General features: G+C 36.3%; 5 protein-coding genes, 1 long non-coding RNA gene and 2 pseudogenes across 6 annotated transcripts; 5 read left to right on the top strand and 3 right to left on the bottom strand.

The window, feature by feature from the left end:
* The first annotated feature begins 20,839 nt into the window (after positions 1-20,839).
* On the top strand, positions 20,840-27,289 carry LOC17888778 (potassium channel AKT1). Its single transcript, XM_006293369.2, has 11 exons — positions 20,840-21,167; positions 23,920-24,276; positions 24,349-24,406; positions 24,502-24,819; positions 24,904-25,149; positions 25,249-25,347; positions 25,434-25,466; positions 25,585-25,770; positions 25,878-26,072; positions 26,170-26,245; positions 26,328-27,289. Exons 1-11 carry the CDS (start codon positions 20,989-20,991, stop codon positions 27,167-27,169), a joined length of 2,589 nt encoding a protein of 862 aa, XP_006293431.1. The 5' UTR covers positions 20,840-20,988; the 3' UTR covers positions 27,170-27,289.
* Positions 27,264-29,466, bottom strand: LOC17887978 (3-ketoacyl-CoA synthase 11). The gene is made up of 2 exons (XM_006293465.2): positions 29,357-29,466; positions 27,264-29,066 (listed from the first exon to the last, which is right to left on the bottom strand). Exon 2 carries the CDS (start codon positions 29,054-29,056, stop codon positions 27,527-27,529), a length of 1,530 nt encoding a protein of 509 aa, XP_006293527.1. The 5' UTR covers positions 29,057-29,066; positions 29,357-29,466; the 3' UTR covers positions 27,264-27,526.
* Positions 29,467-32,985: 3,519 nt separating this feature from the next.
* On the bottom strand, positions 32,986-36,131 carry LOC17889846 (annotated as a pseudogene).
* Positions 36,132-37,271: 1,140 nt separating this feature from the next.
* Positions 37,272-38,216, top strand: LOC17890423. The gene is made up of 2 exons (XM_023784559.1): positions 37,272-37,520; positions 37,581-38,216. Exons 1-2 carry the CDS (start codon positions 37,272-37,274, stop codon positions 38,214-38,216), a joined length of 885 nt encoding a protein of 294 aa, XP_023640327.1.
* Positions 38,217-38,370: 154 nt separating this feature from the next.
* Positions 38,371-42,822, top strand: LOC111831049 (annotated as a pseudogene).
* A 4,556-nt stretch (positions 42,823-47,378) lies between these two features.
* Positions 47,379-48,552, top strand: LOC111831048. The gene is made up of 5 exons (XM_023784558.1): positions 47,379-47,432; positions 47,511-47,608; positions 47,707-47,781; positions 47,867-47,956; positions 48,067-48,552. Exons 2-5 carry the CDS (start codon positions 47,519-47,521, stop codon positions 48,550-48,552), a joined length of 741 nt encoding a protein of 246 aa, XP_023640326.1. The 5' UTR covers positions 47,379-47,432; positions 47,511-47,518.
* A 1,946-nt stretch (positions 48,553-50,498) lies between these two features.
* LOC17889521 lies at positions 50,499-51,590 on the top strand. Its single transcript, XR_002834439.1, has 3 exons — positions 50,499-50,549; positions 50,645-50,726; positions 50,808-51,590. It is a non-coding gene; the product is annotated as an uncharacterized LOC17889521 (long non-coding RNA).
* Positions 51,591-63,352: 11,762 nt separating this feature from the next.
* LOC111831047 lies at positions 63,353-65,468 on the bottom strand. The gene is made up of 4 exons (XM_023784557.1): positions 65,085-65,468; positions 64,686-64,806; positions 63,482-64,557; positions 63,353-63,388 (listed from the first exon to the last, which is right to left on the bottom strand). Exons 1-4 carry the CDS (start codon positions 65,466-65,468, stop codon positions 63,353-63,355), a joined length of 1,617 nt encoding a protein of 538 aa, XP_023640325.1.
* Between the last annotated feature and the right edge of the window lie 4,667 nt (positions 65,469-70,135).

The raw sequence follows: 70,135 nt of genomic DNA, 5'->3' as shown, positions 1-70,135 counted from the left end.
ATGATCATCCTAACATGTTTCTAAATTCCAATCTAACACCCAAATAAATCCAACAATAACCTAAAACACCAATGAGTGCCTAGATCATCCTCCTCTCCTCGCCATGATTCCACGGATCACACTTTGCTTTTACCTGCATCAAAGAAAGAGATGCATAAGTATTTCATAAATACTTAGTGAGGCAATCATCCCACCACTGGCTATACACACAAGCACAAATGAACACATTCAAGTATAACTCAAACAACCACCAATACAACGCAGAACAACACAACATGACCCGTTCTGACGAGCAGTGTCGATCGACACCATCCGCTGGTGTCGCTCGACACTCGCGACCATCCTCACGAGAAAGAAAGTTGGTGTCGATCGACACCCTCCCTTGGTGTCGAGCGACACCGAAACCCTAACATCGCTCCAGCCGCTTCTCATCGACGAATCCACCAACTCCAGGACTCCAGGCCTGATCTATCTCCTTTCCAGACTCGTACCAAGACACCATATCACATAGACAAGCATACAAACACAGAAATCAAATATCAGTCAGAAGAAACACTCAAAATATGTATCAAAACTGCTTAGATCAGCCTAGTCATGCACTCACCTTTCAAAAAGACAGAAACAAGGACGAACAGATCACAACAACAGCAACCAAGGACTCTCCTAACACCACAGCTACGAGATCTATCTTCCCAAGGACAGAAACACCAAGAACAAGCCTCAAAACACTTCTCAAACCTCACAAAACCTCTCTAGAGAACTTAGAAACCTTTTAAAAGAATAAAAGCGGCCACCTCCCAACAAAACACGACCTTTAATCTTTTAAACGTGACCTAGGGTTAAACCCTAATCAAAACCTCAATTGAACTGGCGATTTAAAACTTAAACCGTCAAACCAAAATTACTAGTGTCGATCGACACCCGACCACAGTGTCGATCGACACCACCCGGATTTCCAGACACGGGCGTTACATTATGTAATGGAACTTGGAGCAAGGAAAAGATCACCTCGTTTATATGCATTTATGAGAAAAGTGAAATAAGAATTCTTTTACGATCTCTTAATTTTCTTTTTTTCTGAGATGTATTTGGGATCAAAAATAGTCATGGGATGATTAAAATTGGTTTATATGTTTTGTGTATTTTTATTCTTTTCCCTTGAAAGTTTTATGAGAGTTCGTTTCTTTGGTGCTTGTCTATCATTTGTAAGTGTTTAAGGTGATGATTTTATTAATGAGAATATACAACCTATTTATACAAACTAGCAATAGCTAACTTTGGTAAAACCTAATCATCATCAATTCTAAAGATATGTTATACGTAATTAATGAGAATCAAAAATCATAATAACGACTAAATATATACTATTCATATTTGGCTAATACTCCCCCTCAAGATGAAGGTTTCTAGAAAACTCCAATCGTGGAACATGCTTGATGAAAACGAGACCATAAAAGAGGCTTCTTTAACGTGTCTGCGAGTTGATCTTGATTTGATATATATGAAACGCGTAACATTCTGCCTTGATTTTGATTTTGGACAAAGTGATAATCTAACGCATGACATATGTGGAACCCGGGCATCATTATTCCCAGTGACAATGATGTCATCAACATAGACCAAAATATAACTGGTGATGCCATAAATATCATTGACAAATAGAGACGTATCGGCGAGAGAGGAGACAAAATCGCAGCATAAGAAAGCATTATTAACACCTAGTTGCTTAATACGTCATGACTTCCTTGTAGCTTCTTCGAGAAAACCATCTATAGTTATCTGCTTAATTACCGGACTGAATGATTCCTTATAATGAATACCATACTGTTGTGTATAGCCTTTGGCAACGAGTCGTGCTTTGTGTCTCTTGAAAACACCATTGGAGAGATATTTGGTTGTAAAAACCCAACGACATCCAACTAAATTTTGAGACTGATGTGGTGGTACCAAATCCCAAGTGTGATTAACAATTTGAGCATCATACTCCTTAGAACATGCCCGTCGCCAATTTTCATCTTGGAGAACTTTAGTTATTATCGATGGCTCTCGAACAGGCAACGATGGACCTGCAAACAAAAAAGAACGTTTATGTACCGGTTTTCCGTTACTACATTGTATACAAGATCATGTCCAAGGTCTTATGTAATCGATTAAAGAGACTCCTCCATGTTGTTGTATCCGATACACAAGGTGCTTTCGTCTCTGGTCGGCTAATCTCAGACAACATCTTGTTAGCTCACAAAATGATTCATGCTTGCGAACAAACCCTCGTTGCGATAAAGAGTTCTTGGCCATAAAACCTTATATGTCCAAAGCTTATGACCTTGTCGAGTGGAGCTTCTAGAAATTTTTTTGTTTAGATTGGGGTTTGATATTAAGTGGGTACAATGGAGCATGAGTTGTGTGAGGTCAGTTTCCTATTCTTTTCTCATGAATGGCTCATGATTACTCGAGTATTTAACCTGATAACTTAATTGAAGTAAAGTATATGCGGGATAGATCACAAGGAGCAATGGTACACTAAAGACTTGCGAGACTCGTTATCATCTAAAGCGGAAAAGACTTGTTGTTTGGTTTTTCAGTTTATAAATAAAATTGCAAATAAAACGATTAAACTTATGAATTAAAGACATTGGACAGCAGGGTATTTTCAGAGAATCAATGAATAACAAATGAACACAAGTTTATACCAATTCTCTCTCAAGACATTAATCACTAAATTCAACTATTCAATTACTAAACTCTCATTTGTAATTTCCTAGCCAAATTCGCATTATCAAACATGTTCATTTGGTTCACAAGGCATTCTAGCATCAACTCTCGCAGGTTAGAAATACAATGCTCCATTTACATTCATTCAGGCATTTTATCGAACATCTCTGAAACAAATAAAAAGCCTAAGTTCTAAAACAGGGTGATCAATCCTATTCTAGCATTGAGAATATGTAAATTGAAGAACCCAAAGATTAAGAATTCGCTAAGACATCTAATCCATCAAATCGTTGAATCTCTTACTTAGAACCCTAAACCCCAATTAAAGAACTACTCACACATAGCAATTAAAACAAAGGAAATAGATATGAAAGAAAACATGATGAAATTGCAAATATAATAAGAAAGGGTTTAGAAATCTTCTCCAAGTGTAAAGAGGATGGATTCTTCTCCCAAAATTGTTTAGAAAGCAAAGAAAAATGTTTAGAACTCAAAAATATGAAGGATGGCTGCTAAAAAGTCGAACCTAGAGTAAAATAAACAGTAGGAGACGATTTGGGTGAGTTCTGAAGTGTTTCGGATCTAATATGGGCCAAAAAATGTGTCAGAGATAAGGGACCGATCGATTCAAATGTTAGACCGATCGGTCTAATGCTCCCAGGTTTTACTTCTGCATCAGCTTCAATAACCCGGCAGAATGACCTGTCTTCACGATAACGGGGTGTAACTCTTGAATGCACCGTTAGATTTCCTTGAAACTACTTGAAAATGAAAGCTAACATCTGTCGTCATATTGTGTCAAAATAGGAGAAAGATCTAACGGTGGAAAATTGTTCATCTGATCCCAAACATCTGACACTTCTATATGAATCTGCATCTCCAAATCTGTGTTTGCATCCAAAAACAGCTCGTTTTATTCCAAAGTAACCTAAAACCTGTGAAGACTCAATAGTTGACTAAAAGACTCTAAAAAAAAAATTTTACTCAGTAAAATTTATAAAATGAAAGAGAAAAGAAAGACTTAAAACCGATAAAAACACAGTATATCAACTCCTCCTATAATTTTATTAAACCAGAGCGAGGCCTCCGCCAAGGCGATCCACTGTCACCGTCTATATTTATTTTTTGTGCTGAGGCGTTGGTGCACATAATGAATACAGCAGAGAGTGATGGTCCTCTAACAGGGATGAGACTCTCTCTCTTGTCATGCCCGTCAATACAACATTTGCTTTTTGCGGACGACAGTTTATTTCTTTGTCAGGCTACTTTCCGTGAATTTTCAGAACTTCTTTGGTGCCTTCAGATATACGGCAAAGCTTCTGGTCAGGAGATTAATCTTCAGAAAGCCTCTATCATATTTGGCAAGAAGATGGACCCTTACATGAGACAGTTAATCGGCTTATTCACCGGCATTGAATAAGTTGGTGGTGCTGGTAAATACTTGGGTTTACCATAATGCTTTAGTGGTTCTAAAACAGATCTTCTCAACTACATAAGTGATCGCTTGAAGTCTCGCTTAAGTGGTTTGTATGAGAGAACTCTATCTTTGGGCGGTAAAGAGATTTTATTAAAATCTGTCGCAATGGCTTTACCTGTCTTTGCTATGTCCTTTTATGGCTACGCAAGCACCAATGTAAAAATCTTACAAGTGCAATGTAAAGTTTCTAGTGGAATGCAAGTAAAAATAAAAACAAAATGCATTGGGTCTCTTGGGAGAAGTTTTGTAAAGCTAAGGACAATGGTGGTCTGGGTTTTAGGGATATATGCCGCTATAACCAAACTTTTCTTACTAAATAAGCATGGCGTCTTTTGGACTCTCCACAGTCTTTGCTAGCCCGCGTCTTTAAAGGTAAAAGTTTCCTAGGATATCACTTTCTTGATGCTAACTTAGGGATACAGCCATCTTATGCCTGGAGAAAGCATCAACTTTGGCCGTGAACTGCTGGTCAAAGGCTTGATGAAGTCTATAGGATATGGCTGCAATACCTCTGTTTGGTTAGATAAAGAGAAAATAATAATGGGACACCATTTTTGTCTTTGTTATAGCAGTTTAACACCGTTTGCGACACTCACACCTTTTCCCTATGTCTTTTATCTGTTTTACCCTATAACTAACCAAACCAGACTTCCAACCCAAACGAAACGACTAAACTTCTTTTATGAATCGGTAAATATATTCTTTTTCATTTAATTACCAAACGTTAATAAAGAAGAACCCCAAATATCAATCCTCCACTGTAAAAAACCCTAATCATCGTTCCGTCACATTACACCGCCGTTCCGTCAAGTTCTTTCAATCCCCCGCCGTTCAGACGCCTTAGCACTCTTCATCCTTCGTTAAAGGACCCGATGTCATGCAACTACTGGATTACTCGAATTTTCAAACCTACTCCCGCTCTCGATTGGAGTGAATCTCACACATTTTCGCCGTTTCTCGTAGAGAGAGAAGAGAGAGATTCATCGGCCAAAAAGAAAGCAAAAAGAAAGAAAAAGGAAAAAAACTATTTTTTATATATTTACTCATCAACCAACCAAAATAAGCCACGTTGCATGTGATTCTTCTGTGGCCAACATAAGCAACCTTTCTTCTTCATTTAGGCCCTTTTAACTCAATTTGCATTAATTTGTGGCCCACTTATCACATAAGCAACTTACAAAAACTGCCCACTGGAGTTTTCCTAAGTGCCTCAATATTTTTTTCAAAGCAAATTACTTTCAAACTCTTAAGCCATATTTTTTCATTATTTTATTGAATCTAGTAAAGATTTAGCCTTCGTTTTGAAAGATGAATTGGCATAATTAAGAGATGATGCTCCTCAACATTTAGATAACTCATTAAGATCACGTACAATCCATCATCCAATGACTATGTTTATGGTTCGTACCAAACATCAAAATTGCATCTTAGAAAATAAGAAGATTAATTGGTCTATTGTATAACCGAAGGTATAGTTGTTGCAGGCTTAGAAGTCCTCCCTAGGTCAGAAACAATTGTAGCTGTCCAGTCTCTGGCTTCGACTTAATCTTTGATAATTCTTTTCGTAAGACTAATTCGTATTTGGTCAAAGAACAAGTTGTTTCTACAAAGACGCCGTCACACACTAAAGGGAGAAAATTTCTTTTAAAGAAATCGGTTGAGTATTCTGGTAATCAAGAATGTCTGATATATTTTATTCACAATCATGAGATGGTGACTCTAAAGATGTTAACGATACATTAGATAATCTCCAATACATGGTTACAAAAGCGCAAGTGAATATAACATGATTAATATTTACATCAAAGGAACCACAACGCGGGAATTTAGGATCCAATTTCATTACTTGGGTATTTAGTTAAGAGTTTGTAACTAAAAATCGTGATAGAATCCTCTAAAGAAAGTATTTAAGTTTTGCCATTATTGAAAGCTTCAAAATTGATTTTATTTTTTAACTTTGTTTTTGTCAACATAATTTTAATTTAAAGGCTCAAACGACCCAAGAACCTGGAATATTATTTACATAAAGACGTAGTAGCAGTTCATAAGGCACTTTGCTTGTCAACGAATCCGCTTTAATATTAGAACAACGAGAGATTTTAACTAACTTGAAAGAAGAAAAAACTCCCTTATCTTCTTGAATTTCTTCCAAGTACGTGGCAAATGTTGGCCATTCTTCTTGGGAAGACACCATCTCCACCAAATTTGAATTGTCCGTGATGAAAGTCACCTCTCTACTGATGCTTTGAGCATGTATTTCATCGCTCCGTATGCCATGACGAGAGACTTCTCCTTAAACTGGTGCACCCATTGTTGCTGGTCCATTTGGCGTAGTACAATAACATCTAAAATATTTGTCGCCTTCCTTCCATGAGCCATCAATATAGCATGTGGATCCAGAGAATGATTTCACATAAGCCCCTGATAGTTGAATGATATCTCGTAGCACATTATTTTCATTTTTGATAAGACCCTATGATTGCCGGACCGTCCATGGTTGTTCACATTTCCAGCCAACCACAACACCTCTTTTTGGTCCTTATCAACATTGTCAAGAACTTTGTCATTCCTAGCTTTCCATATAAACCATAATATTTATGGATACATTAAAATGTTTGAACCTAGAGGTATTCGCTAGACTAGATAATCCATATTTTCATAAATCGTGTCTGATAGAAACACCCTAACGCTGTAGGAACTTGAGATAAGGCCCAAGCTTGAATCGACGGTGAACAATGAAATAAACCATGATTAATGGATTTCAAGTTGCCACATCTATTATAGTATGAATCAAAATTTAAACCACTAATGAAATAACTTTTGTAACCAACTTGCACCCAGTGAGCACCTGCCACATAAAATGTCGTAACTTAGGAGGGCATTTGACCATCCAAACAAAAAATTGCAAAGGTTGTATATTAGGCCCAGATGACCGAGCATGCATATTGTTGTGATTCACCCCACGTGATGCATGGTATCCTGATTTAACCATGTACTTGTCCAATTTTTTAAAATGCCAAAACATAGAATCATGTCCTTTAAGAACCCTCAGCAAAATAAAACTTGTCAATAAGACATCCTCTTGAACAATGAGTTCTTAAAGGAGTTTCATGTTCCATGAGTTTGTCAAAAAATCCATCAACTAATTGACTGTTAAATTTAAAATTGATTCATCAAGGTAACCAAGTCTTTAATTTAATATGTCTTTTGGTAACCAGAGGTCTAGTAGAGACAATACTACACCATCCATAAGAGGAGGAGTACGATTTAATAATTTCCATCCGATTTGATTTTCTATAATAGATTCCATTAAAAACACATTGGCAAACAAGGAGTTTGGGACTGCAATCAAACGCCAAAGTTGTTTAACCAATAATGCCAGGTTATATTCCTTAACATTCTTAAATCCCATACTCCCCTAGGATTTGCTAATGCAAACCTTCTCCTTAGCCAACCTATGCTTCCCTCATGTCTCACCAATTGAAGTCCACCAATACTTTGCAACCGCACTTGTCAGTTTAGAAGTTACTATCTTTGGTAGCTGAAAGCAAGACATCATATGGTGGACAATGCTGACGCAACCAATTTTATCATTACCTCTTTCCCACCTTTGGGCAATAATTTTGCTGACCGAGCATTTCTCCAAGTATGGAGTCTATCTCGAACAAATGAGAATACCCTAGTTTTTGACCCCCCCCCCCTCCTACCAAATTCTCCGGTAAACCTAGATATGATGCCATACCTTCCAGATTTGTAATGCCTAGGACTGCCATCATTTTGGTTCGTAGGGAATTCTCAACCTTATGACCAAATTGTATTAAAGACTTCATAATTTTTTTTTTGGGGCCATAGACCTTTTCATACTGTTTCATAATTCGTAAAATAACATCACATTATTCCTTTTTAGCTTGACAAAGGAAAACTATCATCAGCATATAATAGATGCTTTATCGAACGGCACACCCTTGCCACCTTGATTCCCATAAGAAGCTTTGATGCATCTGCCCTCCCTATATTGGCAGTAAAGAGATAAAGCATACAAATTATATAATCAATGAGCTAAAAACTAGAGAGTATTGTATAATGATCCTTAAATGTTCAAATTAAGGATTGAAAAAAGCATTAATCATGAAGGTATAATTCAATATACGTTTAAAGTTTAAGGGATTTATTGTACTTAAATGTTCAATACATTTGTGTCATTGTTTTTTGTTATCTAATTGGAAAAAATCCTGAAACTCAATAATGAATTACACTCTAGGACGGGTGACGATCCAAATGCCATATATTTGGGAAAACAATATGTCATGCCAGTTATACATCTCTATGTCAGCAAAAACGTGCAAAGACTAAAATAAACTTAATGAACGGTTTTAAAAATCATTCAATAAAGAAATAAAGGGATCGAAAATGTAAAACATAAAAAAGAGCTCGAAATTGGGATCGAATTTTGTTGTCTTTTCGATCCAGCTCCTCCTCCGGACATAATCAAAATCTTTGAGCAAACAAAAGGGAAATGAAAGGTTTCAACATCGAAGGAATACAGTATGAAATTTACCTTAATTTCTTTAAAAAACGTAGTCATAGGAAATTTCGTAGTATTTTGAAAATAATATGATAAGAAACTTTGTAGTAAGAATTTGGTATAAAATTACCATCCTATGTCCTACGACACTAGAATCTGTGTTATAAGTGACAAACACTTTTATTATTATTTATCTTTAATATTTTTTTTCTTTTTCTTTAGCACTATTTTTATTTTTTATCAAGCCAAAAAAATTATGAAATAAAACCTAGAATTAAATTTTATGGTTCTTTATGAATATTTTGTGTTTTTTTCATTTTCTGTATATTTATTATTAATTCTTAACACACTTTAATGATATAATAATTATTTATAATTTTTATCATAATAAGTGATTCAGCTTCAAGGTAGTCGCTTGTCCTCTTCTTGGGCTCTGTTGGGCTTTGAACTCGTATCCATTATATTAGGTAAAATCCAAGAGATATATAAATGAAAAGATAGCCGCTTTTGCTCTTCAGCTTCAAGGTAGCCGCTTGTCCTCTTCTTGTTCACCGTGGTTCGCCACTTCCTCCCCTTCCTCTTCACGGTGGTTTGTCGTCGCTAGTCACTACCACTTGAAGATACTTCATTATGGAGTTAGGTATATGTCTCTTTGCATCTCTCTCTTTGTTAGTTTCCCTATATGAAAATCTTTCATTTGAGTCCATTGAGTATCATGTTCTGATCTATTATTTTCCTGATTTTCTAGAAAGAATTAGAAGATTTCAAAGAAGATGAGGATTTTAAAGGAGCGTAGAAGAATATTTTCTCTCACATGGAATCTTGATATTTGGGTAGGATGGGATTTTTCTCAGCGATAAATCATCTTTCTGGGTATGAAAGCTTTGATCTTCACCAAACCGATGTGGTGAAAGCTATTCCAGAAACATATGTGGTCTACTCCGGTTCACCAAACTAAAATCAAATATTTACAAAATCAACCTAAACCGGAATACACCACCTATTTTGCTGAAAACGCTTTCTACACATCGCTTTGGACAAAGTGATATGTTGAAAGATTTTCCAGCAAAAGATGTGGTGTATTCCTGTTTAGGTTGATTTTAAGATATTAGATTGTAGTTTGTAATCTAAACCAGTCCAATTGGATTTTCTTTAATTATTTAAAAGGAAAATTGTATTATATATATATATATATATATATATATATATAATTAATAAGAATTAGTAAGGGTAAAATCATATTTTTTTGTTTGTTATGAGAATGCGGATATGTAAATAACAATATTTATTTTTTCTAGGTAATAAGTTTCACACTTATATTTATTTGGGAATTATTCTTCCAATAAAAAAACTTTAGGTATTGAACTCTTAAACAATTCCAGTCAAACAGTGTTTAAATGCCTGCGCCTTCCTGAGGCCAAGGGCCACGTCTTTTAAAAGAAATATTTATTATCTTGCGCCTTCCCGAGACCAATAAATAAATATATATATATATATATATATATATATATATATATATATATATATATATCAACTTATGATCCGTGTTGCTTTCTTTAGTGACTCGTCTCGGTTTCAGAAATAAGAATGGATTAACTGTTGGTAATATATTACATGGGAAATCTGTTGTGTATGTTAAAATATATAAATAATCGTAAATTTTATGTTAATCGTAAAACACATAAATTGGAACTTATGTCCCGTGTTGGTTTCTAATGATTGTTATTTTTTATTTGCAGGGTGCAAGAGATTGATCTGGATTTTTCAATCAGATTGGTAAACTGATCTGGAGTTGGTAGTTGGCATATTTAGTGAGAGTTTTAGTACATTGATAAAGTTACTTATTGAAGTTGATTATCTTATCTAAACAAGAAAAGGTTGATGAAACTGGAAAATCGAATGTGACTTATGTAATGGATCTTGGAGCCAGGAAAAGATCAGCTCGTTTATATGCACTTATGAGAAAGACAGTCTCAGATGTGTTTGGGATCAAAGATAGTCATGGGATTATTAAAATTGGATTATATGTTTTGTGTATTTTTATTTTTTTCCCTTGAATGTTTCTGAGAGTTCGTCTCTTTGGTGCTTATCTATCATTTGTAAATGTTTAAGGTGATGATTTTATTAAGGAGAATATACAACATATTTATACAAAGAAGCAATAGCTAACTTTGGTAAAACCTAAACATCATCAATCCTAAAGACATGTTATACGTAATTACAGAGAATCAAAAAGCATAATAATGACTAAATATATACTATTCATATTTGGCTAATACTCCCCCTCAAGACAAAGGTTTCTGGAAAACTCCAATCTTGGAACATGCTTGATAACTCCATATTTTATCCAATTTAGGCATACTTTTACTGCATGTTTTTCATAGTTTGAGTCTTGTTTCATACGAATTATAGTTTATTTTCTTTCATTTTGCACTTTTAGGTTGTTTTTGCATTAACATTGCATAGTTTGTGAATTTCGAGCATTATTAGGTGTTTTGGAGCTCTAAAAGAGAAGGAAGGTGCTGTGTTCATTTCTGGGACTAAACAAGAGATTTGGAAGCATCAAGAATAAAAATAAGGCACTCGACCAACCAACTCGACCGCGTCAAACAATCATCCAATCGGATGCACTATAAGTCCCTCAAAGATCGGATCGAAATGAAGATCTTGAGATGGGTTTTAGCTTCCGAAGTCTTCACAAAAGTTTTTGGAAATTGCGTTATCTTTCCATTTCCGGTGATTTGAAGCCAATCCGAGATGCGGTTCAAGAGTTATTACTGTTTTAGTAATGGTATGTACATCCAGATCAAAGACTGGACGCATAGAACATCTCACCCGACCAAGGCACTATCTGACCCGATCGGATGGAGTGAAGGACCATATTTGCAACTAAGGCATTGGACTCGACCGAGCTTAAGGAGGACCCGAACGAGCCCAACATGCACCCGATCGAGCTCACCTCAAACCGACTTTGTAATTTGTCTTTTTGTGTTGTAGGGCTTCCAGAACTTAGTATAAATAGAGACCTTGGGTCATTGGGTCATTAAGAGAAAAAAGAGAGTTTCATTAGGGTTTTTCTTTGTAGCCACCAAACATTTCCAGAAACTTGTAATCTTAATATCTTTTGATCTATTGAGTTTTTGCTGTTGCTTCTTTATATTATCTTGCTCCTTGGATCATTATCTATCTAGTTATGAATGATTTAGAGATTTCTAGGTTTGTGTTCTTGATGATGAAATCTAGATCTGAGTAGTTTTCTAGGGTTTTGAGGATGGGATAGGTTAGTGAAGAATCTTAGTCTATAGTGGTGTTTAAGCTTAGATTTCAATCGATTCCTTCTAGATTAGAGATTTTATAGCTAGTTTTTGCATTAACCATGTGGAATTAGATCTTAGACATTCCATCACCAAAAAAGTGTTTAATGGAATGTCAGATTCACTAATGCCAGAGATCTACTTGCTTACCTAAGAGATTAGTTGTTTAAGGAGTATATTCACATCAATGAGCTTGATCTTTATGCATGTCTATTGCATGTTTCATCAATGAGAATTGAGATTGGGAACTGCTATAGATTTAGTAATCTTTGCCAAGAGATTGAACTGATTAGGTTAAGTGGTTCGTAATCGAGGATTGGATCTATTTGAGCATGTTAAGCTAGCACCCCAATGAGATTAAGAGACCTTTATTAATCTTATTGTTTACTTGCTTTTCTTTGCTGCTTTAATATTGTTTATGTAGTTCTTTCATGCTTAGCTTGTCTTTAATATTTTTTTTAGATCCTTAGTTTCATTCTCTCATTTACTTTTATGCATTTGAGTTGATGATTCAGGTGATTAATTGATTGGCTTGACTTGATTAGTTTTGTTATATTTTGCTTGCTTGCACACACTCATTTGGATCGATTAAGCCCTTTGTACTACAATGCACTGGGATAATTGAACTCCTAAGGACACAAGAAATCCTTGTTTCAATTTGGCGTCGCTGCCATTTGGGTGTTTGTTTGTTCCAATTAGGATTGCAGCACTTTCAAGATTAAGTTCTTTTACATTCGATTACTGATTTCTACCTTTGCTGCTTGTCTGTTTTGAATGTCAGATACACGAATACTAGATCCAGACCAACCAACCCGATCAAGTTACACCAAACCCGATCGAGTCTGCTCTTAGCTCGACCGTGTCTCGCGTTTGGTTCAGTTTATGCACACTCGCTCTAAGGGAATTCAGAATCTGCTCCGCTGGACCAGTTCATGATGAATATCCACTACAAGCACCACCCAATGAAACTCATTACACCTTCTTATCAGCTTCAAGGTGGCTATCATCAACCTTTGGCTCCACAATATGGTTTTGCACATCCACAACCTCAGATTGCTCCTGCTCAATATGGTTCTGCACATCTGATAACAGGTTTTCTACGCTCTCGGTATCAAGCACCCAGTATAATTGTAGTATAAAGGGCTTTATCGATCCATAAGGACGCATGCAAATTGTTCAGATGCAATCAATATTTAACAAGTTAAGCCAAGCAGGAAATATTTTAAACTATTAACTACTTAATCAAGCGGAAACTAAGCAAGACACCACATTGAACTAAACAAAAATGAAACTACATAGATAAGAACATGCAGTGAACTACAAATGAAAGAACAATAATAAAGCAAGGTAAATCAATCAATTAAAGGGAGGTTCTGGGGATGCGATGCTGACTTCAGTGGAGACCTTTAAGTTCACTAGGTTGCAAAATCAATCAAACACAAACAGTGATGTTTCCTAGACAACAAGCTAATAAGCTAACCAGTTCAATCTCTTGACAAAGGCTATCAAATTCAAATCACTTCCTAATCTCAACTTCTGGTTGATGAAACATTAAATGAATAGGCATTAAGAGTCAGCTCATTAATGTCAAATAACACTCTAGACAACCAATCTCTTGGGCTAGACATGAAATTCTCTGGTATTAGATTATCCGTCATTCCATCGAACACCTCTCGATCGGGAGTGGAAGCCTGAGAACTAATCACCACTTGATCAGAATGGGATTAGTGTTATATACACTAATCCAGAAGGAAATCTAAACATTTCTACCTATAGGCAACCTAGCTACCTAAAGTTCTCCACCTACACATCTAACTCATCCCCAAAACATTAAGAATCTACTCAGATCTGACAAACATACTTAATAACTCAAACCTAGAAATCATGCATAACTAGATAGATAATGATCTAAGGAGCAAGATAATACAAAGAAGCAACATAAAATACTAAATAGATCAAAAGATGTGGAGTTTATAAGATTCTGGAAATTCTAAAGCAAAATGAAGAAAAACCCTAATACAACTCGAGATCCAAAGTCATTAGGCAAAGAGCCTTTTTCTAGCAAGTTTAGGTAGCCCTAAAACACTAGTAGACAAAATAGAAATTCGGTTTAATGGTGCTCGATCGGACTCCTCGGCCGTGCACTCAATCGGTCTGGTCGGATGACTTGATCGGATGGTTGGTCAAGCTGTTTCTCTGGTCTAGTTGAACACTCAATCGATAGCTCGGATCCTCCTGCTCGATCGGATGCAAAATCTACACTTGGTCGATTTGTCCTGATTTGCTTCTTTTCCCTTGGGTAAACACCTGTTTATGCACAAAAACTACAATGCATGCAATGCAATGCCTAGATTCTACAAGTGAAGCAAAACAAGGCAAATATGCATAAATGATCAAGTAATGAGACCTAGAATGACAAAACAATGCATAAAACTAGAGTTAAAATGAGTAAATCCAGACACATCAACTTCCCCAAACTTATTATTTGCTTGGCCTCAAGCAAATTCAAAGTAGGAAGAGAGGTTTGAAGGTGAAGATTCAGAACCATTACTTGATGCTAAAGTAGTTAAAATCAATGTCCTTGTCTATAGATCTAGAATGCAAATCATATAGACCATACTCTGAAGACTTTAGCCATGCTTATCTCAACACAAAATGTCATCAGTCATAGAACCTAGGCAAGCATTCAAATAAACCATTCCTTTTAACATTATTTAAGTAGTAACCATGAATCTGGATGTGAAGTGAATACAAAATCATTTGGCTAGGTATGAAAAAATTCAAGAGACAAAGAGGGTCTCCTTTAAAGAAGGTTTAAACATTTAAGTACATGGATCTCTCAATGAACAAGATTGAGCTTTTGGGAGAAAACTAAAGGTAAGGACCAACAAATGCATACATGAATAACATCTTGACTACCCAAATGCCCCATGTGATATCCTAAATGTCTAAATCCAAATGGTCCTATTCTACCATTTTAACTCTTTTTATCCCATTTCCCCTTTTTGTTCTAAGTTTTAGGAGAGTTTCTTATGATAAACTAGTGGATAAGGGGTTTTCTTAATAAACAGTATGATTCTCTTTCTTCTTAATACTTCTTAATACTTAAGACATCAAAGCTTTTTGCTATGCTCCTTTTTTTTTTCTTTCCTTTAAAATCCAGAACCATCTTTCTATACTTTGCATTCCCCACACATCTTTCACTAGAACTTTGAACTTTTCTGAAACTTTTACTCTCCTAAAGACTCAACTCATTCCCGTTTCATTTCTTTCTTTTCTTTTTCACCATCCCAACAAGTCCTAAAATCCAAGTAGAATCCTTCCAAGTCATATCTTATCCGAAAAATGCAAATTAGAACTACTTGAGATCCTCTTACTTTCGGCTCAAACCTAACACGTTCTCTTTAAGCTCAATCCATAAAATAGGCCTTCCACTCAGAATCAATACAAGGCTTGAAGGAAAGGTTAAGGTTTTTAGGGTGTGGTTAACTGGTCAAGGTTATGACCAGCTACTAGGATCAACAAAAGGGTGGTAAAAAGAGGGAAAGAAGATCCAAGTATATATACAAGGTATCCATGAGTTTGAAACAAATCAAAACTAGAATTCAAAGCAAGCTTCAGTTTAGACTAGAATTCAAATCATGCGATCAAAGAGTGATGCAGTCTCAATTCAAGCTCATACGATTGCATTAAACAACTATGGACGAGGGCATTGATTCTAAGTATAATGAAACAAAAAGTCTTTGCTTATAATTATCCTAATCCCCTACACAAATGCAATGATCGTAAAACCTTTTATATATCTTTCATATATACCTTATAAAACCCACTAAATATACACACAAATTACCTTTATATAAATTTTTTTATATCTTTCATATATACCGTATAATTACACTATCAAAACCTTTTAAAAGCTATTTAAAAACCTTTTAAAGCCTTTTAAAAACCTATTAAAGCCTTTTAAAAACCTTGTAAATCTCTTAAAAATGATATAAAACCTTTTAAACATTAAAAATTATTTAGGTCGAATCGCGCAATAGTAGTTATTAACTAGAAGAACTTGATAAACCATATAAGAATTTGGGGAAATTTCAAAAATACCCTTTTTTCAATACGACTTTTTAAAATACCCCTCTTTCTAATTTTATCAAAAAGTCACTATAAAATTTGAAATTTATCAAAAATATATGTGTAAGCTTATATTTATAGACACAAATTATCTTTATATGTGTGTAAACTTATATATATTTCATAAATACAGTATAAATACCTTTTAAAAACCTTTTAAAAATAATTTAAAAACCTTATAAAAACTTTATAAATCCTTTTAAAAACCTTATAAAAACCTTATAAATGCCGTTTCGAACTTTTTAAAACCTTATAAATATTTGGATTTAGTCTCCCAGTAGTAATGTTGATCTTGATGTACCTTATCAACCATATGAAATTTTATAATCTTTCATATTTGTAAAGGGGTATTTTTGAAAATGGATAGAAAATAAGGGTATTTTTAAAAAAGGGTACACCAAAAGAGGTATTTCTCAAAAATTCTCTAAAAATTTATAATTTTTCATATTTAAACAGGGGTAATTTTGAAAATAGATAGATAAAAGGGGTATTTTTGAAAATGAGAAACACCAAAATGGGTATTTCTCAAAAAATCTCTCTATATATATATATATATATATATATATATTCAATTGTTAGATTTAATTTTTTAAAAAGTTTTATATAAAATGTAAATCTTTGAAAATAAAATTAAGTTTTGAAAATCTTTGGAAATCAAATATTTTCAAGATATTTAAAAAATTGAATCTATAATATAATAATACTTAACCTTATAAATTTTTTATAGAGTATTCAATTTTTTTAATAATTTAAACTTTACATGTAGTTTAAATATTTATAATATTTTAAATATTTTTAGAGAAGTAAATCTATATATATAATAGGAGAGTTCTCTCTACATCTAGGCTATCCACCTCAGCATCCACCTTATCAAGATTGTTTTTAAAATTGTATATTTAAAATATGTATTTAATGCATATTTATGTACACATAATTAATAGAAAAATTAATTAAACAGAAAATAATTCAACTAAATTAATGAAATTAAAACCCTAAAAGAAATATTGTTAAAATGTTATTAGTAATAGTACTATAATTTAGCTTATAGCAGAATATTTTTGAAAATGATCATACTTCCAATGATTTAATGCATTAATGAGATTTATAATGGAAAAAAATATTAATTGCATGGTAGAGTAAAAACAATATCTGACTATATATATTAAACCTATAAACAAGAAAATTTTAAAGTGAAATATTAGTTCCAAAATAATTAAAAATGTACTATAATGGTCGCACTTTTTGTGAAAACAGAAAAACTTGAATATATAAAACAATTTTGCACATTTTCTGGTGCAAAGAAGCTTGAAAATTTTAGAACATCATATTCCATCTTCTATAAATGTAAATAATCAATTGGTTATATTAATCTCATGAGTTCTAAAACAAAATATAGAAAAAGTGAATATATAAGCTCTCCATACTAAAAGGCTAATATTTTTGACACAATGTATATGTTACATATTTGTTTTTATTACGAGCAAGTTGTGCTCCATAAATGCCACTTATAATCTCCTTTTGATTATCGTTTTCTCTTCTCATATATAAAGTTCAACCTTCTAAAAAAATTGATTTACCAGAAACATGAAAAGAAAAAGTTGAAATACATTAAAATCTCAAACTGAGGTAAAAATAAAAAATTTATATTAAAAGAGAAACTCAAACTAACATTTTAAAATCTATCTTGGAAGACCGCCATACGAAATATGGTGAAGGCAAAATAAAGCGTAATGCCTACGACAAAGGATTAAAAACTGCAAAATGGTGTCATCATCTTCCTTTGCTGGATTGAGCTCTCTTCATGCTTAAATATCCCGTCCAAATTAATCCGTCGATTATGGTGGCATCGTCCGACTAAATAAGGTTTATGCAGAGTAAACGAAAAAATAGAAATATCGGATTATATCGAGTAATATAAAATTAAAAAAGTAAGCAAATTATCCAAATTTTAGACCGATTATTAAATCAACCACAAAGAAATTTGTACGCATTATATGAGCTTGGCATGACATGTCATAAGTACATGCTCAATTGCAAAACATTTTAACAGAAACTACTACACTACGGGTTAATATTTAAAAATTCGAGATTCTCTAACAAACAGAGCACGTTCCAGCTTTAATAATTTTTTTACTCAAATTTAAAATTATGACAATAAAAAAAAAGAAAAAAGAGTAACAAATGGTTTATTGTCACACAATCCTTTAAGTAAAGCTTTTAATCTCACAATATTAATACATGCGTCCAAACAAAACCAAAAACATAATTGAAATACAAGTAATGCATATAACATCAAAGCCACACACAGGAATAGCTAAAAGTATAAGACTATAATATCTGAATATCGAAATATACAAATCAAAATATATCCAAACAAATACGACACAAATGTACATTATGAAAAATCATAGCAATCATTAATCTAAAAAATATAACACCAAATAAAAAAATTAGTTAAGAAAAATCATAGCAAACAACCCCGCGTAACGCGCGGCTCTCCTCTCTAGTATTAATAATACTTAAGCATCTTGTAACGCCCTAACCGCCATCTCTCCAGTCGGCCCCATGTTCACCACCAGCCCATAAGCCCACCTCTCTTAATGGGCCTCAGGTCCTCTCGCTAGGTTCATGAGCTTATCGATATCCGACGGTCGGTTTGCTACGTACGGGAGGCTTAAAGTTTTGTTTACCGACCCTATAAATCACCACATGATATTTTCCTGCGTTTCAGCCTCACTTATACAGTTCCGACAACCACTTCCCGAAGGTCACCCCTCCTTTGACTACTCCATCATAAGCATGCTTAAATGTGGAGTTCTCTCAGGACCCTTGACCAAAAAGATAACTATATTTTAGTGACATAGGTGGCCAGATCAATTCATTTAAACATCTCCGCAAACTGGGTTCTCACAATTATCTCCCACTAACAAGCCGCAACGTCCTTGTTGTGCACCAAGACTATCACCCCCTAACAGTGTGAGCCCACCACTCCGCATTTGTCCGGGTTCGGCTCTGATACCACTCGTAACGCCCTAACCGCCATCTCTTCAGTGGCCCCATGTTTACCACCAGCCCATAGGCCGATCTCTTTTAATGGGTCTCATGTCCTCTCACTAGGCCATGACCCCATCAATATACAAAGGTCGGTTTCCTACGTCCGGGAGGCTTAGAGTCCTGTTTACCGACCCTACAAATCACCACATGAACTTTCCCTGTATTTTGGCCTCACTCACACAATTCATACAACCACTTCTCGGAATAACACTCATCCTTTGACTACTCCAGTATAAGCACGCTTAACTGTGGATTTCTCTCAGGACCCTTGACCGAAAAGATTAATTCTCTTTGGTGACATAGGTGGTCAAATCAATTCATTTAAACCTCTCCGCGAAATGGGGTCTCACACTTCTATAGAGTTTAAATATTTATAATATTTTTATCATTCAATTAAGTTTAAATATTTATAATATTTGAACTATTAAGTATTAAATATTTTCACATTTCTTGAAACATTTAAATGTTTGAAAATAATAATATTCTAAAGCTTTTTAATAATTAAAGATTATAAAATTTTCAATTTATTTTAAACTTTTTTAAAATTAAAATATTAGAATATTTTGAAATATATTAGTTTAAATTGGGTAGAAGTAATTAGAAAAGATAACAATTATATATACATACAATTGTGAATTTTGATTTGTTACTTTTTATGGTAACAAATTTATTATGATTTCCATGAATATTTTTGTTGTCATCAGTTCTGTTTGTCTATAGGTTTACAATTACATTTTATTTCATTTTTTAGGTTTAATATTTTTGGTTACAAAGATAATTTGTGCTCTCCTTTTAATAGTATAGATATATTTATAATTTATTTACTAACTCTTGGGAAAATTACGGTAGCATGAGTTATCCCATGCTTTTTTATTAAAATCATGTGTTATTCGTTTAATGATTCTTCGATAAAAGTTAAAATCTCATAGTGTTTGTCAATGATTTAGTATAAGATTTTTGAAATTTAAACCGGATTTTAATATATTTTGAAATTAAAAGTACAAAAAAAACCCAGTTTTAAAAATATACCTTGTTATTTTAAAATCTACATATAGTTTCTAAAACCTTCTTCCAAAACCAATATAGAAATTCATGAATCTCTTTAAAAAATTTATCCACCGACAAAATCTAGTCATCTACAAATGCCTAAAGCATGTCTGGATTCCAATCTTTTCCTTTGAGTGGTACAATGTAGACATCAATGTCTCACTTATACTTTACCATTTTGACAAATTACCTATAAATATTATAATCACCATGAGCAAAAGTTTTTAAAACAAAACTCAACTTATATTCTACATCATCTATTTTTTCCAGCTTAGTTTTTTTCTCTATAGTTAGAAGTCAAACAAAAAATAACAAAAATAGTAAGTATAATGATTGAAAAAATTGAGATCATGCTCTGATGTATAGCTTTTAGTCAACTCTTCCTCTTATAGGGACTCATCTTTGTTTTCTCCCTTCTTACAATACAACTATTAATGAGGCAAGAACGATATTTTATTTTATCTTGAGATTTGATAAGCCACTTAGCCACATTTAATGATATTGCTACGTAAGGGGTAAGACGTGAGTGGGGTCCAAGTACATGGTTATTTATTACATAGAGAAAACTTATTTTCTTGAAAGTGAAGGATCCAAAGTCAGAGATGGATGACACACCCTTCGTAATAAAGGCCAAGAAGCTAAGCTGAAGAACCTGCCTCTTTTGCCTCATTTTCTGAAACCAAGAGAAGAAAAACAAGACAAGAAGTGCCAACAAAGAGATAGTGATCATGAGAAGAGGGGCTTTGCTGTGCGGACAAGCCCAAGATGAGATTGAACAGTTGTCTGTTTCGAGAGAGAGTAGTCATTTTAGTCTCACTACTGGAATCTTACCTTCACTTGGGGCTAGAAGTAACCGACGAGTTAAGCTGAGGAGATTTGTTGTGTCTCCTTATGATCACAAATACAGGTTTGACGATTTTGTTATTACCATCTCTTGTTTGGTTTGGTTTTCACTTTTTCTTCTATGTTAGCTAAGGAAGACATTTGACTATTTTCTTACAATTTTAACATTGAATTCTTCATATATGCTCTTATTGTTTCGTTTCTAAGGGGGGTGTATTCAAAGTAGCATTTTAAGAGATTTGAGTTTTAATGACATTTTATGATTTTAGGTAACTTCATATGATTTATGTAAAATTCTTTCAAATCCCACCTAAAACTATGAGATTTGGATTATTATATTTTTAACTAAGGAAGTTCTCTGAAATCCACTAAAATCCTCTGAAATCATTTAAAATCAAATCCACAAACTGTTTTCAATAACAGTGGATTTTAAGGTGGATTTTAAAATGATTAGTTCAATAACACTGGATTTCATGAGACTTTTTAAAATTCATGATTGAATAACACTGGATTTGTAAACCTTTTACAAATCACTTGAAATTCCACTTTGAATACACCCCCCTAAGAATCGGAAATACAAAATAATTTAAGTTTAGGATCATAATTAGCAAGTTCTTATTAGTATTTTTTTTTTGGTATACCAAGTAATTTTTGATGGTTGGTGGTGTCTTGGTGATCAACTTTTGTATTTTATCATTCGTATTTAGTTATATACGATATAATATATATACTAAACTAATTTATTTTTTCCTACTCCAACAAATGATAAATTTGTAATTCACCAAATGATTATTTACCTCATCTATCCTCGAGTTAATTAGAAAGGTTTCATGTTGGTTTTAGATTTTAAACTAATTAATAATCTCTAGTTTGATCTTATACTACACGTACGAAATTAAGAATCAATAATGAAATTTGTCACTTTGTCACTTTTTGTGATGGTATTTATGGGTTGTTGTATTTTGTTTAAAGTCTTATAGATTTTTCCTTTTTAGGCTACAAAATTACGACTAAACATGTTGTTGATCAATTGTATTAGAGTTTAGTAGGTTTCATTTTTTAGGGTTTAGTATTTGGTTATGAAATATGTAGTTTATCAAAAATAAATTCATAAATAGAAAATATTTTAAGTGTTCTAAAATAGCAAATCCATAAAAATTTACTAAAATGACATGTTTATAAATTTTTAGCAAAAATAACATTTTCTATAAGAATCCCAACAATATCTTATAATTTTCAAGTGTTGTGTCTTTTTGAAGAAATACCCATAAAGTGTTTTTCTTTGACATAATAAATAATGTAATTTTTTAATGGTGGGTGACTTTTTTTTTACATAAAAAATGATTTGTATTTTTTTTCTGTGGTTGGTGATCAACTTTTGTATTATACTTGTACTATGTAGTATATACACAATATTAGTCAACCTGTTTTCTATTATTTCTGTAAAAAATTATTTGGTTTGTATAAAAAAAAATTATTTCCCCAATTAGTAACGATTTTACGTTGGTTTAAACAAAGTATGATTTTAATCATTTTATATCCCACTATTTTATTTGAAATAATGTTACTGTCCAAACTTTTTTCACGTTTCTCTATGAAATAATCGTCCAAATTTCACGCTATACATATAAAATGGCAAAACTACCTTCAAATATAAAATGATATTTTGGTCAAACAACACGAAATAGTTGGTTTCTCTTATTTGTGTTTTTCACGTAGGTTAGTTGATATAACAATTGAAAAAAAAAAAAAACTTCATTTATCTCATTTTTAATTATTTTGGGATCTTTTGAAATACATGACAACTAGTGCTCCATTATTGTTCAACATTTGGAATATTCAAATCCTATAGTTTCACTATCATTCTTAAATATTCAAGAAAAGTATATCTAATAATGGTGAAGGCAATTGTAGAATATTCAAGGCCTCCATTATTACTCTAGCTAGTTGGCTAATTAGCTTAAAAGCCGCCTTTCCTTTTGGCTTTTCCTTTTGGAGATAATCTTATAAATGAGAAAGAGAATGTGAACATTCAAGGCACTCATATTTTGATTTCAACGATTGATATACAAATCTGATAAACTATTACTATAACCAAAAGTAGATAAAAAAAAACATTTGTTGGTTGTGTCCTCAACAGGGCCATCAAAACGTAACATGATATGATAGTACTGACAAAAAATGAGACTTATTGGGATATGTTCTACATGGCCTTGTACAAGATCATCTGAATGAGTTTTAAGGCAAAATTTTAGAACTCATATGGATGATTTTAGCGGAACCATTTGGATAGAGATAATTTTTCCAAAAATGACAAATGATATATATATATATATATATATATACTCTTAGAGCTAGAGCATGTCTAAGCGGATGTTTCTTAAAAAGTACTTTACACAAAACATATTAAAAATAAATAAATAATTAAAAAGAAAGAAGCGGTACTGAAAAAGGAACTTTGAGAAGTTATACCTTAAAAAAGACACATGCAAAAATTTAGAACTTGAAATAATAAAAGAAAACTAAAAATAGATTAAAGTAAATAAAATAGTATTTTATTGTGATTTTAGTACTTCTTATCGGTTTACACCGATGGAGGTGGTCTTACGACTCAACTGATTTATTTATCTTCAAAATTATAAATAATATTTTTACAATTATCTTGCAAAATATCATATTTTGTTGTTTTGACAACAAAATATTATATTTTGTTTGTGAAAACCGAAAAATATATTTTTCTGCCAAAACACAAAATCACATTTACATGTTTCCAAAAGTTATAGTAATAGAGACTGAAATGGAAGTGTTTCTTACAGGATATGGGAGGCATACTTAGTGGTTCTAGTGGTTTACACTGCTTGGGTTTCACCTTTTGAGTTTGGGTTCTTGAGAAAGCCAAGGCCACCACTCTCGATCACAGACAACATTGTAAATGCATTCTTTGCAATGGATATCATCATGACATTCTTTGTGGGTTACCTCGACAAGTCGACGTACCTAATTGTTGATGATCGTAAACTGATTGCATTTAAGTACTTGCGTTCTTGGTTCCTTCTTGACCTTGTATCAACCATCCCATCAGAGGTTGCTATGAGAATCTCATCCCAGTCTTATGGATTGTTTAACATGCTTCGTCTTTGGCGTCTTCGCAGAGTCAGTTCCTTGTTTGCCAGGTTCGAATCATAAACTTGTCTTCTTTCCTTTATCATTTTTCTCTAAATCTTGACGGTTTATATTATGAACAGACTCGAGAAAGACCGCAACTTTAACTACTTTTGGGTCCGATGTGCAAAGCTCGTTTGTGTAAGAACATCAAAATGTTTAATATATACCTATACTACACTCTCTCAGTGTTGTAATAGTATAGATACTAACTTATGGTACTTGTATTTTTGTAGGTTACTCTTTTCGCGGTTCATTGCGCTGCATGTTTCTACTACCTTATCGCAGCGCGGAATCATGACCCATTACAAACATGGATTGGAGCATCTAACAAAAATTTCCTAGAGGAAAGCATATGGATGAGATATGTGACTTCCATGTATTGGTCCATCACTACTCTAACCACTGTTGGTTATGGTGATCTGCATCCAGTGAACACTAAGGAGATGATATTCGACATTTTCTATATGCTCTTCAACCTTGGATTAACTGCATACTTGATTGGTAACATGACCAATTTGGTAGTCCATGGAACAAGCCGGACTAGAAATTTCGTAAGCCAAGATCTTCACTACCTACCTTATTCAATCTATGATTTAACAAAGACACTCAGAATTTATTTATTTTTGGTTTTTCAGAGAGATACAATCCAAGCTGCTTCAAATTTTGCTCATCGAAACCATTTACCAGTTCGTCTACAAGATCAAATGCTAGCACATTTATGTTTGAAATATCGGACTGACTCTGAGGGGCTACAACAACAAGAAACTCTTGATGCACTCCCAAAAGCCATTAGATCAAGTATATCACACTTTCTTTTCTACTCCCTCATGGATAAAGTCTACCTCTTTCGCGGCGTATCCAATGACCTGCTTTTTCAACTGGTATATACACGCCGATAAAAATGCATATGAAGAGAAACATCATTCGTCCTTCATTTTCGATACAAAAATGAAGTTTCTATTGCTCTGTACATTTTTCAGGTCTCAGAAATGAAAGCTGAGTACTTCCCACCAAAAGAAGATGTGATCTTGCAGAACGAAGCGCCAACAGACTTCTATATTCTTGTGAATGGTACCGCGGTAATAAAAACGTTCCTCTACAGTTTTGTTAAGTTGACATAAATAAAATAAATGCGAGACTAACTTACATATCTGTTATGATGCAGGACTTAATGGATGTAGATAGTTCAACAGAAACTGTAAGTCACGTCACATGTTTCTCATTTTATATTTACTCCCTTTAGTCTCCAAACCTCTGAACTTGGAGTTACAATGTAACTAAGTATTAACAATGAGAAGTTTATTGGATGATTTCAGGTTGTGAAAGAGGTTAAAGCTGGAGACATTATAGGGGAGATAGGGGTGTTATGTTACAGACCACAACTGTTTACTGTGAGGACAAAGCGGTTGTGCCAACTGTTGCGTATGAATCGTACAACGTTCTTGAATATTATTCAGGCTAATGTTGGAGATGGTACCATAATCATGAATAATTTACTTCAGGTTAGTAAACAGAACTTCTTGAGCTTTTCATTAATTGAAATAAGAAAACCATCTATGAGCAATTTACTTACTGACTTGTCTCACTCTCTTTCTTTGGGGGAGAGCAGCATTTGAAGGACATGAATGATCCTGTGATGTTGAATGTTCTGATGGAGACAGAAAACATGCTTGCTCGGGGTAAAATGGATCTTCCTCTCAATTTATGCTTTGCTGCAATAAGAGAAGACGATTTGCTATTGCATCAGCTACTTAAGAGAGGACTTGATCCTAATGAATCAGATAACAATGGTAGAACACCTCTGGTGAGTGAAATTGGCATACTTATTCTTTTATTTTTCTTCTCATCCAAGCTCTTGGAGACTACAACTTACATCTCTCTTTCTTTTCTTCTGGAAACAGCATATAGCAGCATCAAAAGGAAGTCTGAATTGTGTTCTTCTTCTGTTGGAGTTCAATGCAGACCCCAATTGTAGAGGTACTTGCTTGTACAACTTAGATACTTCCCTCAGTATTTCTGAACTATTGAGCTTCATGGTTTCTCCCAAATGTTAATGCAGACGCGGAAGGGAGTGTACCACTGTGGGAAGCAATGGTGGAAGGACATGAGAAAGTTGTAAAGTTACTATTAGAACATGGCAGTACCATAGACGCAGGGGATGTGGGTCATTTTGCTTGCACCGCGGCTGAACAAGGCAACTTGAAACTACTAAAAGAAATTGTTCTACATGGTGGAGACGTTACTCGTCCCAGAGCCACAGGCACCTCTGCACTCCATACCGCTGTGTGCGAAGAGAACATTGAGATGGTAAAGTATCTTCTTGAGCAAGGTGCAGACGTTAACAAACAGGATATGCATGGTTGGACAGCAAGAGATCTTGCTGAGCAACAAGGGCATGAGGATATTAAAGCTTTATTTAGAGAGAGGTTACATGAGAGGAGGGTGTATATCGAGACAAGTTCTTCGGTTCCTATACTCAAAAATGGGAATCGACGGCTCGGGAGATTCACTAGTGAACCCAATATCCGTCCTGCATCAAGAGAAGTGTCTTTCAGGATCCGGGAAACAAGGGCAAGACGGAAAAATAATAATTTCGACAACTCGTTGTTTGGGGTATTAGCTAACCAAAGTGTAGCCAAGAACGGGCTAGCTACAGTACATGAAAGCAGAACTGGAAACCCAGTGAGAGTGACGATTAGTTGTGCCGAGAAAGATGAGGTAGCCGGGAAGCTTGTGCTGCTTCCTACTAGTTTCCAGGAATTGCTAGAATTGGGTTCCAACAAGTTTGGTATTGTTGCTACCAAGGTTATGAGCAAAGACAACAAGGCAGAGATTGATGATGTAGATGTTATTAGAGATGGAGATCATCTCATCTTTGCATCCGACTCTAAACGCCCATAGGTGTAATCTGCCAAATTCTATCACATTTTGTTATTAATGACAAGTTGATAACTTTTGTTTTTAACAAATTTTTCAAAAAATGAAACACCCTCAATAAAGAATGCTTCAAGCCTTCAAGGACATATACATGCAAAATTGCAGACACAACAACCAAAAACACAAGTTGGACCGACCATTGCCGGTCTGCTGCTGTCCACCAACATGTTTTTCCACTAAAAAGAAGAAAAAATGTTTAACCAGTTTGGTGTTTCAGATAACCAATAGAGAACCATGGAAATTAATTTTGAAGAGACAGTATCAAAAGCTTAAAACTCAAGAGAACATCTTCTGAAAAATTGCCACTGTTGGATGTGGTTTCTAGATTGGGGATACCTTGGGGACATCAACTGGGAACTCATGGATCTCATCCATCCATGGGTTCTTCTCCTTTTTAGGATTTACCGACCTTACCGCTCTCCAAACCGAGCTGTTGCACTTGAACCCTGAACCAAAAGCTATCTGCCAAATTCTATCACCTTTCTTGATCCTTCCTTTAGCCTCACTATATGCTAACTCATACCACAAAGAACTGCTGGATGTGTTACCAAAACGGTAAAGTGTCATTCTCGACGGTTCCATGTGCCAATCTGTGAGTTTCAAGTTCTTCTCCAATTCATCAAGAACAGCTCTTCCTCCCGCATGGATGCAGAAATGTTCAAATGCTAGTTTGAAATCTGGGATGTAAGGCTTGATCTTCATCTTGAAGAGTTTTCTTCCAACTAATGTTGCAAAGAACAGAAGCTGTTCAGATGTAGGCAAAACCAGTGGTCCTAACGTCGTGATGTTTGTCTTTAGAGCATCACCCGCAACAGCCATTAGTTCTTTGGAGAGTGTTACACCAACCTTACTTGTGGAATCCTCTTCTTGAGTTATGCAGCCAAAACACTTATCATCAGCTCCTTTATGGGTTCTAACCGTATCAACAAGCTCATATTTCGATCTTCTTCTGTCCCATCGTTTGTTCGAGAGAAGAATCGCTGCACCTCCCATTCTAAAAAGACAATTAGAAACAAGCTTTGACCGGTCATTCCCAAAATACCAGTTCAATGTAATATTCTCCATACTAATCACCATGGCATAAGTATTGGGAATGCTATGAAGAAGATGTTTAGCCAAATCGATCGAGATCAAACCAGCACTGCAACCCATTCCTCCCAAGTTGTAACTAAGTATGTTCCCACGGAGCTTATAGTGATTCACAACCATAGCCGATAACGAAGGTGTCGGGTTAAACAAACTACAGTTAACAATCAATATCCCAATATCCTTAGGATTCACATTAGTCTTAGCAAGAAGCTCATCAATGGCTCCAAACATCACAGTCTCGGCCTCTTTTCGCGCTTCTTTCATACACGGATTCGGTGGAACATTAAGGACAGCCTCAGGTAAATAAGTAGACTCACCAAGTCCCGAACGTTGTAAAATCTTGCGCTGGAACTCAAGATTCTCCTCTGTGAAAGAACCAGTGAGTTTAGAACGGTCCATAAAGATCTTTTTAGTGCATTTACGAGAATCATCAGGCTTGAAACAGGAGAAGTCAACCAAGTAGACAGGACGTGGCCGAGTCATGAAGTAAATAGTCATTAAAAACACAAGGAGCATGGAACAAACAACCACTGAGATAAGATTGTACTGAAGATGTTCCCATAAGTTACGAAGATCGCTGAGTGAAAAAGTCGAAATCTGCGCTGCGATTACAAGTACCAAAGGGGAGAGGAAGAGGTACATGCCATGTGTGATAAGGTAATGGTAACCAAGCTTCACATACTTAAGCTTCACTGATTTTTTGAAATCAGGAAGGTTACGATCATGTGATCCAATCAAAGGTTTCTTCTGCTCAACATCCATAGCTTATTCTCTGCTTGGAAAAAGTCAAAATGGTACAGAACCACAAATCAATATGTGACATTTCATTAATATTCCGACAAAACAAACCACTTGCGGAACAGAACATAAGAGGTTCACTTCTAATCCAGTTCCACTAAAACCTAAACCACATCAATTACTAGATTATAATCAAGATCGAATTTTGTTTTTTAACTAGAAAAACACACAATTAAGAATGCATTTACAAGACCTAGGTTTATATCGTTTCCATGTTCGGTAATGAGATTATTTGAGGAAAAGAAACAGAACATAGAGACTAACCTTACTTGCAGAACTCTCCGGTGCTTAATTGCAGAACATAGAGACTAATCTTACGGAGAAACCGAGAAGAAGAGAGATAGAGATAGAGAGGAAACAATTTGTTAATTATTTTTTTTTTTGTCTCGCTGCACAGTTGTCGCAGTAGCTGTGTTGGCTTTTTTTTTTTTTTTCAAAAGAACACTAGAGGTTAAGAAATAAACATATCTTATTAAAATCCTCAACTTTATTCGGATCTACAGAAAACGAATCATCAAATTTAATCAATTATACTGAAGGTTACACATACCCACTACGCAGTATCTTTATCTTTTCTTTGTCGACATTTTTTTGATTCTTGGCACACTTATGTAGAATCTTATGAACCAAAGTTTTTTATTTCATTTTACAAAGTTCATCTATTAAACTTCCAAAAAAATAATAGATGGTGAACTTTTAGGTTTTTCCCCACTTTTATTTTAGAGAAAAAAACTAAATTGACCCAAATGAAGCGATTAATTACTAGATTTACTTATAAAATATTTGGGTTAGATGGGTACTTTTTGTACCGAAAATACCCTTTTTTGCTTTGATAGGAAAAAAAGTCAAAATTACCACTCTCAAAATAACCAGGGAATTTTCGAAAAATTGAAAATATTTTATAAAGTCTGTCGTTAATATCGTGACAGAGTTTTTTTGTACGAAAAATTAATTGTAGGATGACAGATTTATTTTGAATGACAGATTTGTTTCTAAATAGTTACGACATATTTAATATGAGTGACATATTTTTTTGTATGACAGATTTTTAAAGGAATAGACGACAGATTTATATTATATACGACAGATTTTTGTAATGTATGACAGTTTTATGAAAATATCTGACAGATTTATTTTGTTAGTTGTTGCAGATTTTTTCCCAAAAAAAAAACATGTCGTGTACTGACAGACTTGTTAACAAAAAATTAATTACTAGTTTGGCGTATAGTGATGACAGATTTGTATAAGGTTATGACATATTTTAAAATTTTACTTAAAAATTGTCACTTGATAACAGATTTGTTAAAAGTAGTTAAAAATTGCTAGAATGACCTATGTGTGTTATGACAGATTAATTTTTCTTGTGACAGTTTTTTTTTTCTTCTTTTTAATATTTGTTTATGTGACGACATAATTGTAACATGTAATGACAGAGTTTTTGTTGGGTTATAACAGATTTATATAAATCTGTAGCGACAGTTTTTATTTTTCCGTGTAGCAAGAGAGCTGTTGTTTATTTTTCTTTAAAATTAGTTTGTGAGGGATTTGTTATTTACTATGACAGATTTTTATATAACATATTGACAGCTATTTTTTGGTGTGTGGCGACAGATTTTTTGGTGTGTGGCGACAGATTCTTTACTTATGCTTAGCGACAGATTTTTATAAGGTGTGTGGCGACAAATTTTTTGGGGAATACGTGAAAATTTGACCAATTAAAGGGTTAGTTAAAGGAAATATGTTAGGGTTTTTTTGAAGTTACGGCTTCTTATCATTTGCCTCTCTTCCTCCTCTCTCCATCGTGACTAGAGTTTTTTTTCCTTCTTAGGTTTAATCAACTACTTAATCACGTATTTCCTTCTTAATCAAATCCTTTTTCTTCCTTCTTGTTCGATTACAGTTAAGGTATTAATGCTTAACAAAAAAAATTTCCTTCTTCTTCTACGTTATTATAGCAGACCATGTGTTTTCTTCTATATTCATTGATTTTCATACAAAACAATCTTGTTTTTCGATTACAAGGTTATCTTACTTATTTTCTTATTTTTCTCTTTCAGGATTTGGGTTATATTGGTGTAAGAATGTGACGATCCAAAGGGGCTGATTTGGATACGAAGCAAGTGATCCTTGTTTGTGGTAATTGGTTCTTTGATGACAATAAATAGTTGTTTGCTGTTGATAATAAAAGGGGATCTCGAATCCTAGAATATAATTGTCAAACAAGTTATGATGATTGCATTGGTGTGGTTTGTGAGGATTATGGGTTGGATAACAGATTGTTTGATGTTGTGTTGAGTTACAAAATTTCGAAGATGGTATCTCAGAATTTACCGGGTGATACACCACCAGTCATCATTGGGAATTCTAGACAGTTTAACGTTTTTTTGGGTCAATTAGAAAGGGAAACACTTAGACTTTGCGTTGAAGTGAAGAAGAAATTACATGTTGAGTCGCATCAAAAGGGAAAAGAACGAGCGTTCAACGAGACTGACTTGGTTGAAGATCAAGTTGAGTTAGCCAAGGAGAAGGTGTATGAAGAGATCGACGAAGATGATAGCAGATTTGATTATTGTGATGATTCTGATGGAACGGACTTTGATGATGAAAATTTTAGCTTGTACGGAGTTCCTCGTGAAGAAGAAGAAAATCAGAAATTACCAATCAAGAAGAGGAGTTCAAGTTTTTTGTTTGAAGAAAACAAAGAAGATAATACCGTCGCAAAGTTAGATTTGTCTTCAGTTAATTTGGCTGTTGGACAATGTTTTGATACGAAAGAGCACTTGGTAACACGGCCGAAGATACTAACCGTGGTACAAAGGTTTGATTTTTTTGTTTCCATATCAACACCTTATCTACTGATTGTCAAGTGTTGGGTAAAAGGATGCACGTGGAGGGTAAGAGCTACAACACAAAGTGATTATCCAAAGTTTCATGTGCGTGTTTTTATCTCAGAACATACTTGCTCAGTAACATATCGTTCTGCACGCGCTCGACAAGCAACTCATCAAATACTCGGAGTCTTGTATAAAGATTTTGTTGGTGGAGTTGGTCCCAAGGTATTACCAATTCACGTTGCTGAAGCTTTGAATAAACGCTTTAAAATCAAGGTATATTTTATGATATCATTAACTTATTTTTTACACCCTTTAAAAAAAAACATAATCCGCAATATTTGTGTTTGGATAGATGGTGTATTGAAAAGCATTTCGAACGCTAAGGCATGCTCGACGATTGATCAGGGGTAGTCCAGAGAGTGGTTATGAGCAGTTACCTACGTATTTGTACATGATAAGGAGAGCGAATCCCGGAACTTATACACGACTTGAAGTTGATGAGGATCAAAGATTTAAGTACTTGTTTATTGCTTTTGGTGCAAGCATAAATGGATTTCCATACATGAGAAAAGTTGTCGTCGTTGATGGTACCTTTTTACAGGGAAAATACAAAGGGACACTGCTTACAGCAACAGCTCAAGATGGCAATTTTCAGATTTTTCCAATTGCAATTGCTATGGTTGATACAGAGAATGATGAATCCTGAGAATGGTTTTTCAGGCAGCTCAGTTGTGTGATACCCGACGACGAGAGCCTTGCTATTATTTCTGATAGGCACCAGTCGATTGGAAAAGCAATTAAGATGGTTTATCCGAAGTCTAGTAAAGGAATATGCACATACCATCTGTACAAGAATATTTTGGTCCGTTTCAAAGGTAAAGATGCATTTGGTTTGGTTAAAAAGGCGGCATATGCTTTCAGGCTAGTGGATTTTCAAACTACATTTGATCAGATAGAAGCGTTGAATCCAGCAAAGACTCTATCATGTCCAAAAAAAAGTAAGCCTACATACCATATATTCTGGAATCCATATAAACAAAAGAAATGAAAAATAAACAACTACGAATCATCAAGGTGTGGGATTACAAGGTCTTTAGCTCGAGGATATCCATCAAACATTTGCGGTGTTATGGCTAGGTCTCTCACTTCGTCATATAACTCCACTGCAAGCTTTATCCGGAGAGACGCCATGTTCTCGTCGCAAACCCCAACGAATGTTTTATTAAGAACTAAACATTCAATGTACTTTAGAGAGTACATACCACAATCACCAGGATTTTCATTCAAAGGGACATTCCTCTTCACTCTACTCACTTCCAACATTTGTCTACTATTCTTACGATGTTTCTCAGGAATAGCAACGTTTAACAATGCTGGGATCATTTGCCTGAGAGACAAACACTCAAGAGTCATATTACTGTCACTCACCATGCTTGGGATGCTATCATAGACATTAATCTTCCCCTGCAGTAAGTCAATAAGCAGAGCCACCCAATGGTTTCCATTGACAGACAGACAACCATACAAGTGATCAACATCAATCCACCATACCTTTTTTGTCGCTGTCTCAGTTGGGGCTGTACCATTTACGTGCTCCAAACAAGAGTTATTAAACAAGAAATTTTTTGGAGCCATATCGAACTGCTTGAAATCATTCACCAAAGTCCTGAGAAAGTCTTGATCTATGAATGCTATACGCTCTTTAGGATACGGACAAGGATTAAGCATAGACCTTCTCCTGAACATAGACATTGTAGCACTTATGTGCTACAAATGACATGAGCTAATGAGCATATTAACTTCTATTTTTGAATAAATCAGACCAAAATATTGTGAATTACTTACATAGTCTTTTAGCCATCCATACTCTGAGTGTGGCCAATGCTCTCTCTTAGCCATGATTTGCCAATAAAATCTCACAGCTACGTTGCTAGTGCTATGTCTTTCTTCCCTGTCAATAAATAATCAGTACATAAATAGGTAGACGATTACAAAAAAAAGTATAGTTGTAGAATCATACTTATCGAGGTCGAGAAAATCCATAAGTCTATGAAATTTTTTGTCAGGCACATGCTTAAGATGATCACATGCCACATTATCACTCTCTTTAATTATACGCTTCACCGTCGAGTTACCAACATAAGGAAACTTCTGCGACTTAGACAATTGTGGCACTCGTCTTGGATGATTCAGAGGTCCATCCAACTTGTCTATCAGATCTTTAAGGGTACTCAAAGTGGCGTCCATATTTTTAGCAGCCAAAGCCTCTTCCTCGTTAGACCATGTGTCTTCACTTGTTGCCATTGTCGTCTTAGCCTTATTAAATTGGTATGTAATATCTTCAACATCCTTGCAAACATCAAACTTATTTTTCTTGTTCTTCATTTTATTGGGACTTTCAAAGAGAGGAAGACAACCAGAAATCTCACTTGATGTTTTCTTCTCATTCTTGACGGTGTAAACCTTTTTAACCACCCTTTGAGATGGAAATTCATCATGTAAGGTCTGCTGCATCTCAACCATCCAAGACTTGAAGCAAACAGAAAAAACAAAATAAAAAAACCTCATAAGCGATAGTAATGTAACTATAAGTCTTGAGAAGAAAGAATTTAACTTACAGGTTGTTTACTATTTCCCTCATCATCTTCATCATGAATCGAAATGGCATCATCTGGTGCATCAGTTGGTTTTGCCTCTTTCAGATCTTTCAACTCTGTCTCAACTATTTTAATCCTCTCACTCGTTTTTTCAACAACAGTTTCAAATTTACTCTCAAGCTCATCTAGTCGACTGCTTAAAGACTTGCCCAATTCAGAGATAGTCCCATTCACTTTTTCTATTGCTCTCTAAATATCCAACATGCTTTTCTTCTCTTGTTCAGCATCCTACAATACTTTTTATGTTAAAATATATATACTTTTAAAAGAAACAATGTTGAATATAATAATTAAGGGAAACCTTACATCCATATGTTCTTCGCGAATCATATCCGTCTTATTGATGACATTTGTTCCTTCATCTTTTTCTGAATGAGTCACGTTCATTCTCTTCTTCCTAGGACTGCTTCTACAATTTTCATTCTCCTTATCTGCTACCTTTCTTTTTCTCTTTTTCAAATACACATCACCCATTTTGGCACACTCCCAAGCATCTAAAGATAAACGGTTATTAATGATATCTTTAATCAACTCATCTAGGTCTGGATCCGTGTTCTCAGCTGTGTCACACCATTGAGGGTACATGGTTTCCTCTGAAACAAGAACCATATGCCTTACACGTACCTACAACCAACAATTGAAGATATTAGTTCCCATTTAACTATTTATAAAAAAAACACTAACACTTACTTTTCCATGATTCTCCTTCTCTTTTTAATGAAGTTTTGGAAAACTATATTTTTCCGTGAAGATCGCCAATCAAGTAGTGGAGCACCTATCATTTCTGTCCTTCTCTCCCCCATAAAGTTCTCCAATTCCATGAACACTTTCATAAACCCAAATCAACAAAGCATGAACACAACCATGTATTGTGTATGAAGCTTTCTCAAGGTTGACAACCTTAATAGAATTCATAAGACAAGTAAAAGCCACTCGACCCCAAGGATATTTCTCAAAAGCTACTGGATCTAAAACTCTTTTAGCGGTTGACAACGGGATTCTAGATTGAGAATGAATTCCATGTACACATACCAATAATAGGCATAACCTACCAACCATCAACCTCTTCTCAAGCGACGATGCCTTACTAAAATCAATAACATTTAACATCTCATTAAACATTGGACCTTCTGTAGTTGTTCCTATTTTCATCTCTTTCCAAAACTCATGGTGATCACCATCAAAGTTCTCAGACACGTCAAAAGGGTCACAATTTAACCGTCTAATATCTGAAAACTCGTTTAAAGAGAATCTGATAGGTCTACCATCAATCAAAGACCAAACCTCATGAATGTTGTTGATGGCAAGCTGATGTGTGAGGAAGAAATGAACTCTGTTAGCAGACCATGTGTACTCCAATTCAGCTAACTTTATAAACACTCCAAGCGATGAATTCTTCAACTTATCCCACACGTCTAATCCTAATCCCTCTTTTATAAGACCAATTTTTGAGAAAAACAGTAGTGGTTCATGCATGCTCCTATCTTGAAGAGGTGATTTCCCTTCCTCATAAAGACGAGTAGGATATTTTTTGCTTGAAGACGCCATTCCTAAACAATAGAAAATCAATGTGACAGCCATTAGATTTCAATTTAAGAAGCAAAACACAATTGTAAATCTGTCATTCACAATGACGTTGGCGGAATTTAGTTTTTATAAAAAAATAATTAACTTGGAAAAAATCCTTACCAAAATATGTAGAATCACACCACCAATAGTTTTAATTGTTCACCTTAGCTATTGTGGAACACGATCTGTCACCTAAAAATCAATTTAAAAACTGCCAATATATTAGTCAAGGCAACAATACAATCATAGGTCAAACTGTATTTGCAAAAAAAATTTCTAAAAAATCCAACAAGAAATCCAATGAAACTGGTAACAGAATAATGAATCGTTCATATGTGCTAATCACAAACAAGAATAGAAACAAAAAGAATTAAAATTGTTTATCAAAAATCTAGAAATTGAAAATTAAAGTCGGTTAGAATTTAAACTTACCTTACAATGTTGAAAGATGTCACCAATGAAGGAAGCTGTCGACCATGGGAGATTACAAGAGAAGGTACCAGACGTATCAACAATTCAGATTACGCTGTTTCTAGAGCCAATTGGCGCGAACCATAAGATTTCCGATTAAGACAGAAGCTTACGGAGTGGAGGAGATTGTCAGAGACCCAATGTCGATTACGCTGCTGCTAGAGATGTGAAGAAACGAAGCGACTTACAAGAAGGGGGAAGAGCCTTCTCCCCAGAGAATCGAACCCGAATAGTCAAGAGACCAAGTCAGATGGAAGTGAATCACTGATTGTAGTCTAGCGCATGAATCTCAGTCATTGAGTAATTGAAGAAAAGAGGAAAACATTAGGGTTGATCGCTTTGTTTGGCTTAAGAGAAGGGAAAACACGAAAGCGTCGATGTTTTGTTTTTCTTTTTATTATTTAATTTCTTATTCTCATTTTTAATACCATAATTTGATTATAAAACTTTGTTAACAAAAAATAATTGGGTTTTTGGTCTTTCTACACAAATATTATGTCAAACTAGTAATGTGATATTTTAGGATGTCAATTGAGTTATTTTTACCCATATTTGGGTCAATCTAGTTAATTTTCACTTTATTTTATTGTAGTATAGTCAATTACAATGAATCATATATTTTTTAAAATTATTACGTTCCTAGACCTAATGGAGAATGAAGGCGATTTGAGAGCGACGGTACGGGATGCAACGATGATGGTTATTGGGGAGAAGGAACACCCACCAGGAGATCCACCTGACTCTGTGGGGACGTGGGCGCAGAGGGCAGCTGGTGGTAGTGCAGGTGGGAGGGTCGTTCCAGAATCGGTGTTAAAGGAGGAGTTTGTGGAGGCGAGGTTGAGTCTTGAGTTTCCGGATGGAGAGGATGGGGAACCGGTGTTCACAGTGGGAGAGGAGGTTGGTGCGGTTATGAGTGGCCTTTGGAAATAGTGTATGATTGTGAAAGTTCTCGGCAAGAACATCTCCATTGCCGCGATGAGTCGAAGGTTGAAGGAGATGTGGAAGCCTAAGGGGGCAATGCATGTGTTGGACTTGCCAAGGCAGTTCTTCATGGCGCGTTTTGAGCATGAGGAAGAATATCTGGAAGCTTTAACAGGTGGTCCGTGGAGAATGTTTGGTAGTTATTTGATGGTGTGTGCATGGTCTCCGGAGTTTGATCCAGTTCGTCATGAGATTATGACCACGCCTGTTTTGGTTCGAGTGTCTAATATTCCAGTGATCTTTTATCATAAAATGATCTTGATGGGGATGGCTCAAGGTTTGGGGAGACCGCTTAAGGTGGACTTGAATACGATGAACATTGAGTGTGCTAGATTTGCCAGAATATGTGTGGAGGTGGATCTAAGGAAGCCATTAAAGGGGGCAATAATGATTAATGGAGATCGGTACTTTGTTTCCTATGAAGGCCTCAATTCAATTTGTTCGGGATGTGGAGTTTATGGTCATCTCGTTCATTCGTGTCCGCGACGTGCTCTGGAAAAAGAGGTAGTTCTAACGGCTCCAAGGGAGATGGAATTGCCGCAGGCTAACACAGGCGGCGGATGGTTTTACGGAGGTGCGACGGAGGAGCAGAGGGTCGGTTCAATCCTCTAAACCTAATACGCCGGTAAGAGTTGACCAGGAGGCCGGGCGTAATCTTCGGGAGATTCCGCCATCAAATTTAGGAAATGTTGACATATCTAACCAATTCGAGAATTTGGAAGATATTGATACGGCTCCAGAGCAAAGGGATGAGAATATACGATCGATGACTAATAAGGAAAATGCGGTTTGCTTTCAAGCAAGGAGAGAGAAGAGTGTGGCGCAAGTTACCGAGGTGAGGAAATCAACTAGGGCCGAAACTGGGATGGGAGGTTCACGAGATGGGCCTAGAGTTCGAAAGGCCCAACAGAACAAGGAGACAGCTTATGCGGATACAGCTAAAACAAACAAACAAGGCCGGCCCGTTAGGGGACTAATATTTGGCCCCATCACGAATGAGAATCCATCATTGGTTTCTGGCAAGCGACTTAGAGTTGAGACGACAAGTATGGGTCGGCCAGGCGGAGCTTTTATGTTGAATGGGGGTGAGCAGGGAGCATGTCGGTCTATTCTGAGTTCGAGAATGGACGAGTCAGAGAAGGTTTGGCATGGGACTGAGATCTTGGTGGACATTCCTGAGATAGTGAACTTAAGCGACTCGTTTGGGAAGGAGACGGGTGGTGTTCAAGCTTAACGGTTTTCCCCGGGGGTTCTTTATCACCTTAAAGAAGTTATGAATTGTCTATTATGGAACTGCCGGGGGGCAAATAAACCTAATTTTTGACGTTCCATCCGCTATATGCTAAAGAAGTTTAGTACAGATGTTCATGCTATCTTCGAAACTCATGCAGGGGGTGATACGGCGATGAAAATTAGTCAAGGTCTTGGATTTGACAAATCCTTTCGAGTAGATGCTGACGGTCAGAGCGGGGGTTTGTGGCTGCTATGGAGGTCGAGTGTTGGGAATGTTGTTATTGTGGAGTTTTCAGACCAGTTCATTTGTGCTCGGGTGGAAAATGGTGTGGACTCGATACATTTAATTATGGTATATGTCGCGCCGTCTGTGAGTCGTAGGAGTGGGCTCTGGGGGCAGCTTCATGAGGTTATACAAGGTATTGATGGTATGTTTTTTGTGGGAGGGGACTTTAATATTATTGTGAGGTTGGATGAAAGTACAGGCGGTAATGTAGTTTATCAAGTGATTCGCTGGCAGGATGCTTCCGTCACACATCTACCGTTCTTGGCTTCTGATCATGCCTCGCTTTACTTGCAGTTGAATCCGATGGTGAGCCGTAATCCGAGTCGCAGACCATTTAGATTTAAGGCTGCTTGGCTTACGCACCATAGCTTTAAGGAGCTACTACACTCTTCTTGGCGTCATGATATGGCTACACCGGAAGCTTTGTTGGTTTTGCGTGGAACGCTACAGAAATGGAATAGAGAGGTGTTTGGAAACATCTCCAAACGAAAAGAGAAATTAATGGCAGAGATCAAGTTGGTGCAAGATATGTTGGATTCAATCACGACGGGTGAGCTTCTGTCGAAGGAGTGTATGCTACTTAATGAATTAGATAAAGTTCTAGAGCAAGAGGAACCATTGTGGTTTCAAAAGTCGCGGGAGAAATTGTTTGCTCTCGGAGATCGAAATACGAGCTTCTTTCACACCTCCACTATAATTCGTAGGCGAAAGAATATAATCGACATGTTGCAAAATGATTCGGGAGCTTGGGTGACTAGTCCCGTGGAGTTAGAGGAAATAGCTCTTGCTTATTACAAACGGCTTTACTCTCTCGATGACGTGGATCCAATAGTGGCAGGTTTAACAAGGGAAGGTTTCTATAGGCTTTCCATGGCAGAACAGAGAGTTTTAAACAAGCCGGTGTTGAAGAAGGAAGTTGAGGAAGCGGTTTGTAGCATGGGAGCTTTTAAAGAACCGGGTCCCGATGGCTACCAACCTCTCTTTTACCAAAAATGTTGGGATACAGTGGGCGAATCTGTTGTTCGGTTTGTGTTGAGATTTTTTGAAACAAGTGAGCTTTCTCCTGGTTTGAATGACGCTCTTGTGGTGTTGATTCCGAAAGTTGTTAAGCCAGAAACAATTACTCAGTTTAGACCGATAAGTCTTTGCAATGTTTTGTTTAAGACGATAACGAAGGTAATGGTTTTGAGGCTGAAAACGGTGATAACGAAGCTCATAGGGCCAGCTCAATCCAGCTTTATACCAGGGCGACTTAGTATCGATAATATTGTTGTCGTGCAAGAAGCTGTTCATTCCATTTGTCGCAAGAAAGGTCGGAAAGGGTGGATGTTGCTTAAGCTTGATTTTGAAAAAGCATACGATCGTATTAGGTGGGATTTCTTAGAAGACACTCTTACTGCTGCAGGGTTGTCGGATATGTGGGTAAAGTGGATTATGACATGTGTTACAAGACCCTCCATGAATATTTTGTGGAATGGTGAGAGAACAGAGCCATTCATGCCCTCGCGTGGATTAAGGCAGCGTGATCCTTTGTCACCGTACTTGTTCGTATTGTGCCTTGAACGTCTTTGTCACCAGATTGAGGGAGCAATAGGTAGAAAAGAGTGGAAACCTATTCGACTATCTCAAGGAGAACCATTGTTATCTCATATGTGCTTTGTGGATGATTTAATTTGGTTCTCGGAGGCTTCAATAGCGCAGATTAAAGTGATCCGGGGTGTGTTGGAACGCTTTTGCTTGGCATCAGGCCAGAAAGTAAGCTTAGAGAAGTCTAAGATTTACTTCTCGAAGAATGTTTCTAGAAGCTTACAGCGATTAATCACGGAGGAGAGTGGCATCAATGCGACTATAGATCTGGGCAAGTATTGTGGAATGCCGGTTCTTCAAAAGAGGATAAAAAAAAAACGTTCAGTGCAGTACTAGAGAGAGTCTCTTCTAAGCTCGCAGGTTGGAAAGAGAGGAGTTTAAGCCTCGCGGGTAGACTGACGCTTACTAAGGCTGTCCTTGCTTCAATCCCGGTTCATACCATGAGTGTGATCTCCATGCCGCAAGCGTTATTGGATGAGTTGGATAAATTTTCTCGTTCCTTCTTGTGGGCAGTTCATCGGAGAAGAGGAAGCAGCATTTGGTTGCTTGGTCGCGAGTGTGTGACCAAAAGCTGAGGGCGGCGTTGGAATTAAAAGTGCTGGGGATATGAACAAAGCGTTATTAGCCAAAGTGGGTTGGCGCCTTCTTCAGGATCAGAGCAGTCTCTGCGCAAGAGTTTTGAGAAAGAAATATAAGGTTGGTGATACAAGAAACATGGCTTGGCTGGTAAGTATTGCCTTAGGAGTGTGAGAAGTGGTGTTAAGGGGCCATAGGTGGGTGTCGGGCGATGGGAAGAATGTCCTGTTTTGGAAAGATCGATGGCTTTTAAAGACATAACTTCTCGAGGAAATGGGAGGAGGATTACCCGTTAATCGAGAACATGAGCGGGTTGCGGACTTGTGGCGTGATGATACGGGTTGGGCATTTGAGAGTATTGGGCCGTACATATCGATGGATACAAGACTAAGGTTGGGGGCGATGGTGCTCGATAACATAACCGGAGCAAAAGACCGACTTTCGTGGGGTGAAAATCTGGATGGCCGGTTCAAGGTCAAGTCCGCTTATAAACTCTTAACAGAGACGCATGATCCGCAACCTAATATGGAGAAGTTTTGGAGTCGGGTTTGGGATGTTGTGGCTCCGGAGAGAGTAAAAGTTTTTTTGTGGCTTGTTGGCAACAAAGCTATCATGTCAAACTCAGAACGGTTTAGGAGACACTGTGTACGTCCTCGCTATGCACGGTTTGCAAAGGGGGTGAGGAAACTATAATCCATATTTTACGAGACTGTCCGGCTATGTTAGGGCTTTGGCAGCGAATAGTCCCTAGAGGGAAGAGACAACAGATTTTTACACTACCTCTTCTACAATGGTTATATGATAACCTTACTAGGGACACGACGACGGAGGACTTATCTTGGTCGACTCTATTTGGGATGGCTGTTTGGTGGGGATGGAAATGGCGTTGCGGGAATGTTTTTGGGGTGAACGGTAAATGTCGTGATAGAGTTTGATTTGTGAAAGATTTGGCTAAGGCAGTGATGGAGGCTAATGCTGCTCAACGGGACGTACCGGTGGGGATTATTCGAGTTGAACGGATGATTGCTTGGTCTCCTCTGGGAGCGGGTTGGTGGAAGATTAACACAGACGGAGCATCTCGGGGAAACCCGGGCATGGCTACGGCAGGGGGTGATCCGAGATGAGAATGGAGCGTGGATAACAGGGTTTGCTCTGAATATTGGGATTTGCTCGGCCCCGTTAGCGGAGTTGTGGGGTGTCTATTATGGGCTATGTATGGCTTGGGATAGACATGCTTCTCGGGTCGAGTTAGAGGTTGATTCGGAGATTATGGTGGGTTTTCTTCAGACGGGGATTAGTGATGCTCATCCGTTGTCTTTCCTGGTGCGCTTGTGCCATGGCTTTATATCGAGGGACTGGATTGTCCGTATTGTTCACGTGTATAGGGAGGCTAATCGTCTTGCGGACGGATTAGCTAACTATGCTTTTGATCTTGCTCTGGGACTTCATTTTCTAGAGATTGCTCTTGGTGGGGTTGGAGAGATTCTAGCAGCCGATGCTCGAGGAGTTGCGCTTCCACGAAGAATTTGCGTTTAATTTTAATTTAATTGTTTGGGAGATTTTTCTCCCTTTTCCTTACATATATTTTATGTAATTAGTTTGAATAAAATAGTAGAAAAACAAGTAAATGGTTACATAATGAGTTTTGATAGTTGATACAATAGAAGAAAAAAAGAACAGGGAATATTATAACAATGCGAAGGATTAGTTATCAATAAGGATTAAGTTTGACCTTCTACATAATTAAATAATTAAGTTTGGCCTTGCAGTAGAAAGAGTAATATACGTAAAAATTAAAAAAGATTGCATTCATAAAAATTACATACTCACAATATATGTTTTGAATGACCAAATCGTAACGGATTGCATTCTTAAAAATATTCTTTCGTCAAAATATTAATCATTACTCGATCTACCATATAATTCTGAGGTTAACAAAATAACTCGTTAATTACCTGTGATTTATATAGTTTGATAATAATATAGTTTATCGGTAAAACTTATTCGTATTATAAATTTGATTTAATCAATATTTGAATAGTATATTTTGTTAATAAGATTTTTTATGAACCACTCTGTCTGTGAGAACCCAGTTTGCGGAGAGGTTAAATGAATTGCTTTGGCCACCTATGGCACCGAAGTGCAGTTATCTTTTCGGTCAAAAGTCCTGAGAGAACTTCACAGTTAAGAGTGCTTATTCTGGAGCAATCAAAGTATGGGTGACATTCTGAGAAGTGATTGTTAAAACTGTGTGAGTGAAGCCAAAACTCAGGGAAAGATCATGTGGTGATTTGTAGGGTCGCTAAACAAGTATTTTAGCCTTCCGGACGTAGAAAACCGATCGTCGGATATTGATGGGCGCATGGGTCTAGTGAGAGGACGTGAGGCCCATTAAGAGAACTGGGCTAGTGGTGAATATGGGGCCCACTAGATAGATGGCGGTCGGGGCGTTAGAAGTGGTATCAGAGCTGAACTCAGACAAGTGTGGAGTGGTGGGATCACACTATCAGGGGGTGACGATCGTTGTACATAACGAGGACGTTGCGGTCTATTAGTAGGGGATAATTGTGAGACTCCTTTTTGCGGAATTGACTTGGACACCTATGTCACTAAAGTGCACTTATCTTTTCCGTCCTAATAGAATTCCATAATTAAGCGTGCTTATGCTGGAATAGTCAAATAATGGGTGATCTTCTGGGAAGTGGTTTTCGGAACTGTGTGAGTGAGGCCAAAACACAGGGAATTATCATGTGGTGATTTGTAGGGTTGATAAACAAGTATTTAAGCCTCCCAGACGTAGCAAACTGACCGTCGGATATTGATGGGGTCATGGGCATAGTGAGAGGACGTAAGGCCCATTAAGAGAGGTGGGCCCATGGGCTTGTGGTGAACATGGGGTTCACTGAAGAGATGTCGCTCGGGACGTTAGACTGTCAAAATTTGATTTAGTTATGTTCTTTCATCCCGTACAAACGAACAATTTTGCATATAACTGAAATCATATTTATGTAATATTGGTTATTACAATGTATTTATTTGTAAAACTTAAGTGGTGTGTATCATGTTCTTACCCGCTCAAAATATTTTGACTCGTTTCGAATATTTTAAATATCCTATAAATTTTATATATTTAAATATTTTATAGATTTTAATATTTTATACTTAAAAATTTAAAAATTATAATATTGTAAAAAATTTTGAAATTTTATGTGCTCAAATAAATAACTTTATTAATCCGGACAAAACTTTACAAAATTGAATGCTGGATAAATTAAATTTCATGCTCATTCATATTAAGAAACATATTGGTCATGTTTATAATGATTTAAAACCATTGTCCAAAATATATAAATGATGTAGTATGTCTTACACATTTTTCTATCAATTAAGTATAATATAAAATTTCATGAAAATAAATAACCAATCCGCTTAGATTTAGCCAAATAATTTAACAAATCCATTTTATATATCCAAAATTTAGTTAAATAAGATTTGAACCTTAATGAATTTATAATAATATATCTGTTTTGAAAAATTTAAACTGTAATATATTCAAAAATTTGAATTTTTATTCTACATTTCTATTATATATTTTAATATAATAAATTAAAAATAAGATCAAATAAAAGTGAAAGGAGAATATTATTTTTAAAATTTTTTAATTTATTATTTTAAATGAGTAAGAGAAATATTAGGAAATCTAAAATTTAGATATGAAAATAATATAATCATCTAGAAGAGTATCCGATTTATAACCTAACCCAATTAAATATATGATTTTGAAATATTCAACTGTTTAATTTCGGGTTAATTTTTAATTTTGACCTGGTCGATGTAAACATTAACTTCTCTTTTACTATATAAGGGATACTCCAGCTTCATCGCTCTTTACTCATAAATTTAGTAGACATCATTGGTTAATACCTTGAGTGACTTTGATATACTGATTTATTTTTAGTAGAGCTAAGAAATAGCTCATTTATTTTCATTTTACGTTTTATTTTTATTTTTTTGGAAGAAAAATACCCATAGTTATTAAAACATGTAATTTAATACCTAAATTTAAATAATATAATTTTCATACTTACGATCTTTTAACCAAAAAATTTCTTTTTTATCTTTATTCATTTCTATTAATTATTAATGCATATATGACATGAAATTAGTTAATTATTATAAAAAACAAATATTAGTAATACTTCTTTTTATCATTACTTTATATCTATTCTTCAAAAACTTTGGAATCTTCTCATTTTTTCTGTATATTAAATGGGATAATAAAATCATGGAAACTCAAAAAAAAAAGTAATGACTCTAACAAGGAGTTAGCAGATGATTTCTAAAGGATGTTGCGTAGGGACACCGTTTCGGTGACTTTCTTTTCACTTTGACACCCTTATAAGTTTAGGCACCGTTTATGGGTTACTTTTGTACTGTACGTAGATGTCAAATTCGGACAAAATTACCCTCAGAGACTAAAGAGAACATAACTAAAAAGAATAAAAATGTTTATGTATCACGCTACCAGCCGTTCGATCGTAACTAAATAATTGGAGATCTTGTGGTTAAGAATTGGTCTGACATCTTTTAGGTTAAAACTAATTTTGTGTACTCACTCTCTTTTTCCTTTCTTCTTCCTCTCGTTGTCGTTCTATTCTTTTCTCTCTCTACTCTCTCCTCTTCCAAAAAAATCACAGTTTCTACACATGATCTCTTCTAACAAATCTTCTACCATAATATCTTCTCTATTCTCCTCTCTCTCTAATCTCCTAATAAATCGTCCACACATGATCTCTTCTAATAAATCTTCTAACAAACATGTAGTCGTCATTGGTGGCGGTCCAATCGTTGCGGCTAGCCATCTGCCTTCTTCTCCTCTCTCTTTCCACCTTATTAGGTCAGCTGGATTTATGGTTCCTCACATTTAATTGGCTTTAATTTTAGGATTTTTTATCTCTATATTTTGGATATCGTCGCTATCTCTCTTTGAATTATAATCGTTACTTTTATATTGAGTTTTCTAAGCTCATGGTTCGAGATTGTTGATGTATGTCTTGTTGATCTTTGAAGCGAAGTTTATTTGGGTATGATATCTGTATATTTATTGTGTGATTGGTACAAAGAAAAGTCTGTTTTACAAATGATTATGAACAAAATTCACAATATATCAAGATCTAATACAAACTTGGAGATGTATTGCAAACACTAAGATCTTATTATAAAACTTTTCAAGCTTCGAGTATATTTACTAAAGATGACTATTGGTATATATAAGCATGATTGTTGATAGTTGATAATACAAATAAACTGACCATATGGTCATAGTCTCGTGGATATGAACTTTTGAAATTTTCCATTTGCTTTTTTTCTGGTATGATCAAAAGATGAAATTATTTACCGATCATAACCCATCTAAATTGATTCATTAGTTATTATAAAAAAAAAAAAATTGGCATCTACACCTACTTTCTCATGTTTTTATCACACACACACCCACTTTTTGCTAGTGGTGTACTTTTATAGAGTTAAATGACCAAATAACCCTTCAACTAAACACAAATTGATTCAGTTTCTCTCCACTTTCTCACAAGACTTTTAAGAAGAGAAAAAATAAAGTAATAAAACATTCTAACTCCAACTCCAACTTCCACAAAACCTCGAATAAAAAGTAAAAAAACAATTGAGCCTCTTCGTAAGACAAGTTCTTGATATAAAGACATTCATCAAACAAAATCTTGGGATTTTTAGCTGGCATACCATCAAATTCAAAAAGGTTTTTCAGAATACCATTTTGTCATGGGTCTTAGCCCAACTACCATTTTCCAAATTTATTGGACGTTTTTTCCCTCTCTTACACAACCTGCAAATAAACCAGACGTGGGACCGTGGACAGGAAATGTATTCTGAAAAAATGATAAAGTAAAGAAAAAATCAGCTACAATTAATAAAAAAAGAAAAATCGAGAAATGGTAATTTCGATTTTTTGGAAAACAAATCTTTTCATCTTCCTTTTTACCCTACCCACCCGTAAATATCTACACTTTCCCAACTTTACCATTCCTTTCCTTTCTTTTCAATTATTTTCTTGTTCACAACCTCCTCGAAAGCGACCGAGACCGAAGTGGTAACGTTTCTATGATTCTCTGGTACAATCTTCTTCAAAGTTTTTGCCTTATCTAAATAGATTATGTCCATACTAACTCATCTATTGTCCACCCATATAGGTTCAGACATGGACGATTCTGAACAAACCGACCTGTCAACCCGTTCGACTGGCCTCCTCCGCATGTCTACAAGCTCCCTCCATAGTACTCGGCAAACGGTGGGTGATTACTACATTTATCAGATTTTGATTTTCGGTAACACAATGCCGAAAATCAGATCTACGAGATCCCTAAGCATTTTTTCATCTTTTTTCAGGCTTCGGTCAACGCAAGAGGTCAATCCTCCAACCCATCTACGGGTGATGCTAAGAAGACCAACTGTCGACAATCGGTTAGTTCTATTATTGTTTTTAATCTTGTCTCCATCAGTATCAACCAGGTCAATCCGAAACTATTTTAATCTTTCGCAATTACAGCCACGCCTAAGGCAAGCCGGCCAAACTGGAAACCAAACTCCCCTGCAAAGAAGTACTAGAGCGGTGAACATCAGTTCCACACCCGAGCAGGTTATTTTGGTGTCCACGGGCCTATTGGTGTCCATCTCGACAAAAAAAAGTCCACAATTTTGTCCGATTTTTGTCCATTTACCTAATGTTATGTCCATATTATTTTGTAGCGGTTACCAACTGTGCAAGAAGAACCCTCCTCTACGACTCTCCATCCATGCAGTGCCCCTGCAGTGGTACCTGAATTGCTCCCAGAAAGGGTTTTCGCTACGGACCGGTACCCTCAGAACGGTCGGATCAATTCTTACTCAAAAAAAGAGTATCTCCTGGACATTGTCGATGTCCTTGATGGTACGCAGGAGTTAAAAGCAATACGAGAATCTCCATTTGGTCCTTTATTGGACTATCCGGTCCGCAGGTCGTCTCTATCCGGTAAACTTGTCCACAATATATTATGTCGTTCTCTGCATACGGATAAACAACACGAAATATGGTTCGTCTTTGGTGGTCAACCCATCAGATTCTCCCTTAGAGAATTTGCGCTCATTACTCGGCTTCCGTGCGGTCCTTTCCCGGATCAAGAAACCATACTCAAGTCTCAGACACTATGCAACACTAGGGAAAGTTACTGGCAGAAGCTGTTTGGTAAGAAATAGGAGGTTGTTACCATCCAAGAGATTGTGACCATGTTGAAAAGAGACAAAAGGCAGCCGAAAGATTTGCGGATGCACGGCTCCAAAAGATTGAGACTTGCCCTTCTCGTCATTGTTGAGGGAATTCTCATTTGTAACTCCCAGCCGGTTAGAGCGTCTCCGGAAGTCGTGGAAATGGTGAAGGACTTAGATACTTTTTACTCTTACCCATGGGGACGCGAGTCCTTCTTGCTCACTTTGCGGATGGTCAAGGTTGGCTCCAAAGTCAAAAACGTCGATGACCTAGTAGATAAGCTAATGCGCTCTCACACAGCAACACACGGGTTCATTTTGGCACTCCAGCTTTTTGCACTACACTCAATCCTGTTGCTCGAGAAATGCATGCCAGATGGTTATGACGACCAAACCTTCATTTTCAAGAGTTCAGGATCAACACAACCTAACCATAGGTGGGAGGATTATGCAGGAATCCCCAATATCATCTCAAGCATTAATCCCCGTTTCAATGCGAATCAAGGCGGGTTACCATCTTTCGAGAAGGTGAGTGGTCTATTTCCTGTCCCTACTATCACTCATATGTTCTTACTACATTCATTTACATAAAATGACTTTCCTTTGGTAGGATCAAGCATTCCCAAAAGAACTGTATATGTCAGGATTTGAGTTGCACCAACAAGAGCCACAAGAACGGGACGTTTCTCTGGGGACCAACTCTGCACCGGTGGACGTAAATGATATGTTCAGTGGACCTAATCAAGAACGCTTCCTGTCATCTACCCTAAACCAGACAATACTTGAACCCCTACATGATGTTCAACCATCTAAGGCAGAGAAAGACGATGGTGGTACTGCGGAAGAGGAAGACGAGGAATGATCTCAAGAAGAAGAAGGATCAGAAGAAGAGGAAGGATCTGAAGAAGAGGAAGGATCTGAAGAAGAGGAAGGATCTGAAGAAGAGGAAGGATCTGAAGACGAGGAAGGATCTGAAGACGAAGCAGCCAACGAGGAAGGATCCGATGAAGAAGACGATGAACAAGGTGAAGAAAATCAACTTCAGGTGGGGTCTCTTGAAGAGGCAGATAATGTTGGATCTGGATCCAGTGAAGAAGAAGCAGAAGACAATGAAGGAGATGTAGTCGAAGACGACAAAGATGACGACGCAGAAGACGAAGCTGCAAACGAAGATGACACACGAGCATCTGGAGACGAAGAAGACAAACCATCAGGTCAAGAAGCTGCAGACCATACACATGCTGGTGGACCAGAAAACATTGACCATATTATGGTGGACCAGCCCTTTGAGATGGTAATGTTTATATATTCATCACTTCTTCAATATTGTTTTGACTCGTAGACAACATATAACGTGGACACATAGAACGGTTTTAAATGTCCACCATCATCTGAACTCTTTGAATATTTTTCTGCCAGGTCGATAAAGACCAAAGTCTTGGAATGGAAGACAAGGCATTTCATTCCCCTCAAACTATACCCCTTTTTATTGGATTTCACCACATTTAATTATTTTCTTAACCAAGTCACCTCTTGTAGGAGGATGGTGAGGTTCCCCAGAACGTATCAGGTAAGTCAGCTTCACAGGATTCCGAGGAGTATTTGTCAATTGAAGAGGTTGGAAAGAGGGTTATGCAGACAGTCATTGTCAGAGAGAAGGTAAGTGTTCTCCTCATTGCCTTTTACTTTATAATCTAATATATGCTAATTTAAATAATTTTTTTGCCCTAACTTTTCCAGCCACTTAGCCCAGAGGAACCTACCCGTGGTTTAAAACGTGTAGTCATGTCATCAACTTCCTTAGACTTGAATCATGAACTAACTTTACCATCAAAACGAGTAAAGAGGGTCCCAATCAAATTTAGGAGTACTCCAAACGAAAAGAGCAAAGGGCCTGAAGCTGTCCACGACGTATACAGTCCTTTTCAAAAGGTTGAAGCTGCTAGAAGGAAAAAGTTCCTCGCAAAACTTGAGTCTTACCGCCGGAAGTAAGTGTACATATTTACATAAAAGAAATTGCTATGAATTCTTACATAATATAATTCGTATTAATTCGTTATAATATATTTCCTGCTAATAACAGGGAGTATTGTATTGATGGACATCCGGTGAAGAAGAGCTTCTTTGCTGAGATATATACTCCACAGAATTGGGTAGACACTCCGGTAAGTTTATGGAAATTGTTATTCTTTTGAAAATATCTGTTTTTTTTCCCTTTCCTAATACGCATTTACTAATTTTGGTAGCACATGTAAGCTATGCTAACTCTAGTTTGGTCAAAGCTCGGAGAATCATTCATGGACATGAGGGTCGCCGTCTTGGATACATACTTCTGTAGTATGTTATGCAATGAGTACAACGGATTCAAAAAACGTGACAAGCGAGCTCCTTACAGGTGGAATAGTGTGTGCAAGAATTATGCTAGGGGGATTGTTCCAAGCCGGTCTCATCACTTGATGTGGTTTGATAAGGTGGACAGAGTATACCTACCTATGAACTGGGGGAAGAGACATTGGTTACTCTCGTCATTCATCTTTACCAGGTAAAATTGAGATTTTGGATCCTCTAATTGTGAACAACGACCAGAAAAGGATGACCAGGTTCATGAAGCCAGTAGAGGACATGCTCCCAGTCTTTTTAAAAGACATATTTGGGGATTGTGGACAGTTTGATCTGCCGGAGTCTTTCACTTATGAAAAGGTGGTGAATGTGGCCCAAAATGACCGTACTGGTGATTGTGGTCCATTTTCGGTCAAGTTCATTGAACTCCATGCACAGGTCTGCAAATGGATGATATAACAAAGGAGATGGTAAACAACTTCAGGATGAAGTACGCCATTGATGTCTACGACAGATTTGTTTGCTGAAACTTTGTCTCTCTCATCATCCCAAACTTTGTTGACTTTCGTGTTGCGTTAAAAACATATTTTATGTCAACTTGACATCCTTTGTCCCTATGGTTGTGGTTTTTCCATGAATACTTAGGATATATTGTCCACGACTTGTTATACATCTTCTGTTATGGATGGTTGTTGTTTGTCCACTTGCTTTATAATGTTTGCTGTCCTTTTATTGTTATTTGTTTAGTATTGTTTGATTTCCTCTAAATGATTGTCTCAAATGGTTTACGTTAATTATTTTAGATTGATAAAACTCAAAGCTAGTGGCTTTAAACCATTATTATACCCTAAGGACATACTTCAAAACCCAAATCACTCTATAAGAAACGGATTATATATTAATTTGAAGAAAGACCCACATTCTGTTTCGATTTATATTGGGTTGCTAAACATGTAATTAGGGTATACTAATTAACAAAAAAAACACAAACCAATCATAAAAAAATTTAACAAGACCCACATTCTGTATAGATTTAGATTGGGTTGATAAACATGTTCTTAGGGTATAGTAATGAACACAAAAAACAAACCAATCATAAAAAAAACTAACAAGACCCACATTCTTTATAGATTTAGATTGGGTTGATAAACATGTACTTAGGGTATAGTAATAAACACAAAAAACAAACCAATCATAAAAAAATTTAACAAGACCCACATTCTTTATAGATTTAGATTGGGTTGATAAACATGTTCTTAGGGTATAGTAATGAACACAAAAAACAAACCAATCATAAAAAAATTCAACAAGACCCACAATCTTTATAGATTTAGATTGGATTGATAAACATGTACTTAGGGTATAGTAATGAACACAAAAAACAAACCAATCATAAAAAAATTTAAAAATACCCACGTTCTTTTTTATATTTAGATTGGGTTGATAAACAGGTACTTAGGGTATAGTAATCCACACAACAAACAAACCAAATGGACAAGAATTTTCAACAAGACCCACAATCTTTATAAATTTAGATTGGGTTGATAAACATGTACTTAGGGTCTATTAATGAACTCAAAAAACAACTCAAATGTTAAATAATTGATCAAAAGCCACATTCTTTTTAGATTTACCTTGTGTTGATAAACATGTACTTAGGGTATAGTAATCCACACAAAAAAGAAACCAAATGGACAACAATTTTCTTGTTTCATCCGACCCAGTAATCCAGAGAATAAACAAACCAAATGGACAAGAACTTTCTAAAAGACCCACATTCTTTATATATTTAGCTTGGGTTGAATAACATGTACTTAGGGTATAGAAATCCACACAAAAAACAACTCAAATGTTAAATAATTACTCAAAAGCCACATTCTTGTTAGATATATATTGGGTTGATTAACATGTACTTAGGGTCTACTAATTAACACAAAAAACAAACCAAATCTTATTTTTATTTTTATTTATCTATGGATATGTATTTTTTTATTTTTAAGTATCTATGTATTTTGTTTATTAATTTATCTATGGATATGCTTTATTTGGTTTTTCATACCCAAATCTATGGCTATGCTCTTTTACAGGACGACGAGTATCATACTTTCAAGTGGTGGGACGAAGCTATGACGGACGAGCTTGAAGATGTCCAGAAACTTGTATCTGCTCACGAAGCACTCATCGAAGGTATGAACCGAAATGACAATGGTGAAAACGTTGACCCCCACCGTGATGTGGTCCAGAGTGATGATGCACGACGGAGACATTCATCATCTTAAAATAGTAGTGGACAACAATGACGCCCAAATCAACGAGTTGACCTTAGTTTTCCATGAACTTATGGCGGAGTTACGCCTCAAGAGGTCTACGATGTTTACAAGTATTAAATCTGTCCTTCTTATTATGTCTACAGTTGCGGTGGTTCTTTTTTCACTGTTTTGCCTAGTTCCCCGTAATTAAGGCAAATAAACTTAAATGCCTTATGTATGGCACTTCTATATTTCATGGGCATAATTCTTGGAACCAGTAAAACCCAGAACTTGTCATCCTTATTATCAATGTCTGTTCCTTTCTTAAATAGTTTTTAATTCAATCCAGTTATTTTCATCACGCATTTTATGTATAATTTTATAAACGTTTTTAATCCAGTTCGCATACGCCTTTATTTGTCGACTCTCATCAACCATCAACAAACGCTTTTAAACGAAGGGTTTACACCAAACAAGCAAATATCAATATGTAATTTTTGCTATAGGGTTATATGTCCATACAATAAAATGTTGTCTATACGGTGGAATTCCTATATTGTCCATAGACGTTTATCATTTAAGCCGTTTATTTTCCAATTTCTTTTGGTCCATCCACGTTTGTCTGTCAGTAGCTGGTAAGTGTTCTTTAAAAGTTCATTAATATCGCTCTTAAACATTAAATGTTAAGTAAAGAACTGTGAGTAAATTGCTTCACAACCAACAACAACCCAATAATTAATGAACTTTCATTATAATGTCCATATTTATACGTAATATGGGGTACGTATTATGTGTAAAAGCAAGAGTCTTATGGATTGAACTAGATCAGAATAGTAAAAACTGGGTTTCTCAAAACGCTATCTTTGATATATAGAAATTCTGTTTACAATGGGATTTTCCCTAAACAAATTCCTAATCTCTCAAAGACCCTCTTTCTAAGATCACACACTTTGATCTTAGAATCACTTCAAAGAAACCCTATGCACTCGATAAGCTCTCAACTCTCTTTTCTCTCAAGTTAAAGCTTATTGCAAGAATCTCTTTCTCTTAATTGTGCCAAACTTTCTTCAAGCCTTGGCTCCCTATTTATAGAACTAGGACATCTCCATACAACAGGAAATTCCTATTCCTTCTAAATAGGCTTTAGGATATTTTCCTTTTTCTTTATGAATTAGGAAGTTATCCAACTCTTCTAATTTACTTTTATTCTTATAAGAGTAAAGTCTTCACGCTTCCAGATGCTTCTAGACACTTCTTCTTTGTCTTGTGCCCAAGCCAAACCGCCTTTCTTCTCTTTCCTTATTTGTTGTTTCTTCTATCGTTGAGTCTTCTGAACTAGTCACTGCATTAGTACACTCTGTTGTTCAGACTGCATCTTCAATCTCCCCCTTTTTAATCTTGTAGTCTTCAAGCATTTGTATGTTAGATCTTTGTACTACAAAAGTTTTTAAGCCAAGACATACTTTGAGATACTCTGAAATTCAAAGAAGTCTTAAAACAAACTGGGGTTCATCTCAAAATGTTGAAACTGAAACACACTGAAGCAAATTGCAAAGGTCAAACTAAAACTCCCCCAAAATCAAAAAAACTTTAAGATTCAAACTCCCCCATGATCAAACAGCTGGTAATTAGCAATACTCCCCCATGATCAATGCTTCTTCTCCCCCTGCTTGAGACAACACAGATTAAAAACCAAAATCAAGCTTTCTTGGACATAGGATGATTCTGAATCAGTCGATCAACAACTTCAGTAAGCTTTCTCAGAACGTCATCAGAAAGTCTCTTCAGAACACCAGCCGTATCAACCAAAGCCGCATAAGATGCTGCATCACTGCCATCTCCACCACGAGGCAGACGAATCTCACCAAGCTGAATAACATCAATATCACGACCAGGACCAACTCGCTCAGAGGTAGGAGAACAACCAAAACTGTCATCAGCAGGATAATTTTTAGCATAAGCTTCACCAGTGCGAGGATCTTTAACATAGTCATCAGCAACAATAAAGTCCTCATCTTCACTATGAATATCGCCCTGTACAAGCAGCAACTCAGTGATAACCCTTGGAAAAATCAGCCAACGCTTATCATCATTCTGAATTGAATTCCATGCCATGACTTGTTCATAGACCAGCTGACCTACATCAAACCGAATACCTTGAAGAATCTTGTAAACTACCCTGGCCCGTTTTTCAGCAAGATGATTCTTATGTGAGGATGGAACCAAATTGTAAGCAGCAATCATAAGCAATGCTCCAACTCCAGCAGGTAAATTCTTGACACTTAAACCTCTCCAGTTAGATTTATCTTTTCCACTAAGAACTCTGGCAACCTGATCAATTGCAACATCATTAGCAGCTGCATCTGCTCGACGTTCTGCTTTAGTCAGAGGCTTCTGAAGCAATGCACGATTAATAGCTGTTGGAGAAAACTCAAATATCTGACCCCGAACAAACACTTGAACACCAGAAGAGGACACCTCAGAAGGAAGATTAGCATAAAACTCACACACAATTGCTTTGACATAATCAGCTAGTTCAAAAGCGAGTTCCTCTAAACCTACATCCATAATTTTCTGACAATAACCCCAAGTATCCTCTTTGAGAACATCAACACGACGTTCTTGAATAAGCCGACGAGAGATGAAGCTATTATATCGTAACTGAGCAGCACGAGACACAAATCTTGAGGAATCAAAACCTGGAGATTTAGAAATACCTTTCTTAATTCGTCGCTTTTTGGAAGACTCAGCTGCGTTTGTTTCTGGATGCTGTCTCTTCTTCATCTCTTGCTGTTGAAACTGATCTTGGAAAGAGATGGTTGGATCAACTTCTGGAATTTCGACTGAAATTGGAACTGGTTCAGATTGAGACACCGGCGTTGATTCCTCGTCAGTAGGATGGTCCTGAGCTGACGCATAAGCAGATGCAGAAGCTTCACCGATGTCAGCTTGTGGAGTGGCAACCGGATCCGAGACAGAAGAAGCACTTGAGTCCAACTCGTAAGGCACAAGAGTCTAAACAGGAGAAGGAGTAGCTTCTGAGTCACGCGATTCATCAATCAGCTGTGGGCGATTGAGAGCACCATCATCTCGAGTAGTTGAAGCACCACCATTCCGGCCGATCAACCCACTTCGAGTAGCTTTCACCATTGTTGTTCAAAAACCTAGACTTTTCGTCTTCTTCTTCCTTTGTTTTTGTTTTTTTGTTTTTTTTAAACAAAACTTGTTTTTACTCTGAAGTCACATCCTCAAAACTCTTTCCTTTTGTTAAAAGATTTTCTTTTCTTCTTTAGATGCCCGAATCTCGAGGAAATCTATAACAAAAGATTTTTCTTTCCTCCTTCTTTTCAATTTAAACTTTTAAATCCCAGACAATACGGACTGATTAAAAATAATCCTAACTGCTTCAGCCTGTATGAGTTCCTTGAATCAGTCAGAAATTGATTCACATAGCACAAACTCCAATCGAGTTCCTTAAGAAAGAAAACTGACTAAAATCTAATGCCTTTGTGAACATATCTGCTAGCTGCACCTCTGTCTCAACATGCTCAATAAGAACCTGGTTCTTCTCAACAAGCTCTCTTATAAAATGATGTCTAACATCAATGTGCTTAGTTCTTGAATGCTGAACCGGATTCTTGGATATATCAATTGCACTTTTGCTATCACAATAGACCTGAAGTACACCAGAATCCATGCCATAATCAGCTGACATTTGTTTCATCCAAAGCAATTGAGTACAACAACTTCCCATAGCAATATATTCAGACTCTGCAGTTGAAAGAGACACAGAATTTTGCTTCTTGCTTAGCCAAGCAATCAGATTGTTCCCTAAGAAAAAACATCCTCCACTTGTGCTCTTTCGATCAACAACACTTCCTGCATAGTCTGCATCACAATATCCGACCAGATTCTTATTAGATCCTTTAGAGTACCAGATACCAAGATCAACTGTCCCTTTCACATACTTGATGATCCTCTTTACAGCCTCCAAATGTGACTGTTTGGGATTTCCTTGATATCTTGCACACATGCCTACACTCAGACATAGATCAGGCCGGCTTGCTGTAAGATACAGTAGACTGCCTATCATGCCTCTGTATTGCTTCATACTGACATCAATACCAGTCTCATCTTTAGACAGCTTGATAGATGTACTCATGGGTGTCTTTGCTTCTTTGCATTTTTCCATCTGAAATTTCTTTAAAAGTTGCTTTGCATAAGTACTTTGAGAAATAAATATGCCCTCATCAGATTGTGAGATTTGCAATCCCAGAAAGTACTTCAGCTCTCCAACTAAGCTCATCTCGAATTCTTGAGTCATTATCTTCACAAATCTATTGACAAGTATTTCTGATGTACTTCCAAAAATGATATCATCAACATAAATCTGAACCACTAGAATGTCAGAAGCTTGTTCAAGTGTAAACAGGGTTTTATCAACACTTCCACGAATATATCCATTCTCAGTCAGATAAATTGTCAATCTGTCATACCATGCTCTGGGTGCTTGCTTTAATCCATAAAGGGCTTTCTTCAGTTTATAAACATACTCGGGATGAGTCACATCTTCAAAACCCTTAGGTTGTTCTACGTAGACTTCTTCTTGTAGATAACCATTGAGAAATGCACTTTTTACATCCATTTGATACACTTTGAAATTCAATATGCAAGCCATTCCCGGAAACAATCTGATGGATTCCAACCGTGCAACATGAGCAAAGGTTTCTTCAAAGTCAACTCCTTCGATTTGAGTATATCCTTGTGCGACCAACCTAGCTTTATTCCGAACTACAACACCACTTTCATCGATTTTGTTTTTGAAGATCCATTTAGTTCCGATGATGTTGATATCTTCTGGTCTTTTAATCAACTCCCATACTTGATTTCGTTCAAACTGTTCAAGTTCTTCTTCCATTGCTATGATCCAGAAATCATCTTTAAGAGCCTCAACATGATTCTTTGGTTCAATGAATGACACAAAGCACTCAAATTGTACTGTCTCCCATATTGCAAAGTTACTATGCAGCTTTTTGAAATCGATTTGTACTCCTCTGGTCTTTCTTTCAGTGAGTTTTCCAATGATATCTGAGGCTGAATGATTCTTATGAACTGTCAGAGTACCATGTAAGTCTGAATGAGAGTTTTCTGGTTCTGACTCATTGTCCTTTGTTTCCTCTGTTTCTGACTCAGCCTTCTCTGCCTCTGAACCAGGTGTCTCTGTTTCTGAATCACTGTCTGACTTACGGTTTCCTTTGCTTGAACCTGCTAAATCATCAAACATCACGTTGACTGATTCAACTACAGCACATGATCTTTTGTTGAATATTCTGTACACCATACTACTTTTAGAGTATCCAAGAAACATGCCTTCATCACTCTTGGAATCGAATTTTCCTAGATAGTCTTTGTCGTTCAGAATGAAACATCTGCAACCAAACACATGAAAATAACTCAAGTTTGGTGTTTTGCCCTTCCATAGCTCATATGGTGTCTTGGAGGTTTCTCTTCTGACATATTCACGATTTAATATGTAGCATGCCGTGTTCAAAGCTTCAGCCTAAAATCTCTTTGGTACTTGATTTCCATGCATCATAGCTCGTGCCATCTCTTGCAATGTCCGATTCTTTCTTTCTACAACACCGTTTTGTTGTGGAGTTCTAGGAGCTGAGAATTGATGCACTATACCATGACTTTCACAAAATTCCTTCATTGACTCATTCTGAAATTCTCCTCCATGATCACTTCTTATCTTCTTAATAGATCCTTTTTCATTGATGAGTTGAAGTGCTAGAATCATGAAGCTGTTCACAGTCTCTGACTTTTCTTGAATGAACCGAACCCATGTGTATCGTGAGTAGTCATCAACTAACACAAATACGTACTTCTTTCCTGACAGGCTTTCTACTTGCATCGGCCCTATTAGATCCATATGAATAAGATCTAGAACAACTTTAGACTGCACATCTGGAACCTTTTTGTGCTGAATTTTAACTTGCTTTCCTTGATTGCATGGTCCACATATCATCTTGTCTTCACCTTTGAGTTGAGGTACTCCTCGGATGATCTCCTTGTTCACAAGAGTAGTTAAATTCCTGATATTGATGTGCCCTAGCCTTTGATGCCACAAGTTCAGGTTGTCTCTTGCACTAAAACACTTCTCAGTATTTTTCTCCCACATGTAACAGTTGCTTCCTGATCTTATCCCATGCAATTTAGTCTTTCCATCTTCATCCATGGCCTTACAGTCAATTTTTGTGAATAGAACTGACATTCCTTCATCACATAGTTGACTTATACTGATCAAGTTTGCCTTCAGCCCTTGTACAAGATACACATTATCGAGTTTTGGCAATTGATCACTACATGTTTTACCTTTGCCCTGTATGATTCCTTTTCTTCCATCACCAAAGGTAACATTGCCACCTCTCAGTTTTTTTATATCTTCCAGGTTTACCTGTGATCCTGTCATATGTCGAGAACAGCCACTATCAAAATACCAAGGTAAGACTTCTTCTTATTCTTCTGTTATCATGGCCATGTTGCATCGAAATCCTAGGTCTGAGGTAGACACACGTTTGGGCTGATATAGATCAGATTTTTTAATCCAAATTTGACGTTTGAACCCATTCCAAAAGTACTTCCCATGATTCTTTAGTCTTCAAATTTTTTCCCAGTACTTGTAGCAGTATGCCTTATAGTGTCCTAACTTTCCACAAAAGAAGCATCCTGCATATTTGGTATTATTAATGTTGACTGCTTCAGTTTTCACCTGATCTACTCCAGCCGATACAAACTTGGTTGTGGATGTGCTCAAACTTTTTGCTCCAGTAAAGCCAAGTCCTTGATGTGTCTTCTCAGTTCTTCCATAGCTCAGAATTTTATCGAGCTGCTTAGTTCCTGCAAACATGTGTATCTTTCTGTACTGTTGGTCTAGTTCGGCCTGTAATTCAGATTTTGCCTTCTTTTCTGCAGTTAGTTGAGTTTCAAGATCATCAGCTTTAGCAGATAACAACAATTTCTCTTTTGTCATTAGTACACAATCTTTGGCAATCTTCTTTTCATCTTCCAACTCATTCTGCAGTTTTAGCACTAGAGCCTCTAGGCGCATTTTTTCTTTTAGCAAATTCTGATTTTCTTTTCCCATATGGACAAGAGTATCACGTACTTCTTTGTAGTTCTGAACTATATCAACTTCTTCTTCATTCTCTGAGTCAGTCACTTCTTCTCCATCCTCAAATTCTGTGATTCCAATCATAGCAACAAGATTTAGGATCTCTTCTTCGTCGCTATCTGATTCTTCTTCCATGCTTATCATAGATTTCTCTTTGCGATTCACACAATTGTCTTGAGTATGACCAACTCCCTTGCATAGAACACACTTAGCCTCCCGAAGCTTGATGGTTGGACATTCTCGAGCAAAATGTCCAATTCCCTTACACTCATGACACTGCATCTCAGACTTCTTATATTCTTTGGTTTCTTCAGAATATCTTCTGAAGTTTGTTCGTTTTTGTCCTGATCCTTGACCTTGTTCATATTTCTTCAGAGCACGATCAAACCTTCTAACCAGAAGTCCAACTGGATCTTCATCCTCTGTCTGAGTCAGGTCTTCCTTAGCAGCTAGAGCAATTCCTTTTGTTTTCTTTACCCCTCCTAGTTCCAATTCATGTGCTTGCAACATCCCAACAACTTCTGCAAAACTGAGATCCTCTGTCTTATGTGAAACTGTTAGAGCAGTTTTGTATGCCATGAATCTAGCAGGTAAACATCTTAGGAATTTTCTTCACCAACTTCTGATCTTTGTATTTCTTTCCAAGTGTTACTGCTTCTTGTGCTAGAGTGCTCAATTTTGAAGTAAAGTCTGAGATCGACTCATGTTCTTCCATCTTGAGATTTTCAAACCGTGAAGCTAACATGTCTTTTCTTGAATTTTGAACTTTAGAAGTTCCTTCATAGTGTGCTTGTAAGAGATCCCATGCTTCCTTCGCTGTCTCACATCCTTGTATTAATTCAAACTGCTTTCTTCCAACACTACAGTGTATTGCTGTGAGAGCTCTTGAATTATACTTGGATTTTTTCTGTTCTTCATCAGTCCAATCACTTTCTGGTTTTGGTATCCTATCTCCTTCGCTATTGATGATAGTCGGTTCGACCCACTTTTCCAGAACAACCTTCCACGCCAGACGGTCGATACCTCCAATAATCGATTTGATTCTGGATTTCCAAAAACCATAGTTACCGTCATCCAATATAACCTTGTTACTATTGACTAAATCTCCGTAACTCTCCATTGTGTCCTCAAGATCTCACATGTAGTATATTGAACAGGTGTTGCTCTGATACCAATTGTAAAAGCAAGAGTCTTACGGATTGAACTAGATCAGAATAGTAAAAACTGGGTTTCTCAAAACGCTATCTTTGATATATAGAAATTCTGTTTACAATGGGTTTTTCCCTAAACAAATTCCTAATCTCTCAAAGACCCTCTTTCTAAGATCACACACTTTGATCTTAAAATCACTTCAAAGAAACCCTATGCACTCGATAAGCTCTCAACTCTCTTTTCTCTCAAGTTAAAGCTTATTGCAAGAATCTCTTTCTCTTAATTGTGCCAAACTTTCTTCAAGCCTTGGCTCCCTATTTATAGAACTAGGACATCTCCATACAACAGGAAATTCCTATTCCACTTCTAAATAGGCTTTAGGATATTTTCCTTTTTCTTTATGAATTAGGAAATTATCCAACTCTTCTAATTTACTTTTATTCTTATAAAAGTAAAGTCTTCACGCTTCCAGATGCTTCTAGACACTTCTTCTTTGTCTTGTGCCCAAGCCAAACCGCCTTTCTTCTCTTTCCTTATTTGTTGTTTCTTCTATCGTTGAGTCTTCTGAACTAGTCACTGCATTAGTACACTCTGTTGTTCAGACTGCATCTTCATTATGTACCTAGCACAAATAGAAAATGACAAATCTCCTTGACCTACCACATCATCTTGCAATTTTCATTGTCACACTTCTTGCTAAATCTGGTTTCCAAAAGTTAGCACCTCTCATTGCATCTGGTTCAGAAGGATGTGCTCTTGCTTTTAATGAGTTGGTATTGAGGGAAGCGTCTCTTCAAATCATCGAAGAGCAGCCAAGAGTGATAAAAACAAATTCAATATTTCGTCCATTTTTTGTAAGGACCATAAAAGCCAGGAACCCTACATCAATGTACCTAGAGGGCGTTAGAGACGTTGCAAAATACGGGGACTACAGAGATGCCATTCCCATGTTTGCTTACAAGTGGAGTAACCTATTCCGAAAGGAGAAGCTCTCGATGGCAATGAGTTTCATGCTCACACTTTTGGTGTTATGTGTGCATGAGACGGATGAGGGGATTGCTTTAATGACGGAGTTCCGTAATTGTTTAGAAGAAGAAGACGAAGGAGATGTTGTCGCCCAACGAGTGTTCTATGATTTCATACGGTTGAGTTCTCAATCCACAGTTGAAGGGCGTTCTATGATTGCTAAATTTAGGAGAATGATTCCTACCATAGAGTATGATGTATGCGAGGAATGCACTGAGGTAAAATGTCCCGCTTGCTACACATTTTGGCGTTGTAAGAGGTTTAAGCAATTATTCGATATCCCATGACAAACGTCCTTCCATAATTAACGGTAAGTTCTCCATTGAAATCGTCCAACTTATTATGTCTATGGACGCCGTTTTAATTGTAGCTCTATCTATGTTGCCCAGTTTAGTTTGTCTTTCGAAATTATGATATTCTGCTTCCCATTCCAAAGCTTTTTAAGTAAATGCAACTATTTATATCTGAATATTGGTAATTCTTTATATGTCTTTTTCGACAAAATGACGAATCGCATTTGACGATGGACAACCTCTACTTAGGTAATGTATCATGGCCTATAGTAGGTACATACGATACGGATATCTTATAAATCCCAAATATCAACGTCTAATAAGTGGCTATTAAACTAGTCCACATCCGCCGAAAGTCCACATCCGCACAAAAAAACAACATTTCGTCAACCTAGTGACTATTAAAATAGTCCACAACCGGAAATAAAACATTACAACATATATGTTGTCCATATCCGCGCCAAAAAATCACATCTCATCAGCTCCACACTCAGATAGAATTTTTACATGTTGCCTTGTTGTGTCCTGTTCCACCACAGCGGCTACATTTGTGAGTTCTAGTCATCTTCTTCTTTTTTTTGGTTTCGTTTCCCCTAAAGTCACAAACTCATTATAGTCAAACAAAAAAACTGGGAAAAAGATAGAATGTTAAAGATAGAATGTGGACAAATTAATACGACACTTACATTTCCTTCTCCTTTTGATGGAATCCTCTTTTTCTTTGGTCTCCCTCCAGGACATTTTGTTTTGGGAGGTCCAATATCTTTTTCCCTTATATCTTCAGGTACGTTTACGTCCTCTTCGCGCGATATAGGCTGAATTAGTTGGTCATATTTTTTCTGCCAAACATCTACAAAGTAACACCAGCCCAGCAGTGAATAATGATCGAGCTTCCTCACGCCCACAGCAGCCAAAGCGTGGCAGCATGGAATCATCAACACATCAAACGCCCGACAGCTACATGTTTTGTTCTCCAAGTCGACTTCAAATATATATTCCTTACTATCATTCACTTGATAAACCCAGTCACTAGCAGACAAAACAGCACAACCAACTGCATCTTCGAGATTATCGAGTAATATAAGTTCCACCTCTGGCGTACATCTTGTTTTTGTTTTCCCCGAATGTTTACGACGCAAATAAAACCAACGCATCAACATTGCCCTTATAAACTCCCCCATAGCTACTATTGGATAATCTACTGCTTTCAACATTGCAGCATTCAAGGACTCCGAAATATTGCTGCTCATTAGATTGTATCTTCTTTTCGGACAGTGATAAAGCGTCCAATGTGGTAGACCAATATCTTCCAGATATTTAACACATTGCTGTTTACGACTTTGAACTTCCTTACACCAATAGTTGAAGTCACGTTCAGTAAACGCCCTCGCTGCATTTGAAACCATGCCTGCTAGCCGTTCGCATTGAAAATTAGATTTCACGTTTCTATGCAAATGTACAACACAAGCGCCATGGTGAGCCAATGGATAAACCTTGCTAAGCGCTGCGTTTATTGCCGCATGTCGGTCTGACAAAAACACAAGATCTTCCTCGTGTTTAACAAATTCCGAGAGTTTCTCAAGAAACCAAACCCAGCTATTAATATTCTCATTGTCCACGACCCCAAACGCTAGTGGATATACTTGCATATTTCCATCTTGTCCACTGGCGGCAACTAAACAGCCTTGGCATCTCCCCTTCATCTGTGTCCCATCTATCACAACTACTTTTCGTAGGTATGGGTACCCAGCTATAGATGCCCCTAAAGCGAAAAAAAAAACTTGAATAGATCCTCTCCTTTCTTGTTTTTCTCCGTGTGGACATCCGTAATTGTCCCCGGATTTGTTCTCTTCAAAAGATGTAAATAAGTTGACAAATACCGGTAACTACCTTCCTCACTTCCTCGTCGCTCACAAATAGCCGACTCCTTAGCATTCCATGCCTTAATGTAGGAAACAGTCACATTGAGCTCCGCTAAAACCATTTCGGGTAACTCACATGCTCGTGGTCCCTTTTTCCCATGAGAGTATTTAGACTTTATCAATGAGGCTATGACTGGGGCAGTTGCGTTTTTTCCGAACTAGGACCTGAATGAGACATCACAACTATGCTTCAGTTGGACCTTTTTTATTTCAACATTCTTCGAATCTTTGTGGTTCTTCACAACCTATAATGAAATATCCTCTCCATGGCATACAATGACAAAGCATTTCGTAGTTCCAACATGCTTTTAAACACTCTACCAACATATATTGCATCCTCTGCCCTCTTCAAGTCCATGTTAGCTACCTCGCTATTAGACCCTTGAACATTATCTCTACACGGTTCCGCGTCCACTAAAATAGCATCATTTTGCCCAAAAACCATTGCTTGATGAACGTCATTTACCATGATGTCAGCTCTCCCAAAGTTGCCTTCTCGTGGACTTTCATTCGCAATGTCCATAGGTCTACTTGATGGACCAACATTTCCTGATGGACCAGTCGATGTTTCTACAGATCTCATGACAATAAATGGATCCCAATCGTTAGGATATTCTTTGTTGATCAACTCACTTATACCATCATAATCGTAATCATCATTGTCATAATCACCCTCTTCAAACCCGGTATTTTCATGTCCATCTCCGCTATTTTCAGGCCCATCTATACCGTCACCAACGAACGCCTCCATTGTTCTTCTGTTCACGTCTATTACATCTTCGTTTAGGTCCATCGTAGCAATCTCGTCCATACAAGCGCTGTCCATTGCCTTTGTTTTTTCGCGACTGAATTCGTAAGATGGTCAGTGTGTTTCCTTTTGGAACCAGCATTATCCGAACGTTTCATCTTATGTGCAGCTTCCAGCTCTTCAACTTGGGCAATAAGAAAATCATCATCTACACTGCTCCGAACTTCTTTTCCGCTATTACCACTTCCGGCGGCCAAATCTCCCTTAACCGTCTCAAACGTACAAAATATGTTTAACTGGTTGTTCTCCCTCCGTTTCCTTTTAAACTGACCAAACGATACATCGCAACCGATGTAAATGGGCGGCATATGGCGTTGCGTGAACACCTCGGTCTCTCCAGCATACCAAAAACTTAGGCGTGGACGTTTTGTTTTGTTGTCCACCCCGTACACATTGACAACTGCAGCCAGAAACTCGTCGTAAGTCATGCCATCATGCCGACAAAAAAAAAAAAAAAGTCATGCCATCATAGAATCCTACACATCTGCCGAACTCTTTTGGATACCCAGAAAATTCCCACCTCCCAGATTCAACAGTTTTCCAAACTCCGCCTAACACCAAAATTGTGTCGTCCATCCCTTCCTGGTCCACAAATAACCTACGAAGTAAAAAATACAAATTCCATTAATTGCAACCAAACCGGATATACAGACGGCCAGTCATGCCTGCACTGCAATAAATTCAGGCTGTTGGTGTAAGAAATAATAAATTCAGGGAGATTTCTCCCGCATCAATGAATGCATGTTTACTTACCTTAACTATATTCAGGTCCACCGTCTTCAATATCTGTCCACGAATTGGTTTACGTTTAAAGCAAAACAAACAAAATCAGCAAGAACATCTTTATTTTTCAATTACTTCTCTTACGGATATCTGTCTCTTTCTCTCCAAAAAGTTCGTACAGCGTTTTATTTTGTTTTTATTAAGTTTCTAACCGCAGATGTTTACATACTTACATAGTGAAAAGGTTTGTCCACCATAAATGCACATGTACGATATTATCTAATCAGCCGAAGATTGTGTCAGTAACTTTCCATCATATTTTTATTTTTAGCGCTTTTGTCAGCTCGCCCAGGAATTGTTTTCAGGGATATTTTAGTCTATTCAACTACACAAAATGGTATTTGGTGCAATGTTTTCAAATCGTGGTAGTTTGGAAAACATAAAGTTGGAATCGTGGTACTATTGAAAAAATTCCCCAAAATCTTCTTCTTCTTCTTCTTCTTCTTCCTCTCTCTCTCTCTCTCTCTCTCTCTCTCTCTCTCTCTCTCTCTCTCTCTCTCTCTCTCTCTCTCTCTCTCTCTCTCTCTCTCTCTCCCCCTCTCTCTCCCTCTCCTTCTCTTTGTGCCATCTAAGAAAATTTAGACAAAAGCCGATGTCAATAACCATTTCAACAAAGATGTGATCTAAAGTAGGTGAAATCTTAAGATCCTATGAATTTTGATAAGAGGTTTCATAATTTGATTGGTATTTTAATGATTGATTGTTATCTTTTGAAATTTTTAATCTTAAATTTGATTCGATTAGAGAAAATTTTGAGTTTTTGGGTTCTATGATTAATCGATTTGGATTCTTGGGTTTTACTAAATTATATTCTTATTTGAGATTATATGTACTTAATTGTGATATTTTGGTACTAAGTGTTGAAATTTATAAGCTTTTGTGGACAAGATTATTTACAAATTTCAAGGTTTATATGGTTTGTTTAAGTTTTGTTTTGATTTTCGTGGATTGGGGTTGTTTCTTCTTGACAGTCGACGAGTTAAAGTCGTTTTCAATAGAGATCTACAGTTCCACCTTCAATGAATCCATCACAACCTTCATTAGAAAACTTTGTGTGAGTTATTTGTTGTTTAGGTATCCATGGATTTTTTTCTAGTTCATCAACTACTTGTGGTGAAGTATAACCGAACATATTATTATGGATACAACCTACCATTAACTACTTAATTAGATTGTAGACAATGTTTTATGGTCTTCGTAACTAAACGATCAATCAAATTATATAATCAGTAATTTAAAATTTGAAATCTTTATGGACTAATTATCGTGTAACACAACTAAGTCGAATGGCAATCACAAGATACTATGACATGTTATGGATTGTAGCATAAAAACACATAACATAACTTAGTCAGATAACAATTATAAGTACCTCAAGAGAAAAGATAACCACATAGTATATGTTATGTGGACAACCATACTTTTCGTTTCTAATTTAGTTTTGTATTATCAATTTTTTCTAATGGTTCTTTTGGCTTTTGTAGATCAGTATCCATTGCACATCATCCACATGATCAGATCCATAACAACCATTCAACCTTTGAAAATCTCGTTTAGTTCTCAAAGATGTGTCTGTGATTGATGCTTGTTCCAAGGTCCTTTCTGTTTGCAAAACAATTCTATCATTACAAATGATGAGTTCAGAACGTGGGGAAGATTTGTGCTTCAGAATTGGTGCAAACAAGGAGGAGCTTGGAAACAAAGAGAAATTGAGATGGTGAAATAGAATTGAAGCAAAAGGCGACAAATCTAAAGATTTGTTTAGGTAAGCTCCAGCTTCTCTGCCCCAATCTTGTAAGAGTAGATGGATATTGAACTAGAGGGAACATGTTTGACTAGAGAGTATGTTAATGATGATGATGAAGGAGAAACTAATGGGAGTTTGATCATGTTAGTTGGGATTGAGATCTTACGAGTTTTATTTTGCAAAAAGAGAAAAAAAAACAATCGATCAAAGATAGAGAAAGGGGAAAAGATAAGAAGAAGAAGAAGAAAGGGACGACAATTGTTTTTTGTGGTTTTTAGTTTGTTTCGAAAGAAGTTAATGAGGGCAAAATAGTCACAAAATATTGAATAGTAGCCCAAGCCTACAAAAAAGGGTGAATTACTTATTGACACACTTTGAAGGGTAGCCTTTACAAAAAACACACTTTCCATTTCATGGTGTACTATGGCCACTGTTTGGGCCAAAAAAAGACATAATTGGCCTAATAAAGTAAACATCATCTCTCCTCCGTTTCTTTTCTCTCGTCATCATTTTCACAGGTTTCATTTAGTTGATAACTAACTTCGTTGGCATATCTAGTTATGATTAATTAAATATTTAAATTAGCCAAGCATATAATAAAACTTCGTGGTAAATAGCTGTTTCGTTTTCTCCAACATATCGACTATATGTCTTCACGGAGACGGATGCACTGTTTTGGAAGCTTTTGAGAAATTTGTTGACGAATGACGACGACGGAGGTATAATACGTTTATGTTAAACTTGTATATATTAATTTCTCAATCACTTTGGATAACAGATCTAGGTAAGTGCTTCTGAGTTTTTTATTTTTTGTTTTTCGTTTTTACAGATTTAAATCGGTAGTAACGATGCATTTTGTGATCATGTGGATGAGGTTTTTGGATACCTATGACCTATTCTGTCCAAAAATGCTTCCAATCATTCTTAATACTCTCATCTTCAACGTTGGATAGACGATTATTGTCCATATGTTCACATGTACAAAGACACACTCATTTACACTCATTTTCATTGGAATGTTCTCATGTACATATGCACTCATTTATACTAAAACATGTAAAAAGTAACCACATGTTGTTAAAATGTCCAAACACAAGTATGTATATCCAGAAACGATATTACAATTGACCATCCAGTTATCAGCGAATAAATGGTCAACTACAAATGGATAATATACATAATATAATTCATCCGATGCTCTTTGTGATCATGTGGATGAGGTTTTTGGGATACCGATGACCTATTCTGTCCAAAAATGCTTCCAATCATTCTTAATACTCTCATCTTCAAAGTTGGATAGACGATTATTGTCGATAGGTTCACATGTACAGAGACACACTCATTTACACTCATTTTTATTGGAATGTTCTCATGTACATATGCACTCATTTATACTACAACATTTAAAAAGTAACCACGTGTTGTTAAAATGTCCAAACACAAGTATGTATATCTAGAAATGATATTACAATTGACCATCCAATTCTCAGCGAATAAATGGTCAACTACAAATGGATATTATATATAATACAATTCATGCAAAAATATAGTAAAATGCATCTTCAAATATAGGAAAAATAGAAATATTGAGTATTGTACAAAAATAAATATAAAATATTGTTATAATAACAAGATAAACTGATTATAAAAAGTAAGATAAAAATGAGAAAGAGAAAGAGGAAGAAAGTAAAAGAATCGGGAGAAGGAGGAAGAAAGTAAAAGAATCGGGAGAAGGAGGAAGAAAAAAAAGAGGAAGAGAACGTAAGTGTTTAGTTGTGTGGCATTTTAGTTGGGATGGCAAATGAGTTAATATATTGAAACAGTGAGGGTGGGAGAGTAAACAAACTTACCCAAAGTCCCTCATGACTTTATAAGTGTGTCATAGTGCAATTACACTTTTGAAAGTGTGTCTAGACGCAAAATGATGGAAAAGTACACTAGTAGCATAAAGTGTGTCAATGTGAAATAACTTTTACACAAAATAGGTCTACACGTAAATCACTCTTATAAAAATCATTTTTCATGTCAAAACAGACATATCCACTCGACAATGTCCACATATACTTAACTAGTTAAATTC

The sequence above is a fragment of the Capsella rubella genome, unplaced genomic scaffold (assembly GCF_000375325.1).
Source record: "Capsella rubella cultivar Monte Gargano unplaced genomic scaffold, Caprub1_0 scaffold_4, whole genome shotgun sequence".
Classification (NCBI taxonomy): domain Eukaryota; kingdom Viridiplantae; phylum Streptophyta; class Magnoliopsida; order Brassicales; family Brassicaceae; genus Capsella; species Capsella rubella.
This window is presented reverse-complemented; position numbering and strand designations above follow the sequence as displayed.

Excerpts from the sequence above, each read along its gene's own strand:
- LOC17890423 (XM_023784559.1), top strand. The coding sequence starts at position 37,272 with ATGGAGAATGAAGGCGATTTGAGAGCGACGGTACGGGATGCAACGATG. Across the intron at positions 37,521-37,580 it reads TGTTCACAGTGGGAGAGGAG|AACATCTCCATTGCCGCGAT; the intron begins GTTGGTGCGGTT and ends GTTCTCGGCAAG.
- LOC17887978 (XM_006293465.2), bottom strand. The coding sequence starts at position 29,056 with ATGGATGTTGAGCAGAAGAAACCTTTGATTGGATCACATGATCGTAAC.
- LOC111831048 (XM_023784558.1), top strand. The coding sequence starts at position 47,519 with ATGGACGATTCTGAACAAACCGACCTGTCAACCCGTTCGACTGGCCTC. Across the intron at positions 47,782-47,866 it reads AGACCAACTGTCGACAATCG|CCACGCCTAAGGCAAGCCGG; the intron begins GTTAGTTCTATT and ends TCGCAATTACAG. Across the intron at positions 47,957-48,066 it reads TCAGTTCCACACCCGAGCAG|CGGTTACCAACTGTGCAAGA; the intron begins GTTATTTTGGTG and ends ATTATTTTGTAG.
- LOC111831047 (XM_023784557.1), bottom strand. The coding sequence starts at position 65,468 with ATGGAGGCGTTCGTTGGTGACGGTATAGATGGGCCTGAAAATAGCGGA. Across the intron at positions 64,558-64,685 it reads GCGACGAGGAAGTGAGGAAG|GGGCATCTATAGCTGGGTAC; the intron begins GTAGTTACCGGT and ends TTTTCGCTTTAG. Across the intron at positions 63,389-63,481 it reads CATCAAAAGGAGAAGGAAAT|GGGAAACGAAACCAAAAAAA; the intron begins GTAAGTGTCGTA and ends TTGTGACTTTAG.
- LOC17888778 (XM_006293369.2), top strand. The coding sequence starts at position 20,989 with ATGAGAAGAGGGGCTTTGCTGTGCGGACAAGCCCAAGATGAGATTGAA. Across the intron at positions 21,168-23,919 it reads CCTTATGATCACAAATACAG|GATATGGGAGGCATACTTAG; the intron begins GTTTGACGATTT and ends TGTTTCTTACAG. Across the intron at positions 25,348-25,433 it reads TTCTTGTGAATGGTACCGCG|GACTTAATGGATGTAGATAG; the intron begins GTAATAAAAACG and ends GTTATGATGCAG.